Source organism: Panthera tigris, chromosome C2, assembly GCF_018350195.1.
Source record: "Panthera tigris isolate Pti1 chromosome C2, P.tigris_Pti1_mat1.1, whole genome shotgun sequence".
Classification (NCBI taxonomy): Eukaryota; Metazoa; Chordata; class Mammalia; order Carnivora; family Felidae; genus Panthera; species Panthera tigris.
Genome location: NC_056668.1, coordinates 115,157,609 through 115,229,697, shown reverse-complemented (window position 1 = coordinate 115,229,697; position 72,089 = coordinate 115,157,609). Strand labels below are relative to the sequence as shown.

Here is a 72,089-nt window from a genome sequence, read left to right as displayed (position 1 = left end):
CACGGTAGGCATTAAATTATTACTAGGGCCACTTGCATGCAGGTGTCTCCCACATAACCTCCTTGGAGGCAGGGGCCCAGGTTTCTTTTTCTTTTAAAAAAAACTCCTGAGTTACCCGTTTCAGTGTTCAGTAGTCCTAGCTCTTAAACGAGTAGCGAACGAAGGAAAGAATAAAGGGGAGTGGATTGCAATGGTTAGAAGTTTAATCATCTGACGAGAGTTGATTCTGTCTCAGACAGATTTTGCTCTGCTCTCTCATCTTTGCTTCCATTTCCCCACCTTCCATTTGCTTCCGCCTGGAATTCACTCTGACCTGTCTGCAGCCTGAACCCAAAGTCGGAGCACAGCTTTCCAAGCTGATAGGTCCTTCCGGAAAGAGGGGAGGGATGATAAGTGGGAACTCACATCAGGAACATATACATCCCACTATGTTTCTATGTGAATTTCAATATGAAAACCTACAACATTTTCAGGATCTTGAAACCGATTCTCTGTGATGTTTACAGAAGGAAAAAAGAATTTCACTTCCAATACAAACTTTACATTTGGGCACGGAATCACTTCTTATTAACAAGGAGATAAAATTCTGCAGAGAGAGAGAGGGCCAACTGCTTGTCACCTCTAGAGATGATCTCTATTTCAGCCAAGGAGATGATTATATGGATAAGCTTAACTTTGAAAACAGACATAATACCAGGCCCAGATCTTTATGTCGGGGGCTTCTGTTGGCAGTCACTCACATCACCTTGATCAGTGAACCCGATCATATTTGCGTGTTCTAATCACTGCCTTGACAGAACAAGATAAGCACCTGTAGAGATTTTTAAAAGACATTTGCTCCCTTTATCAGCAAACTGTCAGCACCCTTGCTTTAAAGCACGCTTGCCTTTCCCAATATAGATTATTAGTCTGAAGATTTGAATTAGCGGGATGTTAAAAAATGCCAGCAGCTAAAGGAAAGAAATACACCATTTTCACTGCCCGCGCTAGGGCTGGTGCCACTGGCCACAGGAGTTAATAAACAAGTATGTTCCTAGAGATGGTCTTCAATTTTAAAATGCTGGCCCCAGCAAAATTCCTCATTGCATGTATTAATGGCAATTGATGTCAACAATGAAGGAAGGCCATGATAATTATTTGGCCGGCTACCGAGCTTATTTGAGGTGTAAACAAAATACCTTTCATGAACTCCAGATTGACTTTCCACTTTACAAACATTATCCCCTGTTTACTTGCTAGCCTTTATAACTAAACATTGCTGTATCATACTATTAAAAGGAGCTCTCTGCTCAGGAAACTCAAGGTAATATCATCTAGCATTTTGGCATTCTCCCGAAGAATTAGTGCCTAGGGGAGGCAAAACAGAACATTAGTGAGGATTAATAGAATTTTTGAGTGAGCCTTCTTTTTCCCTCCTCTCTCTGTCCCTGCTTTTATGTGTTAACCTTCAAATTATTTTAGCATGTCTTTTGTGTGTGTTGAATTATTTAAAGTGGTGTATTTTTCAGTATCTAGCCAGTAGATTGTTTATGACGGCTTCACATTTTTTTTTTAACAGCTACACTATATTTAAATGTCGATGCTTCAATATTGCTATATTTTAAACTTGGTTTAAAGTCCAAGCAGTTATGAGATGTGTCTTCTTAAAAATGTGTTCTCTCCAGGCACATTGATTTAGTAGTTTTGCTGACTGTCGCACAGGGCACTTAAACCATCCTCAAACATCTCTGGGATTTGATAAGAGATAGATTAAGAAATCCTCACAGGTTCTTGGGTGGCTCAGTCAGTTGTGCGTGGGACTTGATTTTGGCTCAGGTTATGATCTCACAGTTGTGGGATCGAGCCCTGTGTCAGGCTCCTCACTGAGCGTGGAGCCTGCTTGGGATTCTCTCTCTCTCCCTCTGTCTCTGCTCTTCCCTTTCCCCTGACGCTTGCACACTCTCACTCTTTCTTAAAATAAATAAACGAACATTAAAGAAGAAACTCTTATAAAGAAGTTTCCTGCACCTCACAAATGGTGTGATGTTTTGTAAGTAACTTGTCTGTGTCTGCATCTAATAAATAATGGACTGAAGCCAGATGATTCTGTGAGTTGCTTCCACGCTGGAGTGATATTAGACACTGTAGGGGACAGGAAGTCTGAGGCCCTACCTCTTGCGGTTTGAGTGGCTCCATAATTGAAATTGGAGGGAAGAATGGGCTTGAGAGTGAAGCAGTTTATGTAGCATAAAGCTTTCTGCATAAAAAGCATCAGATATAAAATAAAACCTATAAGCCACACCGTTCCGATGAGGTTTCCCTCTTCAACGGTACGGTTATTTTTTAAAGCTCAAACTGTAGACTCAGGCACATTCCAATCCAAGACCTTATGCAAAGTGGCCATAAAATGGATTGAATAAACATGCTTCTGAAGCACTTTTAAGAATCAAGTAAGGTGAAATCCTTGTCATGTTCTCTGTTTTCATTAAAATAAAAGTACTTTGATTTCCTGCTTATTAACATGGTCACATTTTTTTTTTGGTTGTAAATTGCTCAGAAAGCCAGTGATATTCCAAAATATTTTAACAATTCCTGTCTAAATATGTCAACTACAGCCCTTAGTTAACAGTTCTATCAGGCATCTACTCTTTCTCACACTAATAAGACTGGTGGAATTGTTTTCCTAATTTAATTCAACCCCGCCACACCAGTGCAATTGTCTGATTCCCAGATCTTTCAGTTAGCTGCAGAACTGAAGTTCTTGGTTAAGTCGAAACTATTATACACATAAGTTGCCATAAATAATGATTCATTGAGAAGAATGTGGGTCATAAACATAAAGAATATAATATAAAAGACAGTTTCAAACATATGTTGCTTCATTTCTGTTCAAATAGTCTGGATAGCCTGTTAAGATGCTCCAACTTCCTGTAATAGAGAGTGAAATGAACATTTTTCTACAAAATGTGTCCCTCTTGGTTATTTAATGTAGCAGAACAATAGCAAAATAAAATACCAGCAGAATATCTGATAATTTTTTATTGAGGAAACAGGGAAGTTAGGATGAAATGTAGGACTCTTCAAGTTAACAGGAAAATACACTTATAGCTTTCAGGCCCACCTCAAGATCCTCTACCATTTATCAAAAAATCTCTTCAATTTTCAAAGGCCTTCTAAAGACCTCCTGGGACTATAAACAAAGGCTATATTGTATCCTTGGCTGAAGCTTGTTAAGTGGCTCATGAATAATACTAAACGCATCCTCCCCATAAATCTCCTTGATGTAGGACTACTGTTATCCAGCCACAAACTTCACTGGCATTCATCATAAACTTGGAGATGGGAGGTTTGCCATATGCACCCAAAACCACTGCTTCCAATGTCCCATCCATGTGATTCTCTTGAAGTCAGAGAAAGGAGAGATACCGACACTTTTTTTAGTGCAATATGTTGAAAACACTTCTAATAGTCTTGCCCTGCTCTTTCAGACCAATGATTTAAGGTGATGAATTATCGGAACTTACATTTGCAATAGCATCTCATTCAGAGAGACTGGAAAGAGTCGAGCGTTGCGAAGACTGTTTTAGATTCTAGGCATTTATTCTTTAATTTTTTTTTAAAAGAGAAACCCACAAATAATGTCTTTAGATAATCTATGGAAGGTGGCAACAACTTGGAGGTGTTTCTTCTAACGAACAACCAGTTTTTGGCCACCTGTTTGTGACAAACAAAACAAAAGAAGACAAAAGAAGAAAAAGAAGCGAAAACAAAAGAAGAAATGGATGGCAGGTAGAACCTGGTGCATCTTAGTGATGTCCTCTGTAGAGCGGAAGGGGAAGTCTAGGCAGAAATCACCTGTTTTCTTTTTTAATTTTTTTTAACGTTTATTTATTTTTGAGACAGAGAGAGACAGAGCATGAACAGGGGAGGGGCAGAGAGAGAGGGAGACACAGAATCCGAAGCAGGCTCCAGGCTCTGAGCCATCAGCCCAGAGCCTGACGCGGGGCTCGAACTCACGGACCGTGAGATCGTGACCTGAGCCGAGGTAGGACGCTCAACCGACCAAGCCCCCCAGGCGCCCCAGAAATCACCTGTTTAGAGTCCCTCTATGGTGAACAGGATTTGGTGGGAAGTCCAGTGTCACTTGAAGGAGCATTACTCACCTTTTTTCTCAAAAGTATATTTATCATGTAAAACTACATCATTTCAAGAAAGAAAGGATTTATTTAATACCTCACAAGGAACTCTTGACTTTCAGGGTAAGCATAAACAACATTGGACACTTTCAACAGGTCAAAGAAGTGAAAGACCGTGTAAAATGTGTTTCATCCACCGTCCTGCGATTTAGATCTTCTAGGAAAATATTTTAATTCCTACAGTAATAATTTAGTGATGTCATTGTTCTTTTGGGGACAATGGATAAAGTTATACTTGCTCTTCAGTTTGTTAATGCTCACACAGAGAATGGGACTTTCTGAATGCCCTCGTCTCAGTACCTCTTCACAGTGACTATAAAGCAAGTGTCTATTTATTTAGACAGGTGCATATCAGCCTCCAATTTCATATGCATATAAATTGTGTTTAGTTCTTCTAGAAGTCAGACAATGTAGCTTATCTGCTTGTCAATGTACTATAGGCTAACTATATATAACTTTATAATATAACTATGATAGATAAGTCTTCAACATTCAGTAGGCTTTTATTGTAACGACTTAAAATGACAATTAAGATGGGTTTGCTAGTGTTAAAAAAAGAAACAGGTCCAAAATGGAGTCAGCTGTGCTAAATGCTCTCAGCAAACCAAGACTTGGTACCTAACCTAATTGCAGTTTTATTTTTTCCCAGTAATCATATCTTAACCCAGTCAATCCGAAATTTCCTGGTCAGCAATAGTAAGGAAACCTGCCTGACAGATTCCTCCTGTCCCACCCCCCAGAAGATGAGGTAAGCCTCTCTTTCTTTGCCCCTGCCCCCTTCTGCTTATTAAATTCTTCCATTTTGTACAGCTCTTTGGATCTCCTCTCAATTTGCTAGATGGGATGCTCCCCAATTCATGAATTGTTGAAGAAAGCCAATTTGACTTTCAAGTTTACTCAGTTAAATTATGTTTTTTTAATGCTAGTATAGACCAAGAATATTGGATTAACCAACTGAAAGCTATTTTATTATCGGTAAGTGTTTCCAGACCTGGAGTTTGGGAGATTTAGGTGGAACCATTTAAGAACACATTTGAAACATGGAAATATTATTGTTGTTGTTATTGCTGTTCTTGTTTATTGTTCACTAAGAGAATTTATGAATGCTAAAAATCAAAACAGTGTTTATTTGAATAGATGGTTGCTAGAGGAATATTCTGAATTCAATAGCACACAATTCTTAGAAATCTCCCCTGGCATTGACCATGGTCAGTGATTAGTACTTAGTTTAAACTCCAAATCTATAGTGTTAAAAATCTATATTTAGTGTTTAAATATAGCATTTAAAATCTCTACATAAGAAAAATGTTGTAGAAGATTGAATACTTTAATCAAATACTTTATAGAATTGTGAATTAACTAAGGCATATAAATTATAAAATCAAAAAATAAGGACCCAGAATTCTATCCTCCAGCCCCCTTCCTCCAAAAAAAAAATTTAAAAAATTTAAAAAAAAAAATAAAACTCATTCAGGGGAAGTCTTCCAAACTTATGCTCATGGGCATTGAAGGTCATATTTTGCATCATCGGCCAAGTATGTCAAACTTGACATGCAATGTCAGCTGCATTCCAAAAGAAAAGAATATTCTGTTGATACAGCTGTAGCAGGATATGCTTTCTTCCTACAGAAGCAATTGTCTTTTTATTGAAAATAATGGAACTATGGGAGATAATGTCTCCAACAAACTTGAGGCGTATCCAGGGGATATCTAAATATCACAAAATAAAAATGAACTTTTTGCTCACTACATTTGTCTTCTTAATAGTTTGTGTGAATTCATGTAAATGCCTGAGTAGGTTACATCTGCATTGTAACTTTTGGTTTGTTATTTGCCTGAAAGTGGTGAGGATGTTATTAAGACCTCTAAAACTGGACAGTGTTTATTCTCCATTAATAATAGCTAGTACTGACACTTAGAAAGTTTTCATTGTCCGAGAGCAGAATATGGTAATTTTCTTTTCTGCAAAGGTCCAGATAGTAAGTATTATAGGCTCTCAGAGGCATCTAGTCTGTTCGGCAAATATAACTTTGTTGTTGTAGCATAAAGGCAGTCATAGATAATATATATATGAAGGAGTGAGACCCTGCTCCAATAAAACTTTATTTATAGGCACTGAAATTTAAATTTCACATAATTTTCACATGTCACAAAATATTATTCTTTCTTCAATTTCTTTTCCCCAACCAATTTAAATTATGAAAACCAATTACAGCTGGCGAGATGTACAAAAACAAAACCAGGCACTGGGCTGCATTTGGCCAGTGGGTCAGAGTTTGCCAATCTCTGCCCTAGAGGAATGTTTGGACAGACATTCACTCCACAGTTTGACTCATTTTATGTTATTTTTGGTGTAATATTTTGCTTCTCTGGAAGAATCAGCTTTATATATTTCTTCATACTGAATGTCAGAGATTAATAATTTTCTTTGAAGATCAGGAATGCAGAAGAAAAACAGTGAAGAAGAGATGAGAAACTAAGCTAAAAAAAAAAAAACAAGAAGGCAAAGTCACTTGAATTTTGTTTTTCCAAAGGAAAGCTGTTTTTTGATATTTGACAGTCTCTCAATAATGATGTTGCAACCTTGAGACTCTCTGGAGAAATGTGAAAGTGACACCTTCTATAATGTGTTCATTACTGTGTTACATTTGTTAAGAAAATTAACATAATCTGAACAAAATGAAAACTAGCAGTTAGCATATTAGCAAATTTCAGCATATTTCTGAAAGTGTAAAATTGAAGTAAAAGTTTATTTTCTCAAAATACTACTAAAATATGATAAACATGTTGATATGAAAGAGGTTCCTAATTATTATGTACAATTATCATAAGCATTGATATTTATGTTAACTCTAGAAGAAATTTTTAGTTCTATGACCTTAGACAAGTTACTTAACTTCATTAAGCCACAGTTTATTCCTATGGAAAATAGGTATAATTTTACCTACTATATAGGGATTTTTTCAATGTTTAAATAGGTAATACAGTTAAAATGTTTAGTATGGTTGTAACATGGAAAGAATAAATGTTCAATAAGTGTTAGTAATTATTATAAATACAATGATATCACTTTTTCATTTTTTAGCATTGTATTTGAAAATAGTGCATGGGAATAATAAAACTGTTATGTACAGTCTTATAATATTTGCCTGTCCTTCGCACCAAAAGACATAACCTATAGAGGAAACCACTTGTAACAATTGTAACTGTTTTCCAGTGATTAACTTTTTTTCTCCAGGTGATGTGATATTACTATTTATTGATTTATTAATTTTTTACAATATATGTGAACCTCATATTAAAATAGGTAAGAATTGGGGCACCTGGGTGGCTCAGTTGGTTAAACATCTAACTCTTGATTTCGGCTCAGATCATGATCTCACAGTTCATGAGATCCAGCCCCGTGTCAGGCTCTGAACTGACAGTGCTGAGCCTGCTTGAGCCTCTCTTTCTGTCCCTCCCTTGCTTTCTCTCTCTCAAAATAAAAAAAAGTAATAATAATAAATTTAAAATAGGTAAGGATTACCTCATTTAAACCATTCTTACTTACTCTCTCCCTGATTTTAAAACATCAACTATCTTTCTCTTCTTTCTTTCCTTTCTTCTTCCTCCTTTTCCCCTTCTACTTCTTTCAATTTTTTTAAAAAAACTAGATATATACTTACTCTTTTCTATAACAAGTATGTTTAGAAGAATCACTGTGAAACTAAGGATATATATCAGAATCACTTGTGAAGCATTTAAAAAATACAGTTATCAATCAATCAGAATCTTCAGGGATTGAATTTACGCATGTGTACTTTTACAAAAGCATACCTGATTAAATCATTTGTTACAAACTTATTGATCCTTTTTAATCTATAGAATGAAGAATTTCTTTAGCTCAGGAAAGTTTTCTTCTATTATGTCATTCATTATTTTGTCTGTTTCCATTTTTTTTCACTCTGAAATTCCTACAATTTTAAGCTTGGTCTTCCATTCTCTCTCTCCTCCAAATCTATAATCATCTTTCTTAGTGTTCTGATTTATGTACTTTTCTTTCATTTTAACAATGACTGTACACTCAGCTCTGTAGTCTTTTGCTTGAAGATGATGACACTGATAGGATTGTTCTCTTTCCAGTTAAATTATAATTTAAAATATAAAACTAATATTGTTATATTTAAGGTTTGTTTTGTCACTGAAGCTGACATATAATATTCCCATATTTGACGGAGACTCTATCCGTAAAACCTTTAGTACCTGAAACCTTTTTTACATAGTGGAATGGAAGTGGTATGATGGTGTCTTATCTCTCATCATGAGTTAATACATATAGAAGTAACTAGGGAGGCTTGAGGATAAAACGCCAGGGAGTTAAACTTCTCAGGGATTCATAGGGTCCCTTTAGAGCGAATTCATCTTGTGGGAAGACAGAGACCAAGCAAACAATGGATTTGTCATGGAAGGCTGAGAAAAATGGCAAAATTTAGTTTACACTGTTCCTTTACTAGACTACCCCAATTGACTTCCTCATGGATTTCCTTTTTCCCCAACATACACAACATTTGCCACTAAGGCATTTGAGCCAAAACCATAATAAATGGAGGCTGTAAGATTTTTAAAGCACAGAACTCAAAGCATTCAGTGCACTGAAATTTAAATAAGGGAAAGTGGGGCGCCTGGGTGGCTCAGTCGGTTAAGCATCCGACTTCAGCTCAGGTCACGATCTCGCGGTCCGTGAGTTCGAGCCCCGCATCGGGCTCTGGGCTGATGGCTCAGAGCCTGGAGCCTGCTTCTGATTCTGTGTCTCTCTCTCTCTCTGCCCCTCCCCTGTTCATGCTCTGTCTCTCTCTGTCTCAAAAATAAATAAACGTTAAAAAAAATTTTAAATAAGGGAAAGTGATTGATGTCATTTTGATATGAAATACGTCATTATTTTAGAATAAGGTAAGTTACAGAATACATAATGTGGCCTTGGCATCTGAATGGCTTATTAAATTTTCTATGGCCTTGGGACCCGGCATCATGGCCGTTCCAGTGATAAGACTCTGTGCTCAAACCATAGCTATTTTAGCTCTTGTAAAGGCAGTACTCTCAGCAATAAATATTGGCAGCTTTGATGTAGACCTAGGCGAGTATCATCAACTTCCGGAGCAGCATTGTCATCTCATCATCCGTGGCAACAGATAATGAGTCAGTGTTCAAATTTAACTAAGAACAGATCACAATGTCAGCTGAGACAAAGAACTTCATAAGTAAATGAATGAGGATTTGGTATGGAGAGGGACAACTTCCTAAAAAAGAGGTAGGATGCATAGAGCAATGGCATTTATTTTCTCATGAATATGAAATAATAATAGATCGCATTTCTTTGTATTTAAGATTGGTCCGCTTGATGCACGCAGAAGATGTCAGATTTGGAATAAGAGCTTTAAAGACCAAAAAAGTCATAAGCATGTGAAATTCATGAGATTCTCTGTTTAGGAAAACAATCATCAATAATCGATAGGTCAATTTTCCAGATACAAACACTGTGCTTACCGTAGCTTACGAAAACAACTCAAATTTTTCACAGTTCAGACTCAGAGCCTAATTCTGCTTATATCAGAGGCAGACGGGGGAGTCCTGCAGGAATCCTGGGGACTGGTAGTCCATAAAGGTTTGCTGGTTTTGATGAAAATTAGTGTGAGATGATACACAGATGAAAGAGCAAATGGGTTTTCTTTACTTGATGAAAGCAGTGAATTCTGAAATTATGCACAGCAGGTACAGATGGAAAGATATTGCACAAATATCGCACATAGTTTTTATGCTGAAACATTTGTTTTACCCTTTTACCTCCCAGCCTTTTTGTGGGGAGAGGAAGAACAAAAAGTGAGCATATTAATCTAAATAAGTAGACCTTATTTTGTAGGGAAAAATAAATGATAAAAAGACAATGATAAATCATGCTGCTTACTCTTCCTTCATCCATTCATTAAATAAATATTTATTGAGTCCCTACTATGTGCCAGCCATTGTGCCACAGCAGATTTCTAACCTCCCTCCACTGACTAAAATAGAATTGTGTGATTTGGGTAATTTCTAGGCAATATTGCGACGCAAGTGAATTTTTCAGAGACGTTGCTCTTCCCTCTCCTGAGACTCTGCTTCTTGCCTTCCCAGAATGATCACTCTTCAATTCTACCTGCTAGCATTTTTCTCTCTCCTTTCAATTATAATCTCTTCTAAGCATCAGCCTATAAAGGCCTAAGTCTGAAATCCAATGCTAACATAAAGCAATAAGGCAATGTGTGTGTGTGTGTGTGTGTGTGTGTGTAGAAAGATGTTTTGGAGTGAGACTTCTACTTGAAGGCCTACAGATCACATAATGTTGGTACCATTTTCTTCCCCTTCAAAAACCAAATTTGTGTACATCTCTTTGAAATCCTTGGGGATAGAAACCATTTATATTTCTTTGATCTCTCTGTAGTAGATAAAAAAAACTTTTCTAGAATGAGTTAGAAATTTTAGTTTATTCACTAATTCATTCAACATTTGAGTACTTACTCTATGTTGTTCTAGGGGTTTTGGGATATAGAAATGAACAAATTAGACAAAAACAAAAAAAAATCCTTATTCTCATAGAGCTTACATTCTCATGGGGGTAAGATGACAATAGAGTAAACATCATAAATAAGTTAATTATAGAGTTTGTAGTGTATTAATTTTCAAGTGAATAAAGTAGAACAGCAAAAGAAAATTTGGAAATGCTGAGGGTAGTAAAATTGAGATTTTAAGTAGGATGAGGAGTAGACCTTATTGAAAAGGTGACATTTGAACAAATACTTTAAGGAAGTGAGGAAATTAGCCACTTGGATACTTGGGTAAGAGTGTTCTAGATAGAAATAGAGTATGTGCAATGGCCTGAGGTGGAAAGTATTTGGCATACACCAGGAACAACAAAGGGGTCAGTAGATAAGGAACAGAATGAACAAAGGGAAGAGAAGTAGGTGTTGAGCTCAGAGGCACCATAGTGTGTGGGCCTTTCAAGACATTGTACAACTTTAGCTTTTCTTCTGATTAAAATGGAGAGCCATTACAGGGCTTTGAGTGACATAATTTGATTCATCATTTTAAGGGCTCCTTTTGGCTGCCTGGGCAAGAGTGAAGGCAGAGAGACCCATGAGAGGCAAATTTGGTAACTGAAGAGTTAGTTTCATTGTTTCATTTAAGTGGAGAACTATAGGGGTTCCTGGGTGGCTCAGTTGGTGAAGTGTCCTGCTCCGGTTCAGGTCATGATCTCACAGTTCATGGGTTCGAGTCCCATATCAGCTCTGTGCTGACAGCTCAGAGCCTGGACCCTGCTTCAGATTCTGTGTCTCCTTCTCTCTCTGCCCCTCTCCTGCTCACACTCTGTTTCTCTCTGTCTCTCAAAAATGAATAAACATTAAAAAAAACAATTAGATGGAGAACTCTGATTCTCTCCTGTAGAATCTCCCCACTCCAACTAGCCGCTACAGGAAAAAAAATTGTTATTTCTTTGTAAGCATAGATTAGTTGAATCCTGTGCTTAAGGGCATGGAAGGCATCCATCTCAAGGGAAAGGGGGAGCAGGGAAGGGCAAATTAGGGAGTAACCATTTACTGCACTGGGTGACATTTCAGGCTTCTTACTTTAGAAACACCAGGGCATCTGAAACAATAATAGCACAGTAATAATAATAATATTCCTGGGGCCAAAGCCAAAATAATTAAATTGGAATCCTATGTTTGAAGCTTAGCCACTAGTTCATTTTAGAAGTGTCCTATCTGATTCCCATGTGCAGTCAAGACTCCTAGTTACTGGGCTACACATTGGAAACTCTAGAAATCCGTCTTCTACATATGATTTCCAAGGTTATTCTATTCATTTATATTCATTTTCAGCCAAATGGGAAGGAAACAGGAATGGCATGTCCAGGGCTAGTGTCTTTTAAGCAGAAGTTCTGCTTCCTTATTTTTATATTTCATCAATGAAAAATGAATTTTTTATTCATACCTAATCACAGGGGAGACTAGGAAATATAATTGAGTTGGGTATCCAAATGCTGATAATTGTGCATTGTGGAGGGGGCAACTAAACTGTTTGCCATATTATCTTGGTATGACAAGGGGGAAGATAAGTTTGGGGACTACTTGACATTGGCCACTTTTTTATCCAGCCAGTTAGAGACAAAAACCGAAGTCTATGAAAGCTGAGGAACTGAAACACTTGAATTCTAAAAGGTTTTCCTTTCTTGTCTACTCTGCATCAAAGTAATGTGAAGGGCGTGGAGTTGACTATGAACATAAGCATAGCAGCATACGAATTTTCTCTGTGGATTGTTTCCATAGTTTCTATAACTGACACTGACTCAAAAAGCCTGGAGTATGGGAGAGAAAGTGGGGAGGTCACAGGATAGTGTCCCTTTGTGCTGATAACCTAGGCTTGTTAAATATATGACCTATTTAACTTCCCCTCTACTAGAGATCCACCATTGTGAGTTTTCTTAAACGTAGTGGGTTAGAAACAGAGCATCAGGATCTGACCGTGCTGTTTCAAGTGTCTATTACAACCAGTAATTGTTAGGCAAGAAAACTGGAGATGTCATGCACAGTCATTGGGTGTCCTGACAGTGGGTGGTAGGAAGACAATTGGATATTGGCCGAGGGAATGCCTAGCGTACAATAAGCGCAAAGAAGCATTCCGGAAGCAAGTGAAGAAGGAGAGGAAAGGAGAGGAAGAGAAAAATAATTTTCCATTTTGGAATAGCCAACTTGAGGTCCTGGAATCTGAAAAAAGCTTGCTCGTATCAGTTCAGGGTGATTATACAATTAAGAGCAAACAAGTCTCACAATCCAAAACTCACAGCTGCTTCTTTTGAAGCTATGATTGTAACAATTGCTCTCTTAATCAGAGAGATTAATTAACTTTCCCAAGGTCGCATAGATTCATAGCCAAGCCTGGCAACTTCATCAGACTTTGTCTTTTAATCTTGCTTGATTAGTTTTATTTTATTGTCTCACTTTTCCTGATCCTGTAAGTTCCTTTTGCAACTAGACATTAAGTTGCATTGATTGCAAGGACTCAAACATTGCTGCTCACAATTATTTTTATACAATGTACCCAAATATCGTTTTTCTAATAAATGCAAGAAAATGAAATACTATATAAAGAAGTTCCTCTCATCTTCATAGAAACCAGAATATATCCTTTTATAACACTCTATCCTTACAGAATAGCATATCAAATTGTGGGAAATTTAAGAAAATGTTTCCCCCAGGAGTAGTCAGGTTATCTCTTTTGGGTTCATTGTTTCAGCAAATATTTTCCCATTGATTCAGAAGCCTTTAAAAGTAACTTCTCTTATCTTCAGCTGGTGAAGAATGGCTTGATTTGAACTAAATGGGTGCAATTCTCCCTAATGTCACTGGGTATAACATCTGCTGTCATTTATTGTTCTTACTAAATTGTAACAGGTGAGACAGGCTGGAAGCTTAGGGGTAGCATTACTACACAGAGACAGGCCAATTCCCAATCTAATGCCCAACTACATCGGGTGCAGTAAAGCCAAGTTAAGCTTTAGGATCTCAAGTGGATGTTATGGTGGTCTATGACACTGGTCATGTCAAGGAATACTTGACATCACACATAGCTGTGATGTTTTGGAATATTTTCCAGCATTTAAGGTATGGACTTTTATGGGGAACTGTTCTAGTCTCAAATGGATTGGGGTAGGGGTGGGGAAAGGATTTTGTCCCTTGTTTTTTCTTCACTGATATACCCCTAATATGCAGAATAATATCAGGAACATAGTAGGTGCTCAATAAATACCATCTGTTGATTTAACACCCAAATCACATGTGGATTACCTCTACCTCCATGGAGAGGTCATGGAAGATGGAGGTGGAAAGGGGCAGCAAGATTGTTTGCAGTTTAGCCCAGGACCTAAAATTTAAACATGCTCAGGCCATACTCTCTATCTGAAATCAGTGGCCTCCTTTTCACCCCCACCCTTCCCTAACCCATTGTCAAGTGTCCATCCTTCTAGGTCCAGATAAAATCCTACATTTCTACTGATACCATCGCAATTTCTTCATGAGAATGTGTGTGTGTGTGTGTGTGTGTGTGTGTGTGTGTGTGTGTTTCTTTTTCTCTTTGCTGAGTTCATCCGGGAACTCTGTGGAATGTAGCATTTAACACCTTTCATTACTGGCTTATCACCCTAGCTTGACACAGTGCCTAGCCCCAACCCTAACATACCAACATACCAAGTAGGAAATTATTAACACTTTATTGATGATTGATTAGTCCCAACCCTAACATACCAACATACCAAGTAGGAAATTATTAACACTTTATTGATGATTGATCAAACTATATTACTCACTGTGGAAAAGATAATTTTAAAGTTTCTTTCTTCATTTTGGGCCAGAAGAATATATGTAATAGAATAATGGAAATATCAGTGCTCCTAAAACTAAAGACTATTGCTCTAAACAAAAAGGCAGAAATATCTAGCATTTAAAACAAATTTCTCGGGGTGCCTGGGTGGCTCAGTCGGTTGAGCATCCGACTTCAGCTCAGGTCACGATCTCACGGTCCGTGAGTTCGAGCCCCGCGTCGGGCTCTGTGCTGACTGCTCAGAGCCTGGAGCCTGCTTCGGATTCTGTGCCTCCCTGTCTCTCTGACCCTCCCGCGTTCATGCTCTGTCTCTCTCTGTCTCAAAAATAAATAAACGTTAAAAAAAATTAAAAAAATAAAAAGAAATTTCTCAGAGAAAAGAGACCATAGTTTCAACAGGAAAATGTTGGGAAGTAAAAGGTTGTCTTTTTACCTCTATCCTGTGTGGTGATATATATATATATATATATATATATATATATATATATATATAATTTTTAAGTATTAGAATAAAGAGGTTTGTGAATATTATTAAGGTAGTTGACACTTTTTTTTTGAAGGAGAAATAAGCAATCCCATTCTTATGTCAGCAAAGCATTTCAGTAACTGTACCTTCTAGTCTCTTGAAGGTACAAAAAAAAAAAAAAATCCGCTCTTACTCACAAACCTGGCTGGATGGCATGTTAACCTAAAAATATTCCTTAGCATTCTTGGGGTAACTTGCTGGCTCAGTCAGTAGAGCATGACTCTTGACCTCAGGGTCATGAGTTCAAGCTCATGTTGGGTATGGAGATTACTTAAAAATAAAATGTTAAAAAATAATAAAAATAAAATCAAATGATAAAAATGTAAACATTCCTTAGCATTCTATTTCTACTGAAATTAATTTATGAAGTTGGGGTAATGCTATATGAAGATGAAATGTTAAATGGCACATACAGAATCCCAGTGTTTCTGGATTAGGGGAACCCCTTTTCATCGACACAATTAGTCTCTACTCACCATGATGTGAAGATACATACCAGGAGCAGAGTATTCAATCAGAAAATTATTAGTCGTATTTAGAAATATTTGACTTTGAAATGATTAGCCAACAATTTTGTATGTAAAGCTAATTTCCTATATTGAAATTTTTTTAAATTTTTTCCCTATATTTAAATTTTAATCTGATTTCATAGACCAGGCACTTTACATTAGGAAACAAAATACTCTATCAAACACATCTAGGATGCCATGCTGAATCCCTGAGAAAACTACTATCTGGTAACAATAATTTTTCCATTGCCAATCTAAGTACATGCCGTATTAATTTGAAACTAGCCCTAGGCATTTAAAGTATAACAAATATATCTTTAACCTTTGCTGAGTGGTAGGTGGACTAGTGATCTAAAACTTTTTTTATGTGTATATCCTTTTCATTATAAATGTGTAAATGCACATTCCCAACATATCTATGTTTTAACTTGAAACACAAGTATATTTATACTCAATATACCATTTACAAAGCATAAACAAAATTAAAACAATGAAGTAAAACTTCTACTTCAAGGTACTTTTATGTAAAGAATTGACTTGCACACAGGCTGAGTTGCAGGTACCCTACTTTGGAAGTCACTGATCTAAATGTACATAAGGAACAAAGGGTACAGTTCAGGACCTATGGCGAAAGGGATCTTGTAGCAATATGTATGAAGGAAACACTAAATACTGCAGTGAGGAATGGTGACCTGCAGTTCTGGAAAAATAGAGGCATAATAGTGGTATTATCGTTAACAGGAGTTTAGAGGTACTATCAAGATTTCTTTTGGCACCTGGGTGGCTCAGTCAGTTAAGCATCTGACTTTGGCTCAGATCATGATCTCAGGTTCCTGAGTTTGAGCCCTGCGTCTGGCTCTGTGCTGACAGCTCAGAACCTGGAGCCTGCTTTGGATTCTGGGTCTCCCTCTCTCTCTTCACACCCTCCCCCACCCCAGCTCACACTCTGTCTCTCTCTTTCTCTCAAAATAATTAAATAAACATTTAAAACATTTTTAAAAAGATTTCTTATCCTGCTTTTATCAAAATGATCACCTGACTGTATGGGATGTTTTTCATAATTGTAGAATCACAAAAAGGTATTATGTAGTACATCTTTAGAGGTCACCTAATGTAAAAGTTTAGTTTAAAAAGAGCGGCCAAATGTTTTTGGTAAAGACTGCTGGTCTTCTGATGATACCAGGAGAAACACAATGAGTTCCAGCTTCATTTTGCCTTTTGGGTCTCTCTGGTGCTTCATGTGGTATCATAACACCATAATTTAAGTACTGCCTTGGCTTAAATGTTCCTCATTTATTTTTCAAAAGTAATGCTGTAAAAAACACTTCCAGGAACATTATAAATCACATGGTACTATACTGAGATACTTAACTAAATCCAGAGGCATTCCTGTTTTTCAAGTAAATACGAATTCTGTCTTGTTTGAATATGTACCCCAAATTCGTGCTATAAATTATTTTGCCTTTTGTCACCCACATAAGCGCACACACATACACACACATTTCTAGATAAATATTATTTTAGCAATTGACTGTAACTAAATACTTAGGCACTTGAAAAGATTTTTTCTAAACAAATGGATCATATGAATTTCTTTCAAGCCATTAGGTCCACACCATGAATACAGCGCCACGTGGGAAACAGCATTTTGTACACACTTTGCAATGGCAAAATAAATGTGTTTTTAAAAGAAAATTGAATACTTTTCATTTTTGAAGATTAATAACAAGTGAATTCTCCATTACTGACAAATAGCCATACAGATTCCGTTTAGAAATAGAGGCCCGACAGCAGATGTAAGTGACTATTTGGATACCTCACATTTAATTATCTTCAGGGGTAGCGCATTATTACTCCTGAGAAGAGAGTTCTGAAACAGGTCAATCCCCAGCAGGCACCTGGACGTTATGGGGGTACCAGAGTGTCGCTCCATCACTGAAAAATGTCCTAGGAATATCTGAACACCAGGGGAGAGAGATTTTTTTAATGTGACTTTAAAAAAATCATCTTCTTAAGCTTCCTGATCCTCCTATATCATCATCCCAATGACATGACCAGTTGTCATTTTACTTTCTGTCTACGTAACCTCATGCACAGCTAGGAAATAATGATTTAGGACTTGAAATTCAAAACATAATGGTGTTCCTTTTTTTTTTTTTCCATTCCTCATTTTACTCAACACCCCTGCAGAGTTGATGCAAGTACTGAGCTCCCTTTGAAGTCAGCTTGCATCATCTTTGATGGAGTATAAAGCAATAGGAGATACTGACTGTAGTTTTGAGCATCTCAATTCCCATCTCAGATGATGCCGATACATTTGTCATTAAATGCGTGACATGAGTAAATCCTTGGGAGAATTGCCAAGCAGTTAAAATTGGCAGGTATAGACTACATATTTATACTTTTATAAAAGAATAGGAAAGAAAAGTATCAACCTGTGTTTAAAGCATTTTATCTCATATTGCACTTAGGTTGTTCTTACTGTGGGTGATTTTGTAACAAATTCTTGTACTTGGTTCACTCTTTCTAATACTTGGAATACTTTGTGAAAAGTTATGTTAAACGGATATATTTAGATGCCAAAAACACTTGAGGCTTTGAAGGATGATGTTCTTCTTTGTTTAAGTAATGGTAAAATAAACCGGTTCTGTGGATGAATGCTGGTAGTGTTAGCTTTTTAACACAGTTTGCTCTTGGCAATAATTATAAGCCACAGAGTGAAGATGAGAGTAATTTGGAGATAAAAAAGAGCAAGGCATTTGATTGTGAAATTCTGTCCGCCTGTATGGTAGGCACAAGTACAGACCACCCATCTCTGGTTCTTGTCTTCGATAAGGCACAAGGGAAAATTGCACTCCTCTGCCCCTTTAATGGTGGGTGTCAGCCACAGGACATGTTTTGGCCAATGAAATATGAGCAGAGGAGCTGGGTGAAGCATTTGATGACTTGAACTCTCTTCTTGCTCTTTGTCTGCAGAGATGCTCACAGAAGTATGTGTGCTACAGGATCAGAGCATGCCGGAATGCCAAGTAAATACGTGGCATACAGGTGCTGTGGAAAGTGACCAAGGAGAGACCACGGTAGATTTGTCTGCTCAAAACTTTAATTTTGTTGTGTGAAACCATTGGTATTAACGTGCTGCTCGTTAACACAGCACAACCTAGGCTATCCTAACCAATATGTGTATGTGTGTTTGTGTATCTATCTATCTGTCTATCTATGTATCGATCTATAATTAGAAAGAAAGATAATTTTCATAATTACAATAATTCAAAGTGGAAGATACCAAAAATCCATTTGTGAAATATCCTACGTCATTTTTGTGATTCCCACGGGCCTCAGTGCAATATTCTCTGTATAGTTCTGTAGTAAATGTCCGAAAGTCTTCTCTAAACACTCACATTCTACTTTTGTTAGGACAATCACATCAATGCCTATTGCCGTATCCCCTTCCAAAAGTGAAACCTTCGAAATCACCTTATTTTTATAACAATGTAGAATAAATCTTGATTGCTGGTGAAGAATTTCAAAGGAGAAGGACCAGCAGGTAACAACTTTATAAGAGCTTTAGAGAGCATAGTTTATTTGAGAGAATGTCTAGTTGATTTGGGTGGCTAGATCACAGGTTACAAGAAGGCTGGGAGTAGAGAGGAGGATTATGGCAGAAAATATGTGTGGCTAATTCTTTCCTGTGTTGCCTTAAGTCTATATATCACAAGATATTACATTCCATTAAGTTCTACAACATTTCCATTAAAAATACAATCTGAATCCTAAGAGGAAAATAGTGACTACCAGAAACATAAGATTCTCGGAAGGCTCAGCAAACTGTATGCTAAATTGCAGACAGACATGTTAGTTTCCTTTGAATCAGTAATTTAAATCTTTCCCCTTATTTTTCCATCTAATTTTCAGTAGGTCACTCTCAAGTCAAAATTTAATTTTATGTGGTTGAAGTGGTAAAGCCAAAATGAAATTGCATGCTGTAGGGGGAAAACTTTAACCTACTTTTAATAGCCCCTTTGAAAGATACTTTGAAGACATGACTTACTCTCATAGTATGTTGACTATCTGAAGAATGAATTATTATATCCTTGTCAAATTTTAAATAGCATGCTGTTAAAAATATTAGTCACACAGGGGGCTGTTTGACAGTAATGTCACAGAAAAGCTCTGGTCTATACGAACAGGCAGAGTCTGCAACTTAATATCATGGTTCCATGGAGCTCTGTCTTCCACGGGCGGGCATCCATGGAGGGGTGGGGGTGGGAACCCGCTTCAGATTTCCTTGGAACATTGGCAGGATTCTGCCAACTGATGCATTTTGCTTGCTGTTCCAGCCAGCTGAGAGGGCCTGTGTCTTTCTCCCTTCCGTCCATTCCTGGCAGAGCTTAGACGAGAGCCTAAAAGAAATGGAAAAAGCTATCATTTCAAGCGAGGAAGAGTTTTTTTTTTTTTTTTTCTTAATACATCCAAGAAATGTGAGTTGAGATCTAGACTAGGGGTTATAAAGAAAATGATCCAAAGAATTTCTTTTAAAAGATAGGTTTCTTTTTTTTTTTTTTTAAGCCTAAAAAAATAAGATTAGAAACTGGCTTGGATAAGCCCAACTGTGATTAAAAAAATAAATTCTTTATAGTTAAGTCAAGAATTTTTCCCCTTTTTGTTCTTTGACTTTTCCTGCAGGGAAAGGGGCAATCTTTACCTAATCAGAGCAAAGCAAGAATTACTGAGGCAGCGGAAGCATCATGCAGGTGAAGGTCAGGCCAATTTTCCCCAAGTAATGCTGTTTTATCACTCATCGAACAAAGATTGGGGCCTTTCTTGCCTTGATCCTTTGTGCCTTTCCCTATTACTTTAACAGATCTGAACAAACCAGAGGCCCTTCATCCAAAAGTTCCATTTAGCTACATTTATTTCAAAACCTCCAAATTTCACGTTTCAATATTAGAGCAACTTAAGGATGATACAAAATCCACGTGTCAGGCAGGAAGGCAAAGTTACCTAGAAACAGAATTGACACGGGACACGGTGATTGTTTTCATTGGTCCTTTGCCGTTTACTGCTGGCTGCATGTCAGCTCCATTAATTCAGGCACCTTTTGGTTTCAAAGATTTCTGTCTTCTGTGTGTCTACAAGACACGAACGTTGTTGGTGAAACATTGAATTACAAATTGAATGATGTTACTCTTGGCAACCCGGATAGGGGTCAGGCGGAGAAGCCAAGACTATAAAACAAACACTCACCCTAGGGATGTGTGGTGTCCTAAATAAATGTATTCTGCAGTTGCCTCTGAGTAACTGCCACAGAACTGTTAACACTCCTGGTCACATGCTGGTCACGTGCTGGTCACATGCTATGCCCCTTTACCCTCATTAGTAGATGTGGTGTTTTCACAGGGGGCATCAAGATGAGCACATGGGAAGAATGTCATTATGCAAAGACGAAATAGGAATTAGTTTAATGTTTTTTTTTTTTAATCATCTCATTTTAAAAAGATAGCGTTTTGATTTAAACATAGCCCCGTGGCTCTTCTTCTTCATCCTTCGAGCTTTGACTCTGTTTTCCCAAATCTAAGGGATTTTAAGTAATCCTGGCTTGTTTATCCAGTCCTCTCCCTATTTTTCTCCTTTCATTGATCTTTCTTTTTCTCATATCTTTACATGCCAATTACTTCTCCCTCCCTTTTTTTTTTTCTCCCTTCCTTTGCAGGAGCCCAGCTAAGGGGATGGTTGCTTTCAAGTTGAGGGATCCATCTGGATACTTTTCCCCCTCCCAAAGTGGGTTAAAGTACCTTTTTAAAGCTAAAAATGTCACAGCCTCACAGGAATACTGAAAATGTTACTTTGAGGGTACTCCAATGAATCTCTAAATACTAGTGATCTGAATTCTTTACAGATGAACAGACTAGAGACCCTGAGATTAACATTCATATTTAATCTTAAATACTTTTTAGTCATTAGGAAAGATCCAGAATTACTTGGTGGCATTTTACCAGCAAGTTAGTTCCTACTGCTCTCTCTCTCTCTCTCTCTCTCTCGCTCTCGCTCTCTCTCTCTCTCTCTGGAAAGAAAAAAGAATTTAAAAGACCCCCAGTTTTTCTCTGATTTGGGGATATATGCTTTCTACCACCCATTTCAAATCATGAGCTTTCACAATATATTTGCTTCCCATTCTCCAGAGTTTCATTTATCTTCAAACGGAACAATTTCAAACCACAAGTTTTGTGTTTTTTTTCTAATTATCATTAAAAGAATTCAGTGACTTCTATCACAAACATGGCTAAAATAAAAATGCTTACTTGGTAGGTTTTTAGTTGATTCAAGGGGTTTGCAGAAACCAATAATGTATGATTCTCTGGCACAGTGAGCAACATGACTTTTTTTTTTATCCGCTCACCCGATGTTTGTATGCTCAGTTAACCAGCCCTTGCATGCTCTGTCTGTTCTAAGGGTTGTGGAAATTTAAATACAGTAAATGCTCTATGACAGTGCTGATGTCGTGGAGCCAATTCATTTCCTTGAGTACAAGATCAGTTCACAATTACTGCGGGGCAGTCCATACAGGGCCTCTTAGTTGGCCATTAATTAGGCAATAGGACATGACAGGCAGTATATTTCTGGGCCATTAAACATATCTCTTGAGAGATTTTTTAAAGCAGGAGGCTAAAGGTCAAGTGACTTCAACCACTTGAGAAGTTCACTGCCAGGACTTTTTTATGACTACCAGAAAATTTAAATAGGAATTATTGAAACTAAGACAAACATGAGGATTTTTTTAGCGTACACTTAGGAAATGAGGCCAAAACAAAACTTTAAGAAATGAGTTTATACAATGCCGTGTATTGTACTATGGTTTCCCATATATCATGTCATTTAATTTTCCCAATGACCTTGTGATGTGTCCATTATCTCTATTATACTGCTGAGGCATGTGAGGCTCAGAGCAATTTTATGGCTAAAATGCTCTGTGTTATGTTTTGGAATTCTGAAATTAAATATTATTGGATTATAAACTCTTGAATTATCCAGTCTTAAAGCATTGTTCTCCCCAAACCAAACTCCACCTTCTTTTGATGAGAGCAAAGATCTTTTTAGAAAACATGGCTATCCCATGGGCTAGTAGAAAACCACTTCTTTAGACTTCAAGGCTCCTTTTAGTGAGTCTTGCAAAAATTAATAACAGAGTTTATTAAATAACTATTAATCCAATAAGTCAAAGAATAAATATAATGGTAGACATGTTAGGCAAACCATCTGGAAGAAATTTTTGAGCTTCACTGGGCAATATTTGAAATGTGTCTAGAAACTGACCCACCATGCTGAGATTCTTTCTTGATAACATCATCCTATTCAAGTACCTTATTTCATTTCCCCTGGCCCAGACATTTGTCCACATCTGTCTCCTAGGTGTCACTCTCAACTCCACTCTTGCTGTATGTATAGACACATTCTATTGATTTCTTATTGTGAAATGAACGTGGTCAGCTCTCTTTTGGGGTCAATTGTTTAATTTTCCCTAAGTTATTCCTGACCCCTCACTCAGCAGTCGGTATGCCTTGAACTTAGCCACTCAAGTCTAGCAAACTCTCTTGACTTTTTCCTACTCTACTGATTCTCACCTTTACCTGATTGTTGTTTTCAGTAGAGATACCCAGATAAGCAGGTACCTGATTTCATTTTTTATCCCAAGTGCGTATCATGGTATCAGACATAAATGCTCAATAATTGTTTTCTTTGCTAAATTGATGAATGAATTATTTTACAGATTTAAAATTTTCAAACCATAACTAAATATTAATCAGGACAGAATGTTATTTAATATCTGATTTGATTTTTTTTTTATCCAGGATTTTTTTTTATAGCTTCCCAAACTCACTTTCACTTAAAAAACAAACAAAAGAAACAGCTTATTTTATTCAAATTTCCCCAAATGCATACTCAATATATTGTTTCTAAATGTATATCACCCTTTATATAATGGTTTTATTATTTCATCTTTATTTTTATAGTTTTTTCATCTTGTCTTTATATAGTTCTTCAGCAGAAGCCAGAGTCCTATGTTGTGTAGTTAGGAGCCTCTGACCTACTATTCTGATTAAGTTTCTTCTTAATATTTTTGACCAACATCTGCCTTCTAAATGAAAGGCTTTTGGTCATTTCAATCACTCACTGATAGGGTGAGACTACATTGTTACCCATAACCATATGACCTAATTTAGAATCAGTCTCGGCATCCAAACTTGCATTTCTAATCAAATTTACAATCCGCCTTTGAGCTTCTTCTGGAGTCATGGTCAGTTTGCCTGTCAACATGTTAATGCCGATACACACTAGTGGATGTGAAAAAAAGTCTTAAATACGAAGAGATGAGCATTTTCAATGAAATCCTCAAGACAAGCCACCAAGAAGTCATTCACAAGTACTGAATCACATTCCCTCAGCTTTTTCTGAGCCCCATCAAAGTGGTAGTTAACATACAAGCATTCAACAAATTCTGTAATTGGGTCTGTGTCTGTATATGTGTAAGACTCCTGCTGAATGACTTTAATCAGATCTTTTAGCACCTGCTGGCATTTTTGAACATTCTTGTTTGTTATGACAACTGTAGTCAAATATGTGGACAAATGGTCTGAATTGCATTAAGATAGTGTGACTGGTAAAGGAAGCGATCGATCATGTTATCACACCTTTTGGGGTGGTCGAAGGCAACAAATAAAGACCAGTGGATGAGCCATGTTCATTACTGAGGAGACCAAAATTAAGATCTCACAAAATTATCAATGATCTCTTTTAAGCATGTAAGACCTTCCATAGCTGCATCCCAATTCTGCATTAAGATTGCAGAGGCCAGTTTTCTGCCATAATGAACTCAAAGCATTTCTGTGTTTGCTGGAACCAATACTCTAAAGAAGTAAAGATGTTCTGCTGCTCCAGAGTAATTCCCACATGCATTTGGAATTCTGCATATTTAGAATGTATCTAAATATTCTTGCCATGCTTGTCCATCAGTTGGTCAAGCAGCATTTGACCATCTCTGGTTGATGGAATTTGCCTTGTAGTTTCTGGATCTTCCAACATCTTCAAAATCGGTTTAGTTTCTCCCTGAAGCTGTTTCAGCTGTGCAACAACTGTGGTCCTTTTTTTCTGTCAAAGCATGTGGAATATCATCAGAAGAAAGATTTTTGTGTACATCCATAGCAAAGTCTGTCATGTTGGTAACATTAAGAAGATCCTATTTCCTTTGTAATAATTCTTTTTCATTATTTATCTCTCCCATGGACAGAAACTTGAGCAACAGAAAGACTAGATGTGGATCCAAAAAGTGTGCAATGCAAGTAGTCAAGTTGTACTCTGCCCTCTTGCCAAGGAAAAAGCCACTTTCACTTTTAATACACCCAGAGCATTAAATATATTTTCTTTGCCTTCATGAGACGTTTCTTCTGTCAGCTTCCATGACGCACCACTCACCTCATTTTTCTTCTGTCGAATGACTTCATTCATTCATTTATTCATGTTTATTGGGGATCGGCTATGCGTCTTCTACTTTTTATGTTATCAAGATTCTACTTTTATCAGGATTCAGTAGCTTTATGCTTGGTTAAAATTGTTTCCAGATTCTGACCCTACATTATTGCTCAGTCTGTTTTCAAAATTGTACGATTTTGTTGTGTGTATGTGTGAGTGTGTGTGTGTGTGTGTGTGTGTGTGTATGTGTACCTCTGGATATACTCCAGGTCAGAATTTAGTGAGTCAAAAGTTGTTATGCGAAAGACATTTCAAACCAAAAGAATGTCCTTTGGTCACCCTCTTGGTCAAACTCGTAAGAAATCCACATGGTTTTCTTTTGTCTCCACTGGCTAAAATCAGAGGAAATCCCTGTACATTTTTTTTTTCATTTAAATCTAGGCCAGTTCGATTAAACAACAAACAAGGCTTTCTTGAGTTTTCAAGAGGGGGTTGCAACATTGAAGGGAAGGGAATAGCTATTGCCATAGGATATGAGCTTGTGAAGATGTGTGCAACCTTGCAGGTGCTGACAGCCTTCCTGTGGAACCGAGAGGGGTGCTTGCCTGAGAGAGGAGCCAGCCTAAAGAGAAGACCCCATGAGAGGTAGGGAAAAGCAGGCTGACTTCTGATGTCATCCTTCAAACTTCTGGATCCAGTAATAAAACTCATGAAAACCAACAACCATTCTTTCTACATCTTTTCTTTAAATCAGTTGGGCTTTTAAATTTTGTTTCATTTTTTTTTTTTTGTCATTTGAAGCCAGTATAATAAAGATAAGATTCATAAAATTCTGGGTGTAGGGGCTCCTGGGTGGCTCAGTCAGTTAAGCGTATGACTTCAGCCCAGGTCATGATCTCACAGTTTGTGAGTTCAAGCCCCATGTCAGGCTCTGTGCTGACAGCTCAGAGCCAAGAGCCTGTTTCAGATTCTGTGTCTCCCTCTCTCTCTGCCCCTTCCACGCTCACACTTTGTCTATCTCTCTCTCTCAAAAATAAACATTGAAAAATTTAAAAAAAATAAATTACTTTTCCAAAGTCTATTACTTGAAATATTGACCCAGTGGTCAGGTTTATTCTGTAAGAAAGAAATCCTGTTTTTGCAAGGACTGTTCATATGTTGGGTCACTCATATTTTAGACTCTCTGCCCAAATTTGCAATTATTTCCATTCCAGTAGGTCCCAGAGAAGTACAAATAACGAAACTGGTGAGGAAGGAAGTATTTTCAAAATTCAGTATTATTCTGAATAATGATGTTGTCAGGAGAGTGATATAAATGATCACAAATATGCGGAACCAAATAAGGCTAGCTCTCCATATATAAATTTATGGTAGAAGCAGATTTCTAACCATTTCCTCAGAGTTCTTTCATAAGGTGGATTAGATAGAATGTTTACCACATGACTTTTTCATGGTTTCACTGGTAAGGAAGATTTTCAGCCGTCAAGTTATGGTGTCATGTAAAAAATTTACTCAACGAAGTCTTCTTGTGGAAATCTCAAGCAAAATAGTCTTTACTGAGGAACTGTTTGAGTGCTACTTCCTGTTGAAATGGAGTTCCGTGGAAAGCATGCATTTTGAGGTCCACCATTGAGGCCAAACTTCAAGGTGTATTTTGTTCATCTTTTCTAGGCATCTGACGTCTGCACAAATATTAAGCTTTTATCCTTAGAATGCTTTTTCAGGTCATTTCCAGGAAGACCTGATCTGCTATATTACTGCAGATGGCTGTCTCTAATACACCAATAGTTATTAAAGGCTCAAATCACGGGTTCTTAGATTTCCTCCACATTTTTTCCTTTTTTTATTTGTAAGAGGCTTCTATAGGAATTACTGTACATGCACAAAAAGGCCCCATTTAGAAAATAGTTTGTGAATCCCCATTCTGTACAGTAATGGTCCATATAACTGTATTAAGTCAGCACCTTTAATAGGCAGAGTGCCTTTTTAGTTTGTGAGAAATCTGCCCCTGCTGAGATTTGAACCAGGTACCCTTGGATCTAAAAGCATGTGCTTTACTCTTTAGATAAAGTGAAATCTTCTTAAAAGTGGGGGGAGGGGGAGGGGGAGAGAGATGGGAGTTCTCTTTGACTTTGGAGCCATTTCTTTGACAATTTTATTTTTCTTTCTGAGTTACTTTCTCAGTCTCTTCCCTCCATCCTTTGTTTTATCTGTTCTGGGGTCTTTTTTTTATTTGATCATTTGGCTGGTGTTGACCTTTAAAAATATGAATATGACCCTCTGAATCTAAGACCCACATTTAATACCTAATGAAAGCAATGTTGTTAAACCAAATAATCTTATACATGCCGGGTCCTAGACTTGGGCTACAGAATCTCTAATATTCTCCCACCTCTAAGAATTCGTGAGTGTAAGTTATTTGTGTCAAGTTAAAAATGGAAACTTTTTTTTCCCCTGTGGAAGAAAAATGATCATGTGGTCCTTTGAATTTGCTACTTTCTGTGTATTGCCTGATGGTGGTCATTTTACCAACAAGGCTTCTGGAATCCTCTTCTTACAAATATATTTTAGTAATAAAAGAAAAGTTTGATTTTCTATATTTCCTAAGTTTCATTATATATGCAACTAGCCAAAGTCTAGTGTCATGTAACATTCCTTCATCCCTTGCAAACCTCATCATATTCAATAAGGTTTCATGAGAGCATTATAGATACTTGTGAGCTCTGAGAAGATGAGCTTGTTTTATTCTCAAAACAAAATTGTGTTCCAAGTGCTTTTTAAAGTAAAATAGAGTGCGGGGATTTCTAATAAAGAGATCAGATGGGATAATAGGCTGTAATAAAGTAACCGAAGTGATGTTTCCTCTTCCTTTGTCATAGCAGAGTTCCACTTAGATTACCATAGCCACAGGAAACCAAGGTTTAGATTCTTAGTTGCCATTGTTGCATCATTAAACACTTCTTAAATGCTCACAAAATGCCAGGTGCTTTATGGAACATATAAAGACTAGGTCTTGCATAGTTTATTCAAGGATGACATTGGACACATTGTAATTACTCCCACTGGAGCCATATGTATAACAAAAAAGGATTTGGGTACAAGAAGGAAAATTTAGCAAGGCATATTTTCTTTTTGTTGCCATGCCAGCCCTAACCGCTCACTCATAACTCTCTGAGGTCAAACTGGCAACAATCCAGATCTGGATTTGGTAATTTATTCAAGGTCAGAATATGGTAAAATTTGTTATTTAATAGGATCTTGGGAAAAAAAACAGTGAAACTTGCGTGGATTCTTTCTTGGATAGTCATCTGCAGTCCAGCCCTAAATTCTTGGAGTCACCTTGTATTTGTCCTAGAATAAAGTCCCAAGCAATAGCTAGGACCTTGATGTTCAAAGTTGACCCAAAATCAGGCTGAGCCCATTGGAAAGTTTTGTATTAGAGATTAGTACCAGTTCTAGTACACTAGATTGGGAGACAAAATATAAAAAGAAATGTTGTTTAATTACCCAGAGTCTCTTTAGTGTCAGACCTAGTTGACTACACAACACATATAAGAATGACAAATGGTCAGAGAAGTGCTTGCAATATAAAAATCACTCAATGAATATTTGTGAAAGAAAGGAATTTCTAAGAATTGTGGTAAGAAAATATCAGTCATGATCCCTTGCCACAAGAAAATGAAATTAAAGTTTGTAAACCAATTAGATTGGTAATTGTGAGGTGTGGGATCTGAATTTCTGAATTTCTAGTTTTCCGACCTCACCTTTTACATGCTATTAAATGTCAAAAATAATTTTTCTTTCAGGGTCAACGTGGACATCATTAAGTTTTAGGGGCAATAAGAAGGTTCCACTTAACACCACCCCCCGCCCCCCACCACCAAGTGATTTCTTCCCTCTCAACTGTTTTCTAAAAGCAAAAAAAAAAAAAAAAGGAGCGAGTTCACAATTTCAGTAATAAAAGGTTTCAATGCTTTATTTCACTAATTGGAAAAGTTAAGATGAAAAGGTTTGCCAGAAAGTTTTCTTTCTTGTTTCTCTGGGACCTGGATATTAGAAAGTAGGAGGGCACTGGATACCTAAAGGAAATAAAATAAATATCATGGAAATGTTTTAAGACTATAGAAAGGAAACATTAAATTTTATACTTCTTGCTTCTGCTTGAAAAAGAAGATGTAAAAGTTGTGTATGGCTATTTCAAACAATCATGAGCACTCCAGTTAAGAATTCTGTCATTTTTTATATGAGTGCATTTGCCTCTTTTGTAGCATATCAAGGAGCACAATTTTCTCCAGGCAGTGGTTACTATTTCCCCAAATATGACTAATGTGATCAATACCTTTTTTCCCCCACCTTAAATTCTTTATTAAGGAAGCATCATTATCAGTAAACGTGGTCTATGGAAAGATACAGAGATGTGAAATTGCACTTAAAGGTGTATGAATGATTGCCTTCCACTGTATATTCCTTTGATTAATCGGCCTGTCATCACCTGCAGTGTAACTAGCACCTTGAAAGAGGGAGAATCCACAGGGTGCAGCCAGAATTCAACTCTGCCTTCCTTCTCCCTACTCCTTCCACTCCCTGCCATCTTCACCTTAATCTTTCAAACCTCTTCTCCAGCCTTGTTCTTCTCTGCTCCATGGATGAAATTTCAAGCAGGTAACATTACTTTCCCTGGACGTCCTTAGGTAGTAAGTCCTATAGTCAGTTTGGGTAAAATCAAGGACTCACAGGTATTATGAAAAGGTCCCATTCATGGTAACATTAAATATGACATGAATTTCACATAAAATCAAAGTTCTTTCTCCTTTCCAGCTTGGTATTGCTTTAGGCATAGGGCAAGAAGAGGAAGAACATGGCCGGCTCCATCTTTGTTACTTATCCCTAACACCTCCCTCCTGTATCTGCTCCCCTTGCTAGCTGAGGTTTCTAACCCTTCTTACAGATGGAGTGAGGAAAAGGAGAAGCTAGACATAGTAAAGATCTTATTTGACAATATTAACTTAATCCAATGATGTTGTTCTTAGGAAGGACACCCTAGATTCCTAATTCTGATTCTCCCAGAGCGTAATTTTATGGATTATTTCGAGAATACCTTGTTGAGATGCTCTGGTTGCAATGATCTCATATGATGAGGTTTCCATTTGGCTAGCTGCTAACAACTGCCATCCTCAGAGCGTGGGCGGTCCATGGCACACAGGCTCTCACCGAAGAGGCTCTGCTGTCATGCCAGGCATCTCACTTGGGAAAGTCCTTTTCAGGCTGGCTTGAGTCTGACTCCCTTTCACATGGTCCACATTTGGCCCATGGGAAACTTGTGCCTTCGTTTCTGCCAAATGAAGACGGAAATTGCCATTTCTCTCAATGTCATCATTTGTCTTTGCTCACCAGCTGCACAGATATTTCCAGTCATAGGCTTTAGCTTTTTACTTTCCCATGTGCAGGTCAAATGCCATCTGATACAAGAAGACACATTGTTAGCTCTATGAAAGTGGTCCCTTCTATCCCGATCCCTTCTTTATGGGCAAGGGAAAATTCAATAATTTTCCCCAGAGAAATTCTTTCTCCAGATACAGTCATTTTTCTTGGCCTCTCCAACCTGTAAATATCCTCAAGGACAGTGTTAAATTCAGAGTTAGAAGATGGGTTCTTCATCACCTTCTTTTGTAGGTCTTGCGTGGCCTAGTCCCCCATTCTGGAGTTCTCAGCACACATAATGTTTATTCTCTACGTCTGGGGTCTCAGCTAGAGCTAAGAAAGAAAGATTTTTACTTTAACATCCTTTTCTGATGGTTGGTAATTAACTTGCCCTTCTTTTCTTACTGGAGACATCCATCTACTACAAAACTGTAGTTCCTGCCTCTTTGAGCTTAGAAACATCTAGGGGAAAGGACGAGGCCAATTAGGTGAGGAAATGTTACCAAATATACTCCACCTCCATTTATTCATATTTATAGATGAAGACTCTCCTCCATTGAGATGATATTAAGCCACATTATTTGTTCTTCATCCAATTTCACATAAATTCATAGACAAAGACCATGCCCATCTCCAGCCCTGGGTTTCTGTGTCTGATCTTTGCCCAGGCAGAGGTCATGCCTTGTGTCTGGCCTAAGTGTGAGTACAAAATACACAACAGTATATTGCCATATATTCTTAATCTCTAACTAAACCATATACTGTGGGACAGTAGTGGTGCCTCACTTCTCCTTTTGGTTAATTTAACCCAATTGGAACTTTGTTTGTTATCTCTTCTGCTTCCACCAGGGAACATTAGTTGTACAATAATTAATTGCTACAAATTCATACCTTAATCCATTCAACAATCCTTTAATTTCATTTCTGAGGAATGTTAGTGACTCATAGATAAATAAAAAGAAATAACACAACTACAAAAATTTAATGTAGTATATAACCTATAGAGTGTTTTTAATATATTCAAGGGAAAATGCTGTGAATATTAAAAGGAAAGAGATTCACCTTAGTTGAGAGTGGTGAGACCCTAGGGAGGACTTCTGAGAAGGAATTTTATTTCATTGGGGCCTTGAAAACAAAGCAGCAGATTGCAATGGATGTGTTATGCAGGATTGAGAAAACAGCATGGATACAGTTAAAATATTGGGGCCTGTTTTCAGTAAAATCTTCTCATTGTATGTCATATACAAAGGGAAAAATCTAAAAAGGAAGACTTCTGCCAGACTTGGGAGAACCATAAATGTCAACATCAGAGAGACTGGACTTTATGCAATCAGGAGAGTGTATGAAGGATGGTGTTGAAATTTCTGAGGAAGAGAATTAATTGGGGCAGCCATTTAAAAAGGTTAAATTGGTAGCAGAAAAAAACCTAATAAGCAGAATGCCTGGAAATGGAAAACAGAAAGTGAACATGAATTTATGACAAGGATCTAATCAAGAAGCAATGGATTCATGAATGAGGGAGTATGGTGGGAAGGAACGAGGGAATATGGGAGCTCTGTCCGTGGTAGAATGAACAAGACCTGACTACTGACTGGATGTGAGATTAGAAAAGAAGAGTAGTCAGTATGACTTCAGGGTTTATAGTATGACCTATAGTAATCAGTATGACTTCAGGGCTTAATTTCCAGAGGTGCAATTAAGCAAAATTCAGGAGAAAACCTTCCAGTACAAGAAACAATTGATAACAGGGCACCTGGCTGGCTCATTCAGAAGAAGAGAATGCGACTCTTGATCTCGGGGTTGTGGGTTTGAGCCCCATGTTTTGTTTTGTTTTGTTTTTTAATTTTAGTTGGTAGCGTACAGTGCAATATAGGTTTCAGGAGTAGAATTCTGTGATTCATCCCTTTACATACAACACTCAGTGCTTATCACAACAAGTGCCCTCTTTAATGCCAATCACCCATTTAGCCCATCCCTTGCCCACCTCTCTCCATCAATGCTCAGTTTGTTCTCTATCAAGAATCTTTTGTGGTTTGGGGAGCCTGGGTGGCTCAGTCGGTTGGGCGTCCGACTTCGGCTCAAGTCATGATCTCACGGTCCGTGAGTTTGAGCCCCGCGTCGGGCTCTGTGCTGACCACTCAAAGCCTAGAGCCTGTTTCAGATTCTGTGTCTCCCTCTCTCTCTGACCCTCTCCCATTCATGCTCTGTCTCTCTCTGTCTCAAAAATAAATAAACATTAAAAAAATTTTTTAAAAAAAATAATCTTTTGTGGTTTGTTTCCCTCTCTTTTCTTTCCCCCCTCCTTCCCATATGTTCCTCTGTTTTGTTTCATAGGTTCCACATATGAGTGAAATCATATGGCGTCTTTCTCTGACTGACTTATTTCACTTAGCATACTATCTTCTAGCTCCATCCACATTGTTGCAAATAGCAAGATTTCATTCTTTTTGATGGCTGAATAAAACTCCATCTTTTTTTATCCATTCATTAGTTGATGGCTATTTGTTGAGCCCCATGTTGGGTGTAGAGGTTACTTAAAAAAAGAACTGATGACATAAAGTCAAGTGTTATATGACTTTCAGAGAGGAGAGCAATCAGATGTTGGAATAGTTGAAGAAAGACTTCATTGGAAGCTTTGAAAATTGAACAAGAATTCCTAGTGAAAATGTGAGATAAAATGAAGAAGTGCATGAAGGACTCTGGCTCCTTCCAATTTGTCATTAGGTTTTCTAATAAAAATGTGTTATAACAGATTATTCTGTCCTTTAGATAGTACCCAAGTTGATCAAGGATAGAAATAATAGATTTAGATTCACTTAAGATGATATTTAAGGTAGCTCAGTCTTGGAAGGAACAGACTCTTTTAATCTCATTTTTTTCTTCTTCAATTTATTTTTTAAGTTAACAAACAGTAAGTTTCACTATTTTTGGTGAACAGTTCTAAGAGAATTGAAAAATTCAGAAAGTCAGGTAGCCACCACTAAAATCAATATATGGAACGTTTTCATTTATTCCAAAATATGTTCTCTTGCTGTCCCTTTGTAGCCAGCCCCTTCCCCTACATTTAACCCTTTTGCCACCACAGATCTGTTCTCTTTCCCTACAGTTTTTCCTTTTCCAGAAAGTTGTTGTAGGGAACACAATTTTAAGACGGCATTTAACCCTGACCATAACAACTCCCATAATTATGCTACATGATATGGGTGGGTCTAACATAATCACATAGGTTCTTTAAAAGCAGAGAATTTTTGCCAGCTGATAACAGAAAAGGAATCAGAGATTTGAAGCAGAGATTTGAAGCCTCCTCTGATAAAGATGGCCATATGGACAGAACCTGAACATGGCCCCTAGAAGTTGAAAACAATCCCTGACGGACAGGCAGCAGGGAAATAAGCACCCGAGTACTACAATCATTAGGACTTGAATTCTGCCAACAATTTGAATGAGCTTGGAAGTTGCTTCTTCCCTTGAACCTCTAGGTAAGAGCCCAGCCCAACTGATACCTTGAGTATCAGCCTGATCTGACTGCTGATATACAGAAGTGTGACCTAATAAAGGGAGGCTGTTTTAAGCTGCTGAGTTTGTGGTAATTTGTTATGCAGAGATAGAAACTTAATTGTCATGTAAATGAAATAATAGAAGGTGTAGCCTTTTACAACTGGCTTCTTTCATTCAACATGTTGCATTTGAGACTCATTCATTTTGTTATAGGGATCACTGAGTTCCACTGAATGGATTATCTCAATTTGTTTATCCATTTGCAACCTGGAGGACATTCGGGTTGCTTCTAGTTTTTGAGGATCTGAGAAAGTTTGCTCCAATCATTAACACACAGGTTTTGTGTGAAAATACGTTTTCGTTTCTCTTGTGTAGCTATCTACGAATGGGATCTCTGCATTGCATCAGAAATATATGTTAAAATTTTTAGCAACAAACTTTTCTGAAATGGTTGTTCCATTTGCCTTTCAACCAGCAATATGTAGGAGTCCCAGTAGGTATTGAGGTATTTAGCCATGCTAATAGGTGTATAGGAATATATCATTTTGAATGTGATTTTAAATACTTTTACCACAAACGTTAGAGGTTCTGCACAAATTATCATTTTAATAAAATTGTGATGCAAATATAATAAGGTCTTAGCATCTTCAGTGCTAAGTCGCATTCTGAAAATATGTCATCGGTAAAGACCAAAGTTTTTCAGAGAGTAGTTTTCCACTAAGAGACAAGGGAAGTGACTTGACCTGAGATTATCAACATTTAGCGATATCAGCTACTGACTATGTTCCAGGCATGATGCTAGCTGCTAGAGATAAAAGATGAGTAATACATGCCCCGCCCTCAAGAAGCCCATGCTATCTGAGGAAACAGACACATAATGTGTAATTATAATATAGTCTAGTAGTTGTCATGATTCATGTATTATTAGGTCAGTCCTACTAGGTCACAGGTGAGGGAGCAGTGAATTTCGCTTGAGGGAGCAGGCTAGTGAGGTGATAAATTTGGACTGTAGGTGTACAATGCCCGAGACTGAAGACTTATTAGCAGTCAATATTAGCAGTGAAGATTTACATGATTTACATGAAGATTTACAGTTGTGTGCAATTGGAGTCATTTTGAACAAAGTTTAAGAATTGAGAGATGTTTTCTCTCAAATTCTTTCAGATTTTTGGAATCTTCCCAAGTAACTGTGTTGGATGTATAACTAAGAATACTATATAACATGATTTTGTGGATTCCCACAGGAGAGATTCTCATTCTCACAGATGCATGTTCATCTGGGCAAGTATGAAAAAATTCGGTGCTTTGGATTTTTGTTTGAGGGTCACCAGTAAACATATTAAACAGGATTTCTTGGCGGAATCTTTCTCACTTGGACGTTGTCTTTGTTTTGAAGTTAGTCAATCATTTATGCAGTGTGTGTGTGTGTGTGTGTGTGTGTGTATCAGTAAAACAGTTAGATGGGCATCATTAGACATAAGGCTTCACAAAGGCCAACCAGGCCAACCATGTGCTTCTAAGTGGCTACCTCTGCTAGTGATACGATCTTTGAATTTCATATTCAAGATTAATTTATCTAGCGGTGCTTGGGTGACTCAGTCGGTTGAGCGACTGACTCTTGATTTCAGCTCAGGTCATGATCCCAGGGTCATGAGATTGAGCTCCGCATCTGCTAGGCGTGGAGCTTGCTTAAGATTTCCTCTCTCTCTCTCTCTTTCTCTGTCTCTCTCTGCTCTTCTCCCCACTTGCACGTATGCTCTCTCTCTAAAATAAAAACTAAAAAAGAATTAAAAAAGAATAATTTACCTGTATTCTAACACGGATAGTACAGTGTATGTTAAAGGCAATAAAAGGGGCATTTGTAGTTCTGTTTTTTCTAGTACAGCCAGTATCTCCCATATCCACGGCCGAAGCCCATGTGGCAGGACTATACGTGTGAAGATAAACTGAGAGGAAACAAACTGGTGTCAAACAAATTAGGGATTGCACATAATTGAGTAAATGTAGGGTTAATGATCCAATCATCGTAAAATTGTTGTAAAAAACATTTCTCACACACGACGCCTGAGTTCTAAGGAAACCATTTGGACACTGTGAGTTTTATTTGATTTTACATTTCAGAAGAGTTTTCACTGAGGCAACATTTACTTTTGAGGTATGTAATCTAGGCTCAGCAGGTTGTAATGCTAGAGCCTTTGATGTTCGCCAAGTTTGTTTATGAAGTGTGTCAGAGAAGGCAATCCAATATCTTCCACAAAAATTCGGAAACAAACACAGGACCTGTTTTTCTATTCTATTCATAATAGTGTCCTTACTGCCTGAATGGGACCACAGATCTGTTAGAAATGGAAACAAGATTGTCTCTGTGCGCCAGAGAGAATGTGATTGGTGATATCAAAAGCCGGTGCATTTTAGATGATTGTAAAATGTGCTGTTACAGGTGCCATAGCCTCAAGCATCGCTAAAGCTGCCCGAAGCAACACATAGACACTGAGTCTACAGAATATGAGTGATTTGTGCGCATCGTCATATTTTGAAAACATTAAATATGTTTTCCTTTGTTTGTGTTTGACTTTTTGCAACCTGTCAGCTTGAGCTAGGGTTTGTGAGGGCTACTGAGACACCATATTGCAGATTTTGAGAGCTCTGCCTTTGATGGCTTGTAATAAACCACATAGGATATTCCCATTGGGGGGAAAGAAGTTGTAAACTGTCAGGGATATTACAATTCACATGATTTGGAGCTTGGGGATCTCTTGTTTAGATTTTTAACTCCAGCTAATCACAGATTTTTCTGTTTTGAAAACAGCGATTTGAATGTAAACCAACTCAAAAAGGCACAATAAGGCAATTTCAACAAGCTAATTAATTTCCTTAAAAAAGAAAGAAATTTCACATGTTCTGAATTTTTTTTTTTTTTGGAGGATGGCTCCAGAACATAAACTTCATTTACGGAATCATTCAACACCAGTTCTACTGGTAAACAAACATAAGGTAGAACTCAAGTGCCTGTGTCTAAGGATAACATCTAACCAGGTAGCACTGTGAAAATATATTAACACTCATTCAGAAGAAGCAATTAGGAAGTGTCAGATAAAAACGCTAAAAATAAAAATAAATTAAAAGAAACACCTTTACTACAGACGGGAAAAGGATTTTCATTTTCATAAAACTATTAATTTAGAATTTTAAATGAAATATTTATCATCTCTCTTATGTTCAAAGCAGACAGAATAATAGCAGATCTCAAGCTTTGTTTAATTTGTTTTTCCTTCCAAACAAAAATATTCTTCTTGACTTTTCTACAAATGCCACCATCTTGTCGGAATTACTTTCAAAGGGAGACGTATGGTGAATAAACCAGATGCATAATCCCTTTGGTATCTTGTAAAAGTAAATGCTACCTGTCTATAAATAAATACTCCTTGAATTTATATTAACAGAAGTAGAAATGTTTACTTGTGGACATTTAAAAAGAATATCTATTGATCTAATTTCAAAAAATCTTTGGGGGCACTTAGGTGGCTCAGTAGGTGAAGCGTCCAACTTCGGCTCGGGTCGCAATCTCAGGGCTCCTGAGTTCAAGCCCTGCATTGGGTTCCATGATGACGATGCGGAGCCTGCTTGGGATTTGTTCTCTTTCCCTCTCTCTCTCTGCCACATCCCCGAGTGCACTAGTGCATGCATTCTCTCTCTCAAAATAAATAAATAAACTTAAAAAAATGCCGATAAAAAAATCTTTGTACATGTCTTTTGTTCAATTTATGAACAGGCTATATTGTGTTTAAACGAAGTGTTAGCCATCACTGTTGAGATAGGAAATCTTTTACTACTCATTAGTTTAACAAGTATTTTCAAGGACCAGAGTCAACCATTTTCCCCATCCCACTGTTACTCTTCCATTGAGCGCCGCCATCATTTCTCACCTGAGACATTACAGTAGGCTCTCAGTAGATCTCCCTGATTCTGCCCTTGTATTAGTGATCTCATGGCTCTTTTCTGTGTCAAATCTCCCGGTCATTTCCCATTGCACTAAGAGTAAAAGCCAAAGCCCTTGATTGGCCTCCAAGACTCTAAATTATCTGTTCCCATCTTCTACCCCCACTTTTCCTCTCTGATTGCTTCTCCCACCTCTTTCCCCCCTGGCTCATGCTGTTTCAGATGCTTAACAAATTAAACCATTCCCAGAGAACTCCAGGTGAACTTCTGCCTCAGGATATTTGCCATTGCTGTTTCCTCTGCTTAGAAAGCTCTTCCCAGCTATCTACAAGACTCACTCTTGCTTCCTTCATGTTTTGACTCAAATGTCACTTTCTCAGTGAGGACTTCCTTGCCCATCCTGATAGTGGCACCTTCGCACTCCCCACAAATGTACACATCCTATCTGTCTTGCTCTGCTTGATTATTTATCTTCTTTAACGCTTAACCACTATCTAATAGACTATCTATTTTACTTATTAATCTTATGTATTGTGGGTGTCTCTCACTAGAATATAAAATTCATGAATATAAAATTCATTCATTGTTTTATTTATTTATTTATTTATTTATTTATTTATTTATCCCTAGCATCTGGAACAGTTCCTGACACAAAATATGATACTCTGGGCAGGACGTATTGCAAGTGTTAGGGTCCAAGACGTGATAAGTTCCGCTCTCATGACAAGAACTTTCTAATAAGAAAAACAGATAATAAACAGGTAAATTAGATAGCATCAGATTAGGTATAGGTGCTACAAAGAATAAATATTGCCATTAAACAGCAAGGCTTTATTTCTCAACTGTGGTTAGTCGGCGTGTGGCTTTCAAAGAACATAAGATAGTTACTTACTATATACCTGGGGACACAACACTCACTAATATGAAGCAACACATAATAAAAGATGGCACTTCAGTAAGGAGATACAAACTACAATGTGAATCATAATAATCAGCACTGGTGAACGTGGAGGAGTGATGACTGGAAACCGTCTGGGCAAAGTGAGAATGAGCACTGTATGCAAAAAGAATAAGGAAGATTGATGACTGGGGTTTTGTAGTATGGAGAGGGGAGCTCGGGATGTAGAATGCTTGCTTTGAAGGCTGGACAAATGAGGTTAGGACCCATCTGCTGGAAACCACGGGAGCCATGCTTGATTCTTCCATTTTCTTTCATTTTTCTTTCATTACCTTCAGTTTATCAACAAGGCATGTGAACTCTGCCTCCAAAAAATATCCTGAAGCATCCACCATTCCAGCTACTACCTTACCCTGTTCACACTCCTTTCTTGCCTGGACTATGAGAATTCAAACCATTCTCTCTGTTTCCACTCTTTGACCCCCTGCATTCCATTTTCCATGCAAGGTGTGTTCAAAACATTTCAGTAACTTCATTTTGAACTTAGAATGAAATTCAAACTCCTTACCGTGTTCTAGAAGACCTGTGTAATCTAACATGACCACCTATCTTGTGTAAGAACTCCTCAGTCTCTCCATGCTTCAGTCATGTCTTCTTTATGTTCCTCATTTTCTAGATAGTATGTGGGGTTGATAGGCTTTAGGACCTTAGCTTTTGATATGCTTAAATATTTTTCGCTATCTTCACATAGCTTTCTCCTTCTCATTATGTGAGATTTACCTTAAATATCAAGTCCACATGGAAGAACTCCCTGACCATCTTATCTAAGGGGTGCCTGTGCGGCTAGGTCAGTTGAGCGTCCGACTTGGACTCAAGTCATGATCTCACAGGTCATGGGTTCAGGCCTGTGTCGGGCTCTGTGCTGACAGCTCGAGCCTGGAGCCCGCTTCAGATTCTGTGTTTCCCCCTCTCTCTCTCTCTCTCTGTCCTTTCCCTGCTCGAGCTCTCTCTCTCTCTCAAAAATAAATAAAAAAATTTTTTAAAAATTTTTTTTAACGTTTATTTATTTTTGAGACAGAGAGAGACAGAGCCTGAATGGGGGAGGGGCAGAGAGAGAGGGAGACACAGAATCGGAAGCAGGCTCCAGGCTCCGAGCCATCAGCCCAGAGCCCGACGCGGGGCTCGAACTCACGGACCGCGAGATCGTGACCTGGCTGAAGTCGGACGCTTAACCGACTGCGCCACCCAGGCGCCCCAAAATAAATAAAAATTTTAAAAAATTAAAAAAATATATCACCCCTTGGGTGTCAGGGGGGGCTCAGTTGGTTAACTGACTGACTTGGCTCAGGTCATAATCTCACAATTCACGAGTTCAAGCCCACATCTGACTTGCTGTCAGTGCAGAGCCTGCTTCAGATCCTCTTTCTCCCTCTGTCTCTGCTCCTCCCCCACTTGCACTCACTCTCTTGCTCTCTCAAAATAAATAAACATTTAAAAAATAAAATAAAAAATATCACCCCTATCATTCTCTATAACATTACTCATTTGCATTTTCTCCTTCCTTTTTAATCATTATGTGAAATACTTTATGTATTTGTTTACCTATTTATTATTTGTCTACCTCTACCACGATGTAAGCTCTGTGAGAACACAGATTCTGTTTGTCTTGTTCCTCGCCGTGTTTCTCGAGCCTAAAAACCATTTTTCTAGGCATTCCTGAGATGTAGAAGCTAGAAAATAAGTTCAAATGAATGAATGAAAATAATTAACCATTGAAACCTTTTAATCTATTTATATGAAATGGAAAAAAAGTGTATCAGAGTAGCCTAGCAGGAAGATCCTGAGTATCAGGACTGAAAATAAAGAGGGATTGACAGCTATGAGCTATTTCATAAAAGAAATCAATGGGGGCCCCTCACTGACAGCAGTCAGAGAATTGCAGTGAAATCAAAGGAGGATATATCAAAGATGATTCGTTCTGTAATCATCAGCAAATGAGTCAAAAATAATTTTTAGAAAGAGTCCAATGGCTAGATTATATAGTTAACACAGGATATTAATAATTAGCAAAGGGTGCTCTATGGTTGGGGAGAATTCTGTGTACAAATTTGTTCTTTTGTCGTTATCCTGGCATAGTTTTGCAATATCATTGTAGCTCTCATTATTGTGCATTTATTTGCAATTGTGGGCCCATAATGAGGTGTGAACTACTCCCCTGGAGTAAATTAGGCACTTTTGGAAAGTTCGCATCACATCTTTGAAGCCATCAGGGTGCTATTGGGTAAGCTGCTACACCCCCTGGCCCCACCCCGTTTCCCCACACATGCTTTTCTCAGGATACTCTAGCCTCAAGGAAAACTCTTAATGAGGCTTGCCACTGTATTTCCCTTTCTTAGCTCCTTTGTATGAGAATACATTTTAGCTATAACATTTCCCTACCTCTGTTTTATCTGGACTAGTTTGGAGAATTGACTGATCAATATACCTCACAACAACGTTTCATTCTTAAAAATTGCTAAGACCCCCAGAGAACTTTTGTTTATATAGGTTTTATCTATCACTACTCACCAGATTAGAAATGGGAACTGTATGCCTGCAAGAAAATGAGGATGGAAAATTAAATAATATTGCCATTAAAACAGTATTTCTCAAAAATAGTTTTGACCTCTTAGGCTCCTTGAAGGGAGGTTGAAACCCTGAGGTCCCCAGACTGCACTGGAGAGCAACTAGTATATAATAAGTAGCCTTTATATAGATCTACCTGACCTGTCATCTTTCTTACATGACATAAAATCTTATGCTCACAAAAGGACAGATTTTAGAGCTATTATTAATAACTCTCAATAAAAACTTTTTAGGTTTTGAAAAAAACTGACGTCTTTCATTGACTTCTGAAGTTTTCCACAATTCTAGGTTTGTGATCCATGGATGACAGTTTTATTTTTAAGAATCACATCTAAGGCCCATTTTGTTTAGTTCAAAACATGAAATAATTTGGCATATTTACCAGCAAAATTTATATATATATATATATATATATATATTTTTTTTTTTTTTTTTTTTTTTTTTTGCTGAGACCACCATACTTTATGCTCTATTTTCAGAATCAAGTTGTACAAGTTGTATATTATGGTATACCAAAAATGCCAACTTACGACTTCTTCATAAATACAAAATAGCATTGTTAACGTCAAATGCAAAATTGGGAATTCAGGGGCTCCTTGGTGGCGCATTCATTTGAGCATTTGACTTCAGCTCAGGACATGATCTCACGGTTCCTGGATTTGAGCCCGAGTCGGGTCTGTACTGACAGATCAGACCCTGGAGCCTGCTTGGGATTTTGTGTCTCCCACTCACTCTCCCCCTCCCCGTTTGCACTTTGTCTCTGTCTCTGTTTCTCTCTCTCTCTCTCAAAAATAAGTAAACATAACTTTTTTTTAAATTGAGAATTCAATCAATTCAATTGAATATTCTTTAGAGAAAGTTTGAGGGCAAGAAGGACTAATTCTTTTAAGTTATCTAAAAATTTTGTGGTGTTTTTTAGTTTACAATGCTCTCTTCACAATCATCATGTCTTTTAGTGTCTGCAACAATTCTGTGAGACTATGCGTTATTTTCTGTATCTTTGTTTTGCACAAGATAAAAAAAGAAAAAGGTTTTGGGAGTGATGAATTTTCTATGGCTGCTGTAAGAAAATACCACAGACGTAGCCACTTAAAACAACACAGATGTATTATTTTACAGTTCTGCATTTTAGAAATCTATTGTCATTGGATTAAAATCAAGGTATCAGCACGTCTGCATTCTTTCCTGGAGGCTCTAGAAGAGAATCCATTTTCTTGCTTTGTCCAGCTTCTTGAGATTTTACACATTTTTTAATTTCATGGCTTCTTTCCTCCATCTTTAAAACCAGCAACATGGGGCCAGTCCTTCACATACCGCCATCTCTCTCGGTTTGTCTTCTGATTCCCTTTTCAACTTTTAAAGACCCTTATGATGACACTGCACCCATCTGAATAATCCAGGATAGTCTTCCCACTTTAAGGTCATTTGATTAGCAAACTTAATTCCACTTAGTTCTCCTTTGCCATGTGTCCTCATATTTTCATAAATTCCAAGGGTTAGGACATAGACATCTTTGGGGTAAGGGATCTTGTTCTGCCTATCACTTGGCCATTTACCAAGCTCACCAAGCTAGGAAGGGTGAGATTTGGACTCATATCTGGCCCGCTGACTTTATTGTTCTTACGAAGCAAACTGTTTTTGCTCTTGAAAGTCTTACCATGAAGGACAGCAGAACTGCAGAAGAAGGATTGATGGTAGAGAGAATTGGAGTATGAAATCTGAAGCCATCGTGAGGAATTTGGGGCCTTTAAGAAGAGTTGTATGTTGAAGGAAGAGTTGTTTTCTGAAGGAGACAAGAAATTAAACTTTTCTCATTTTTTCTCTATGCTTAAGAGTTTTGTCTTTACTGGTCTATACTCTTCATCTTCCTTTTATTTCCTTCAGTCATCATTACACGGAGATGACATATAACCACAATGTTGTCATGGTTTTATTTTTGAAAATATTTTTATATTCTTATTTTTAAATACATTGTTATAATACCTCTTGTTAACTTATATTTTCTTATTTTTTAAATTAAAAAAAAGTCTAAAACCAATTCTGCTCTAATTCTGTAACCCAATGTCTGCATTAGATGAGTAAACTTCTGTTTTTGGGTGTGAAAATGATTTTTATTTCTGTGAGTTGGCGAATTTTGATAGTAAAAAGGACCCAGCTATTACCTCCTTCTTTTATTTGATACAAATATATTACCTTGGAAATAAGGCACATTAAGCTAAATGATTAGGTCTGAATCTACTTCATCAATGAGTTATATGAGACACAGGGCAAATACATTTTGATAAAGGCAAGAAGACAAATGAAAAGACACAGGCCCTCAGACCATGAAAATAGTGAGGATCCTGGGAGACAACATAAGTACTTTGACAGTGGACAATTTCAGAAAATTACATAATCTTTCTGTGGCATGGTTTCCTCATCCATAAAACTGGGATTATGATACTGTCCTATTTTAAATGTTGTGAAAATTAAATGAGTTAATTTAGATAAAGTGCTCAGAACCTTACTTAGAGTTTTACATATATTAAATTTTCTTTTTCTTTTTCTTTTTTTTTTTTCTTTTTTTTTTTTTAGGGAGAGAGCAAGAGAGCAGGGGAGAGGGGCAGATGGAAAGAGGGAGAGAATCTCAAGACGCCCAGTGCTCAACACATAGCCTGAGACAGGGCTTGATCCCACGACCCTGGGACTATGACCTGAGCCAAAATGAAGAGTTGGAGGCTCTAGCAACTGAGTGAGTCAATTTACTTAAATTTGCCCTTAAACTTACTTATTTTAACGTGTGCAACTATTATCATTGTTTTTGCTATTTTTATTAGAGATACAGCCCTAGAAGAGAGTAAAAGGGTGAAAAGTAAAATGTTAAAAGAAAAACCACTCTTTGCCTAATTCACAATTTTCTCTATCATTGAGCCGGTTCAGACATTGAGACTCAAGATTTCTGTACTTTGTTAACATGAGACAAACCCCTTCTAAATTGTTTCTACTTTCTGTAGAGAAACATGCCTATAAATATATAGATCTCTAACCTAAATTTAAAAAGCTTTCTTTGGAACCTTGGGCCTCCTATAATCACTGTTTTCCTCCTTCTAACTTTTGATGCCAAAAAGCTCCATCCAGGGGATGGCTCTTACTTGCTTTGTGTCCTTGCCATGTATTCTCCTCCCAGTCTCCTAAAATCTAGCTTTGAAGGCCACCACATCAATATCAGTTATTTCATCACCATCAAACCCTTCTCGAAACGGTGCTGCATTCAGAAATATTGGCAGAATAAAAGCAATCCACAAAGAGGTAGGTTAGACCCTCTCAAGTTACTCAACCCAACTGGATCCTCAATATCCTTTTCTCTAAAATGGAAATAATCAAAAATAAACATCACTCACTTTAGTACCTATCACATAGTCTCTGTCAGTGAGTGGCTTTTATTGTATAGGTCACTTTATTGAAATAAGGGAATTGCAAAAGGCATGAAAATTAGTACGCTCATTTTGTACACCAGATTTGGAAAATGGTCAAGAATTGTGTAGTTTGATTTTTTTAAATGTTTATTTATTTATTTTTGAGGGTGGGGAGGGGCAGAGAGAGAAAGAGAGAGAATCCCAAGCAGGCTCCTCATGGTCAGCAAAAAGCCCGATGTGGGGCTCGAACTCACACACTGTGAAATCATGACCTGAGATGAAATCAGGAGTCAGAAGCTTAACCAACTGAGCCACCAGGGTGCCCCAAGAATTTTGTGGGTTTAAAGGGGCAGGTGGAGTTAAATGGAAATTGTATCTGCTATTGTACCTTGCTGACAGACAGAAATACAAAATAAACGACTTCATTGATCACGACGTACATGTCGCAGAAATTTTGTGAGTAATTTTGGTAATGATTATAGTATTAATTTTTGAAGTATCAATACTAAAACTGAAGTCCTACCTCTAATAATGTCGCTCGAGTTCTCCTTAAGTTGCTGTGTTAACACTTGCTGAAAAGATGAAAAACTTTGGAAAGCTGTTTAGCTGTAATAAAAAATACACTTTGAAAAGGATCTAGAATTCCCATAATTCTCTGTGCTCTTAATTTAAGAGAGGGTACTTGGGGTAGTTTTACAGAAAGTGTCAAGAAAAAGAAGGCACTTTTTGATTCGTATACGTCCTATAACTGGGAAAAAAATAATCTTTAAAAACAGGAGGGAAAAGAATATGTGACATGACATGGCTGCAAGATTTTACAAAAAGCCAGGTCAGGTGTCTCTAAGCCCCATTGGCTAGAAATTTATGCAAATCAAAAGCACAACCTTTATGTTTATTCCCATGGGAAAGTCCATCTTAAATCATGTGTACATTGAATGACGTGAGGTCTTCGGAAACACATCCCTTTCACAATATTAGACCACCCTGCATCTTTAAGTTCAAGTCTGGATTCAGTCCACTGCGCTGGTGGAGTGTTTAAACAATTTGTTTAAATAAATACTCCTTGTAAAGCTTGCATTTGTAAACGGACGACTTATTTTTAAAACTACCTCTGATACGTCTTTCTAAATGAACAGAGAAATGTATCCTGCAGTGAAGAATCACATGTCCCCCTCTGCGAGCTCAGGGATGGTCTTCGGCTCTGTTCTCCTTGTCGAGCTGCAGGAAATTCCCTTACCTGTCGTTCACACGTCTGGCCTGTGTTAGAGAAGCGGTTTTGGCAGAATCCAACGGCTTGTCTGATACTTCTCAGGTATATATACGTGACAGGTCAGGGCCTTGATGTCCAGCTCAGCTGTGACACTTGTGAGACCAGGGACACTTCTTGTTTTCTAATAGAGCCTGCTAAGGGACTCCTCCTGCCCCCATCAATTCTCATGCTCTTGACCCCTAGAGACCTCCACCGGAGGTAGCAAACTGTATTTAGTGCTTCCTAGAGACACTGGGGATTTGAAAACATGCCCATGACACTACTGTCCACTTGTCTGTGGTCCTTAGCATTGTGTGGCTGCTCTGGGAATCCTCTGTTCATGGTGCCCAGAGTTAGCAGGGGTGGGGGCTCTGGGGACAGCCGAATAGGCATCCTCTGAAGTCACAGAGCCCATCAGAACCTGTACACGGCTAATTCACTCTGTCAGTGTACTTACTGATGAGGTCACTGCTCTGCCTAACATACATCTCGTCACTACGTTTGCAACAGTGACACAAAAACAACAAACAAAATAAAACAAGAAAAACCCGCCTGGACCATAATCTGCTCCTACTTTAAAAAAGAGCTACTACAATTCTTGAAAATTTGAAATGATGACTATTCCAAATGGAAGATACTTCTGCCAAATGCTACAGATAGAGTGGGTGAGAGAAAGGTTTTCTCAAATTGCACAGTCTGTATGCACAGTCTATATGTCCTTTTCTCAAGGCTGCCTATCTAACTGTTTAAATAAATGCTGGCTGGAGAGCTTATATGAATAAGAGCTTTATTATCTAAGCTGCTTATTTTACAAAGTCCATCTCTTCCATCAATCATATACCTTCTCCCCTGTTCTCCAACTCCTGCCACCAGGATTGTGAATCACATTTACAGACAGAAAACTGTAACAGTTGTGGTATGCTTATTTCTACATTTCGGTTTATCAGATTCATTTGAATCTACAAGTGAATGAAAACTATAGAAATGTGAAAAAACTTTTCTCTATATGCATTTATACACACTCTTAGAATTATACGTGTCTTCCTTATAACAACAAAGAAGCTATTTTCCCCCATATAATGCACAGAATATTTTAAGTTTACCGATTTATCTATTTTGAGAAAGAGAGACTGCCTGCACGAGTCAGCGTGAGGTGGGGTACGGCAGAGAGAGAGAGGGAGAGAGAATTCCAAGCAGGCCCTGTTTAACCGATTGAGCCACACAGGCGGCCCCACAGAATAGTTTTTAAAACTGAAAGATTGGGGCGCCTGGGTGGCTCAGTTGGTTGAGCCTCTGACTTCGGCTCAGGTCATGATCTCACAGTCCGTGAGTTTGAGCCCCGCATTGGGCTCTGTGCTGACAGCGTGGAGCCTGGAGCCAGCTTCGGATTCTGTGTCTTCCTCTCTCTCTGACCCTCTCCCGTTCATGCTCTGTCTCTCTCTGTCTCAAAAATAAACATTACAAAAATAAAAATAAAAAAAATAAAAAAAAACTGAAAGAGAACTTACTTTGTCCTACGAAACTTCTAAATAAGAACTGATTTATGACAACAACAGCTTAATGTCATTCATATTATGAGTGATATTTAAATATGTAATAAACCTTAAGGGCATGGGTGTCAGTTGAACAGAGGGGGTAGTGACCAGTTGGAATTGTCCCTTATAAATAACTGTGATACCAGCTCTGATACAGGATGCTGGCTGCTCCTTATTGTGATTTACATGGCTTCTCTTTTCCTAGATGACAAACACAGAAAAGAAAGAGAATGACAGATAGTTTTTGCTTTCCCATCTACTCCCTGTTGGACAAAATGGGTTAGCTGTAAATTGGGACCTGCAATGCAACTGGAAAGATTCTTAAAGAATATCAATTTTAAATTAAATCAGCCGAGAAATGTTTCTTCAACTTCTTCCAGTGTATGAGACATCATTTATAAGTTATTGTGCTGATGAGAACACAGTGACATACAAGACCAAGCTTGAAAAGTGCCAAATTGCACCAAGGAAATACTTTGTCCATAGAAATTCAGATTGTGACAGCCAGATATACTGGCTCAGTGTCCACCACCTGGATGAGTACCCCATTTTTTTCCCCTGAAGGAGCAAATAACCATGTTGATCATCTACAGTCTGTCCGGCACTGGCCAGGGGCATTTGACATACCTCACATTAACACTGCATCTTCTGTGAGTTTAGTTTCTAGCGTCACCTTGTAGAGCCAAATATCAAAATTATGCCTGGAAATCTCTTACAATAACATCACCATGGAGATGGAAACTCCATCTCTTAATAAATCCAGAACGAACGCTCTTTTTTTTTTTCCCATCAGCTTTGGGACAGGATGTTCTTTCTTGCTTTAATTCATAGATTGAATAGTTAGCTTGCACCGAAACAGAAATGCTTATCTTAAAGCACTATAAAAATAACTCAAGATGGTAAGATGCTTACACCACAAGAGATGGATAGGACTTGAGACCAACTGAAGGAAGTGTGGATTCACACCTCTCAGCTAACGCTCACTCACACTGTCACATGAGTTCTTTGAATACATAAGTAGTTGGAATCTCCTACATTTTTTTGCAAGTGCCTTTTCTCTTTCTTTTCCGTCCCACTTTTGAGACCCAAGAGTGCAAATTTGAATTTGTATTACCGCTAAGTGAATGTGTATATCCTGTTACTCTACCGTATCCATAAGATGTGCAACAATCCTGCAAGGTGGGGTAATTATTCTCATTTAAAAGATAAAACATTGAGGGGAGCCGAGGTGGTTCAGTCAGTTAAGCATGTTGATTTTGACTCAGGTCATGATCTCACGGTTCCTATGGTCAAGTCCCATGTTGGGCTCTTGGGAGGGGAGGCTGCTTGGGATTCTCTCTCTCCCTGTCTCTCTGCCCCTCCTTACCTGCTCATACAAGCACATGCACTCTCTCTCTCTCTCTCTCTCTGTCTCTCTCTCTCAAACTTTATAAAAAAAAAGATAAAACACTGAGGCTAGGAGAGGTTAAATGACACACTGCGGATCTTGCAGCTAGAAGAGCTGAGTTTGAAGGAACATTGCTCCGAAGGCACTACGTTCTCACCAATGCGGTGCGCAGAAACTTTGGAGCTAGTGCTGTGCTACTGTGTTATTTACAGAAGCTCCAACAGGCCCCTTCTTTTTCAGACATCCTGACATCCTGTCCTTAAAGTCTATTTATGGACTAGACATACTGCTCAGGAATCTATCTGACCTATGGAGTGATAAATTTTTCAACTAGATGCAGGGTCTTAAAAAAAAAGAATGAAAAGTTGAATCTCAGATAATTCAGGCCCATAATAATTATGAATTTGAAATAAAGCATTAATGTAAAAACCATAGGTCTAAAGATTCTGTCTGCTATTGGTTCTCAGGGTTATCAGCTATTATGTTGAATCAAATGATATGCCATTTTTGCCATTTTTATGAATGAAAGTGTTGATTAGAAGCAATTTCATGTGGTTCAGTGTAAATTTATCAGCATGACTTTCATAGCAGAAAAAGGCCTTGAAATGACGTAAAGTATTTTCTGGTCACCTGAGGAAACACAGTCTTCTGGTGACTATTCTATCAACCTGACTTGCTTGTGTTTTGTGTTGTTTTGTTTTGTTTTGTTTTTGTTTTGTTTTCTCTCTCTCTTCAAAGCAATGATCAGAATCTGGACTTGTTTTGTCTTTTTGTTTTTTCTTCTTTATTTGCATATCCTCTGTTTCCTTTTCCACAGTAGAGTTTACTCTCATCACCTAGAAAAGTGCCTGGAACACAGGAAGCACTCAATAAACATTTGTTGAATGAAATAAACTTGATGGGTTGAAACATATGCCTAAAATGTTGAATTATTAGGTATATTTTCTATTTGGAGTGTTGCTATAAAACATACATTTCCAATTCCCCAATGTGCCTTTGAAAAAGATAAATTAATTCATTTTGTTAGTGATATTGCATTGCCTGTGGCCTGACTTCTCAGTGTGGCTACAATAGACTAATGATTGGGTAACAAGAGTTTATTTATCATAGAACCAATTTTTGCTACTGAACTGAAGTATAAATAATGGTATATCAGGATTTACATTATAAATACTGTTCTAGGGTTTGTTAGTTGGTCATAAAAATTCTCCCTAGGCTGAAACAGCTAGTGCATATACCACATATAATATATCAAAATAAGAGTGAAATGCTCCCTTTGTTAGGCAAAGAACAAACATTGCATACAAATTATTTTGGTACAGGGAGAGTGAAGCTATTGAAGAACCCCAGTTTCTTGATGACACGCACGATCTTGGAAAAATGATTAAAATAGGAGGAGATGAAGTGTATACCACACAGAAGAAATGGAGTGCTACTAGAATGTTCATTCAGAAGAGAAAATTAGATTTTTTTTGATAACATCAAGAGGCAAGAAGGTTTCATAATGGTGGCCAAAAACTGGGGGTACCAAAAAGAGTTGCCAAGAACTACACGTCAGGCTGCTGGTGGTAGTCCATAGTGCCAGCACTCTTGACGTTGAAGTGCAATCTGATCTCCTACAAGCATAAGAGATTGAGTTTTACAAACCTCCTGTATAAGTCATTACTTTTGGGGAAAATACAATTTGGCTACAAAATTCTCTCTCACGTCCAAAAAACTTACTCTGTAAAGCATAGTATTTTCGTCAATTGAGAATATTCAAAAATCCTTCCTCTCCTACATCCTCAGACCATGGAGGTGCCAAAATCAAGTGACTTCTCCAATGGGACTTCCCTGGCTAAATATGTCACCACTATAGGGCGCCTGGGGGGCTCAGTTGGCTAGGCATCCAACTTCGGCTCAGGTCATGATCTCGTGGTTCACAAGCTGGAGACCTGCCTCCAGCTCTGTGCTGACAGCTCAAAGTCTGGAGCCTGCTTCAGATTCTATGTGTCCCTCTCTCTCTCTGCCCCTTCTCTGCTCACACTCGTTCTCTCTCTCTCTCTCTTTCTCAAAAATAAATAAACATAAAAAAAGAAAGTTGTCACCATTACAGAACAACTTAGGGAGCAGCCTAAGGATGGAAGTCTACCCCGCAGCTTCTGGTTTTCTGGTAGCTAGGATAGGCAGATTTTGCAACAGCCAGCCACAGGAAATAATGGTGACTGCCTTGGAACCAATAAGCATTAAAAATCATTGTTCTGATGACTTACCTAAAATTCTTTAAACATTAAGAATTGTTGTTCTGGGGCGCCTGGGTGGCTCAGTCAGTTAAGCGGCCGACTTCGGCTCAGGTCATGATCTCGCGGTCCGTGAGTTCAAGCCCCGCGTCGGGCTCTGTGCTGACGGCTCAGAGCCTGGAGCCTGTTTCGGATTCTGTGTCTCCCTCTCTCTGACCCTCCCCAGTTCATGCTCTGTCTCTCTCTGTCTCAAAAATAAATAAACGTTAAAAAAAATTAAAAAAAAAAAAGAATTATTGTTCTAATGACTTACCTAAAATATTTAAAATTTCCTCTGATGAGAGAAGCTCTTCAGAGATGTTATACATATAATTTTATCTGCCTAGATTGTTTGTCTCTCGATAACGGCCTACCTATCCTTTCGGAGTTCTGGTTGTATCTTATTTTCTCAGACAAATCTTCCCCACCAGCCCCTCAGCCCTTATCTTAACAGCCATAGCTATACACAGAAGCACACACACTCGGGCCTTCCTAGTACACATCCTCATAGCCCCTTCTACATTTCCCCCATAGCACCTTGATATGTGTGTGACCATTAGCTCTGTAAGGGCAGGCACATCTTTTCTGCTTTCTGCTGCATCCCCAGAATCTGGCAGACTACCTGGCACATAGTGGTTACTTAATAAATATTGCCGAATGCTTGACGCTTTGAAGTTGTTTTTCTTCGGTTCCTCTGTGTTTTCCTTTGAACTAGAGTTTATAATAGATACAGACGGTGCATTCCTTTGTGGGACTGCCCTGTTTTGTTTCCAGCCTCAATTGCACACTCCTGCCAAACCAACCATTTGTCATGTCTCGTCGATCGCTCCACAGCTGCCAACTGCAGCGGCTTCTCTGGGGTTGGCTCTCCGCTAACGTTCACGGCTGAGGCAAGTTTCTTTGGCGCCCAAGTTTTAGTTCTAGTCAATGAACGTTTATTGAGCATCTGAAATTTGCCAGACACTGTATGAGGACCTTAGATTTAAAAATGAAGAAGATCGTGGGGCGCCCGGGTGGCTCCGTCGGTTAAGTGGGGGACTCTTGATCTCGGTTGGGGTCATGATCTCGAAGTTTCTGAGTTTGAACCCCGCGTGGGGCTCGGCACTGATGGTGCGGAGCCTGTATGGGATTCTCTCTTTTTCTCTGACCCTCCCCTGCTTGTGCTCGTCTCTCTCAAAATAAATAAAATTTAAAAAAATTGTAGAAAATCATTTTTACCTTTGAGGATCTTTGAGTCAAGGGTGAGGAGAGAAACACATTGATAGATCAATGCAGTGAAAGGTGCTAAATGTCACAGTTGGGGTCCTATAGGATTTAGCCTAAACGGAGGGAAAGGAGGTTTCCTCATTGCTGGGACTTGCTAACACTTATGGGTCCCTGGTATGTGTATATTCAGCGACTCTCTCACGAGAAGCAAGTGGTCTGTAGGTTGAATCATGAGAATATCAGATGCTGATAAAAATCCTTTTTTTTTAATTAAAAAAATTTTTAAATTTATTTTCAGAGAGTCAGAGACAACATGAGTGAGGGAGGGGCAGAGAGAGAGAGAGAGAGAGAGAAAGAGAGAGGGAGGGTTCCTGGGACAGGAACTTCATACATCTCACTCTTGGTGTGGGTTTCTTTTTAAATGCAGAGTTCCAAGCTCTAAACTCTAATCAGAGTTATTGCTTCAGGAGGTTTGTGTCTAAAAAAAATGTTTTTAATGTTTACTTATTTTGGGGAGGGAGAGAGAGAGAGAGAGAGAGAGAGCGAGCTGACAGCAGAGAGCCTGATGTAGGGCTCGAACTCACAAACTGAGAGATCATGACCTGAGCCGAAACCAAGAGTCAGACGCTTAACCAACTGAACCATCTTCTCCCACCACCCCTCCCACACCCCCAGGAAATTTGTTTCTAATGAGTATTCAAGATATTTCTGATGCTGCAGGGCTACAGACCTAGCCCTTCCTTCACAAACGTCAACATCAGCCTTCTGGGTTGTAACAACTGCGTTTCACCTGGCAACCGTCTTCTCTTTTACCCTTTCCTCACTACCTTACAGAAAACTTATTTTCCCAGAAATCGTTCTCATTTTGAAGATATTCTCCCTTTAAACAACGGGAAGACATCATTATGTTTGGTGGGGAGGACAGCCTCCAAGCACAGATGTCCTTCCTCTATTGTTCCGGATAAAAGATGGAACTGCAAAGCCAACTCTAGGTGCCAGTGCATTGCATCCTGCTTCCTCACTTGTTAATGACCAATCTCTCTGAAACGCTCACACACAGTAGATTGGAGTTGTGAATGGCAATCCTAGGAAACAGTGATCACTGGTTTGGGGGCATTTATACCAGCATAAAGCAGCCCATTGTGGGAATCTGCCATTTCCATCAGGTTATGTGTTAGCTCTAATTGAGAAGCCTTCTGCTATTACCCCAGTTGGATATGGTCCTTTATTCCTCAGGGCTTTATTTATTTATTTTTGGCACTTCCTCTTATCTATTATACTTAATTCTTTCTTGAAATATATTCTGCTGGAAGATAGAATCTGAGCTCTGAAAGGGACCTTACCTTGTCTCTGAAAATACAGAGCAAGATCAAGTCAGGAATGTGAGCTAGAAACCACGGGTCCTGCCTGCCTGCCTCCGGCCAAATTATAACTAACTTTTTGTAGAGCACTTCATGCATTCAAAATGCACTTTTTTTTTACATATTATATTATTTAATTCTCATACTTCTCCTGTGAGTTAGTTATTCATAAATATTTCACAGGTAGAAAAATAGGGCGCAGAAGTCAAATGACTGGCCAAAGATCACAGAGCAAGCACAGGGGAAATAAAAAAAAATCAAAAGCAGGCCTTCAACCGTTAAATTCTGTGATGTTCCTGTATCTTGTAAATGTACAGTGTCACCCCCTACAGCCTGTGTCAGTCCCCTGGAAACCAAAGGTTTTCTTCATCTTTACACCCGCACCCCCAATGACTCTTTCATCTGGCATAAGGGGAGTTTAATGTGTTTATTATTCGGTTGAACAGAATTTGTTTTTTGGGTAAGTGTCTGTTGAGTATTCATTTGTTTTCCTTAACAAAACATGTGTATTTTACTTTCCAAGCTGGCCTTCAAAGTTCAGAAGTAAGCAAATAACAGAAAAGCAAAGCAAACAAAACAACAAAAACGAACCAGCATTTCCTCCAAAAAAGAACGCAACGCCATTTAAGCTTCAGTTACACTTCTCGCTGCCCTGGGAGCAGCCACGCCAGGGCCCGAGACCTCTGGCTGATCCAGGGCCCATTTTGAGTTCCCCCCATTGTTCCTGGCACCACGGCTCCTGTGTAGCAAGCAGGATATTCGACTTGACAAGGCTCTTTCTTTCTGGATCAGGGAGGGAGCAAGGTTCTTGTCAGTTTGAATCACGAGTCCACACTTGGCGGAGCCGACTGGACAGGCCCAGTGGGGGAAGGGGCCATGTGCGCGCCATCCGTGCGCGCGTCACGTGGGCCTGTCTCCCCATCTCGCAAATAACTCCACTGGCTTCAAGCTACCCTGCTCCGAGAGGGCCTGTTTACCATTTGGCCAGCTGATCCGCTTCTGAAGCTGAATCTCCTCGTTATCCAGCAGCTAAAATTGTACTTTCAGGCTTCATCCCTCTACCGCGATTTTTCTCACAGCGGCAGCTGAGAATATCCAGTTCTGCAATTCTCAGGGTTTTACTGTTTTAAAACGCATTTCTAAGGATATATATATATATATATATATGCCTTTTTTGGAGTCCACGTCAAAAGGCTTTCAGAAGTCATCAAAAAAAAAAAAAAAAATCCCCCAACTGAAAACTTAGTATATGTTGTTCTAAAAAATGTTTTGTCTTTATTATTATTTTTTGAAAAAACTGAGCTTTAGAAGAATAACATAGAATTAATGAAAGGTACAGTCTGGGAATTTTGATTGGGTAACGAAGAAAACAAAAGTGTTCACGTTACTTTATCTCTTTATCCCTAAAAGTTCGCACTTCAGTTGTGTTTGTTGGAAGAGGAAAGAAGAAAGTTTGATTGGTTGCGAATTCTCACACGTGTCTGAAAAATAAGTAATCTGGTTCCATGTTTCTTTACATGGACCTTGAGAACACTATTTTTGATTATCATATGAATGTGAAATTCTTTCCTTTGCCGTTTTTTTGTTCCCTACTAGCGAATGGCAAGAAAGCCTTTTTTCTGAGCCCATGCAAACCACTCTTTACAATGTTTTTATGGCAACAGAACCGGTCACTAGCTATTTGTGATTTAATTACAGAATTTTGTGATGCTGATTATCCACCCAACTTGCTAAATATGTCAACAAACCAGGTAATTAAGGGAAGGAAAAAGGAAAATGGCTGATAATGTTAAATTCAGTCAAAACAATTGTTCTGTGCTTTTTTGCATCCTTTTCAATAATGTTTTCTGCTGAAACTAAAACTCAAATAATAAAATCACACTTTGCGTAACAAACATGATTTTTTTTTGTCTAGTTTCCTGATCCTCAACGAAAATTTACCACACTTTTGCAGGCATATCTGAAGCTGAACTTGCAGTCAATTTTTTTCAACAGGTGATAATTATAAAAACATTGCTCTTTGGGACTTTTGGCCATGCTCTTTTTCACTTTTTCATTCCCTTGTTTTAGTTACGTTCAGCTTGTCCCCTTTGCCAGAAACTTATAGGGGCAATATACTATTATTATTCTATTACCAACTTAGCTACACTTTGGGTGTAGCTTTTTCTCATTGGGGTACCTTATGGGATTTCTCTGATGCACTAAATCATTACTGCCATAATTCACTGGTAATTAGTTTTTGAGTATTTACTAACCTGGATGGTACCCAACAGGGCGCTGTGATACTGCTTCATTGTTTAGTTATCATTATAGTTCCAGCCCTAAAAGATTTTGTAGTCTAAAACCACTAATAGAACAGTCTAAACCCGTTAATATAGAGGTTAGTGATTGCTCATAAAATTGAGAAAAGAACTAAACACATACGAATATGTAACTCATCACATAAATTTGGAGCTACATAGTATTTAGGATCAAGGTCAGTTGAGAGCTGAGCCAACAGATAAAATCCAGACCAGTCAAGCAGAGATTAAAGTGCAAAGCAAAACAATGTAGAGAGCAGAATTTTTCCCCCATGGGGGTCTTCAGGATAGTGAGAATGTCTCCTGTTGTAAACAGATGTTCAGAGAAGTTGTTATGAAATTATTCAGAGTTGAGAAAGTGTCTGTGCCCAGTAGATGGAGGAGGCTTTCATATTAATCCTGAAAAACAAGCATTGCTTAAAACCTGTGTTGCTCACTAACCTTGGAGTATGTAACTTGAGGATTAGAGTCTCACTCTCTCAGTTTTTGAGAGGAGATCGAGAAAGGGTACTTACTTTGCTACCGCTTGATACTACTGGAAATACGTTGGGTGACAGGAACCACCAACTTCCTAGGATGTTAGAGAAGCCCCTGAATGAGAGCAGTAGAGCCCAGCATTGGGTAGGGGAGTCAGTGATAGAGGAATGAGAGGAAGTCACAATTAGGAAAATCTCATTCTCCGATCCAGTTCATAGATTTCCCAAGTGCAAGTTGATGCAACACAAAAGTGAACGAAAATTTGTTTTGACTTGTCGTTTTGCTGTGTTTGTTTAGTTATGATATATAGCTGTATATTCCATTAAAAATGTAAAAACAAATGTTGAAATAGTTCAGAGATGATCAGATGAACTATCTGCAGGAGAGACAATAAAGAGCATTCTAAAATGGAATATAAAATCATCTGTAAGAAGCTAGACTTTGAAACAACTGAGTACACTCACATGTGTTACGAGTTAGTGGTCTTGTGATTTTCAAATTATGCCACTGTACATAATAGAGCGTTGTTTGATAGACCTCACTAAGTGGCCTGGCACTAAACCAGATCTGTCATCTACAGGAGAAGAAGGCAATTCCAATTTCATCTAAATAAGCTCATATTAAAATAAGGAAAAACAAATGTGACACAGCTGCAGTAGTTTGGCCAAGTCAAAAATGCTTACAAATATTTTATGTCTGTAATATAAGACTGCTTACTAATGGGAGGATCTTATGTGTAAAGAGTGCCAGATTGCCTCTGATATAAGTTGGTAATAAAAACGCTATAGGGTTAGTATTTATGATCCTTGTAGGTTATAATAACATGCTTCCTGTGTTATTGCTTTAACAGACACTAAGAAAAAAAATCTATACAGTGTGGTCACTTTCCTTAAATAGCATGTATGACATGTGCACAATCAGCTAGGACATTGAATCAACATTTTATCAGAACTTGTTACACATCTTGTAAGCCACAGTTCATATAAACATGTGCCTTTTCTTTCCTGAAGAGAACGTCATGCGTGCTCTGGATCATGCTATGTTCCACTGACATACAAACAGGGAAGCATGCAAAATGAATAAATGTCATGTTTTAGTCAATACCTACAGTGTTCTTTAGTAGAAGGGGAAAAAGAATGTAGCTAAGTTAAAGCAATATAATAAATGATGAAGTTCTGAGGTTTGTTAATAAAGACACCTTATTTATTATGCAAAGTCAAGGAATTTCCCCTGGGGAAAAGAAAATGTAACATAACTCTACTGATGTATTTGAAACAACAAAAAAAAATAGTCTCCTAAAGGGAATGGTGCAATTCCTATCACTTCAATCTGCTTGGCAACTACGAAATATGGGAATAACCTCAAGGAAAATAACCCAACCGTTCTGTAGATCATTAAGCAAAGGGGGGATTGTTGTGACATTTTGGTTTTGAAGTCAACAAAGGATTTAAGTGTGATTATTTAATGGATATTATGTTAGGAGACACATATATGGATGCTTGTAATGTCAATCCTGAAGTATGGAGATTACTCCTATCTCAGTTGAACACTGAGGTGTTCCTATAAGAGTGTCATCAACATTAAATTTGAATCCCCCCACCCTCAGACCAATCCCCGCCAACTCATTTACCTCTTGACTTTTAACTGGGGATATTTCTGGAGGATGAATCCCACAGAGTGGCTCTACTGAAGGTGATGTCAGGTTTTATTGCAAGCCTGGAAAGACACTTTTAGGCAGGCACGGACATATGGCACCCCTTCAACCACATATAGGCTGACTATTCTACCTCTATGCTGGGCTGGCCCATCCACAAGTTTTCCTCTTGGGAAAATGTTCTGCAAGCATTTTTGATAGGAACAAATGGGACTTCTATCTACTCCATAGTTAGGGTGAGATTCAGCAATTAAATAGAAAGTGATATAGTTTGGAGTCAGATATGCAAAAATTGAGATTGTGTGGTAGGCAGGATTCCAAGATGGCCTCAAAGAGTCCTGGCCTTTCACATGCATAATATAGTCCTTTCCCTATTAGTGTGGGTGGGACTTGCGAATATCATGGGGTATTAATCCCATGATTCTATTATATTAAATGACAAAAGTGAAGTAATTTTACAGATGTGATTAGTTCTTAATTAGTTGATTTTGAATTAATCAAAAAAGGAATTATCCTGTGTGGGCTGAATTAATCAGGTGAGCCATTTCAAAAAAAAGTCTAAAGGCAAGACACAAGGAGCAGCAACAGACTCTCTCCTGTTTGCCTTGAAGAAGCAAGTGCCAATGGTGTGGAAAGGGCCATGTGCCAGAGAAGGGAGCTTCAGTCCACACAGCTGCAAGAAACTGAATTCTTTTGTTTTTTAATTGTTTTGTTTTACATTTATTTATTTTTGAGAGACAGAGACAGAACGTGAGTAAGGGAGAGGCAGAGACAGAGAGAGACAGGATCCCAAGCAGGCTCCAGGCTCTGAGCTGTCAGCACAGAGCCCGACGTGGGGCTTGAACCCACGAGCTGTGAGATCATGACCTGAGCCGAAGTCGGACGCTTAACTGACTGAGCCACCCAGGGGCCCCAAGAAACTGAATTCTGCCTACAACCAGTGAGCTTGGAAGAGGACTCTGGGATAACACGAGATTATACCTCCCGTCAATACTCTGATGTAAATTTTGTGAGACCCTGAGCAAATTACCCAGCTAAACCGTGCTCAGACCCACAGAAATGGTAAAATAATGAATAGTGGGTGTGTGTTGTTTTAAGCGCCTAAGTTCGGGTACAGACTTCTTTGTTACACGGCCAATACCGATAGCCTACCATTCTCTTTGTCAGTGTTTAGCTGGTCTTGCTCCCAGGAAAATTTTTACTGAACTGATGTCCATATCCTTCAGTTCAGTGTGCTAAGGAGACAGAACTGTTGGAAAACCTCCTCCTTATAATAATAACTTAGTAACTTTTTTCTTCCACTCTAGTTTATACAGCAAGAAATCTGGATTCCCTTAACTTTTATATGTAAAACACCTAACCTCCACATTCAAATAACATTCCTATAATACATATTTTCAGTTCTTAAGATGTTCCTTTCTGAATAGCTTCAGTTTTCCCACATATCCTGTGTTGACTTAAATGGATTTAAGATCCCATAAGGAACTTGCCACCGAGAGTGGAATAGAGGCGTGTGTCCTTGCCCTTGTACCTCATGCATCCTTGCATGCTATATATAGGAAAATATCTCATTTGTTTGGCCTTTTGTCTACTTGTTGATTTGTTACAATTTGTAATGCCAGCTGGAAATTGTTGATTCAATTTCAGTTTGGGTGTGCATTCCAACTCATGTGTCTTCTCTTTGTCATTGAAACCATTGCAGATGTTTCCCAATTTTAACTCTGTAGTTTATTTCAGATCCAGTAGAACCAGGCAGGTATTGATAGCTTGTCATTGTTTTCTGTTTTGCTTCATTTTGGTTTAATTGTGGTAAAAAACAAAACAAAACAAAACAAAACAAAACAATCTTAACCCTTCTAAGAGTACAGTTCACTGGTGCCACGTGTATTCACATTGTTGTGCAACCAATCTCTGGAACTTTGTCATTTTGCATAAATGAAATGCTACACCCATTAGACAACTGCCCATTTCCCAGTCCTCCCAGGCCCTAGCAACCACCACTCATTTTTATGTTTATATGAATTTGAATATTCTGAATACTTCATATAAATGGAGTCATATGGTATTTATCTTTGTCTTTTTGTGACTAGCTTATTTTGCTTAGCATAATGTCCTCAAATTTTATCCATTTATTGCTCAGAGTTCTATATTAGAGTTCTCCAGAGAAACAGAATCAATAGGAGATTATACATATATATGTGTATATACATATGTATATATACACATACACACACACATAGAGAGAGAGAGATAGAGAGAGAGATAGAGAGAGAGAGATGATATAGAGATAGAGATAGAGATAGAGATAGAGATAGAGATAGAGATGAGATAGTGATAGAGATAGAGATTTTAAGGGATTATCTCATACAGTTATAGAGTCTGGAAGTCCAAAATCCACAGGAATGGCAAGCTAAAAGCCCCAGGGAAAAGTCAATGCTGTGGTTTACATCCATAGGTTGTCAGGCTAAAGACCCTTCAAAAGAGCTGTTGTTGTAGTTCATGTCCAAATGTCCTCTGCTAGTATTATTTTCTTTTTTAAAGCTGAATAACACTTCATTTTGTGCATATAACACATTTTGTTTATGCACTCATCTGTGGATGGATACTTGGAGTGTTTTCATCTCTTGGCTATTGTAAATAGTGCTGCTAGGAACCTAGGTGTGCAAATATCTCTTCAAGATTCTGCTCTCAATTCTTATGGGTATATGCACATAAGTGGAAGTGTTAAATCATACAATAGTTCTAATTTTAACTTTTTGAGGGACCATCATACTGTTTTTTATAGTGACTACACCATTTTCCATTCCCACCAACAGTGTGCCAAGATTTCCGATTTCTCCCCATCCTCATCAACACTTGTTATTCATTTGTTATTTTGTTTTGTTTTTGTTTTACCAGTAGCCATTCTCACAGGTGTGAGGTAATATTTTGTTCTAGCTCTGATTTGCATTTTTCTAATGATCAGTGATGTTGTGTATCTTTTCCTTTGCTTGTTGGCCACTTGTGTCACCTCTTTGAGAAACGTCTATTCAAGTTCTTTGTACATTTTCTCATTGGGTTATTTGTTGCTGTTGTTGAGTTTTCGAAGTTCTTTGTATGGTATGGATATTGGCCCTTAGTAGATACATGACTTGCAAACATTTTGTCCTATTATGTAGGTTGCCTTTACACTGATTGGGTTCTTTTATATGCAGAAGTTTTTATGTTTGATGTGGTTCCATTAGTCTATTTTTTTTGTTGTTGTTCTTGCCTGTGCTTTGATGTCATATTAAAAAAAAAATACTTGCCAATCCAATGTAATGAAGGCTTTTTTCTGTGTTATTCTAGGAGTTTTATAGTTTTAGGTCTTCCATTTAAGTCTTTGATCTGGTTTGAGCTAATTTTTGTATATGATGTGAGCTCACAATCTGGCTTCATTCTTTTGCATGAGGATATCCAGTCTTCCTGATGCCATTTGTTGAAGAGACTGTTCTTTCTCTCAGTGGCACCCTTGTGGAAAATCATTTAACCATAAACGTGAGGGTTTATTTTTGGGATCTCTGTTCTATTTTATTGGCCTTTACGTCTGTCATTATGCCAGTATCATACTGTTTTGATTATTGTAGCTTTGTAATAAGTCTTGAAATCAGGAAGTATAAGATCTATAACTTTGTACCTCTTTTTCAAGATTTTCTTGGCTATTCGGTGTCTCTTGAGAATCCACATGAATTTTAAGATGGATTTTTCTGTTTCTTCAAAAATGTTATTGAGATTTTGATAGGGATTGCATTAAAACCGTAGATCACTTTGAGTGGTATTGACATCATAACATTACTAAATCTTTCAGTCCATAAACAGGGGCTGTCTTTCCATTTCATTGTTTTCTGTAATTTCCTTAAGCAGCATTTCTTAATTTCCTTCAGTCTTCAGTGTACAAGTCTCTTACCTCCATGATTAAGTTTTTTCCTAAATATTTCTTCTTTCTTACGCTATTGTAAGTAAACTTGTTTTTTAAATTTCCTCTTTGAATCATTCATTGTTAACATATAGAAACACAACTGAATATTGTGTATTGATTTTGTATCCTGCAACTTTGCCAAATTCATTTATTATTAGTTCTAATGTGTATTTCTGTGGGATCTTTATAGGGTTTTCTACCCATGACATCATTTTGTCTTGAATAGAGATATTATTTTCTTTTTTTGATTTGGATGCTTTTTTTTTCTTGCCTAATTGCTCTAGATAGGACTTCCAGCATTATGTTGAATAGAAGTGACAAAAGCATACACCTTCCTCTTATTCCTGATCTTTTTTTGGGTTTAGTTCTTTTTTTTCTAGTTCTTTAAGTTATAAAATTAGGCTCTTGATTTGAAATCTTTCTTTTTTATTGTAAGCAATAACAACTATATATTGCTATTTTAGCACTGTTTTCACTGCATCCCATAGTTTGGAATGTCATATTTTTATTTTCATTTGTGTCAAAATATTTTCTAAGTTCTCTTGTGATTTCTTTTTTGACTCATTGGTTGTTTCAAAATGTCTTATTTCATTTCCACATATTTGTAGATTTTCCAGTTTTCCTTCTATTGATTTTTAGTCGTGTTCCATTTTGATCAGAAAAGATGCGTAGTGTGATTTCAATTTTATTAAATTTACTAAGACTTGTTTTGTAGCATAAAATGCACTCTGCCCTGGAGAATGTCCCCTGTATACTTGAGAAGAGTGTATATTTTGCTGTTGGTGGGTAGAGTTTTCTCTCTATGTCTGTTAGATCCAATTGGTGTAAGATGTTGCTCACGAGTTGATTTTCTCTCTGGTTATTTTGCTGTTGTTTTTTAATTGTGAAGTTTACTTCTGCACAATTTGTTTGATTACTTCTACTGTACAGTTTGTTTGATCTTTCTCTAATTCCCTAATTTGTTTCTAAGTAAGTTTTTTTTCTTTTATTTTTGGTGTTTGTGGGAGTGGATATGGGGGAAGGTATGGAGAGAGAAGAATAGCGTCACATAGACTGTTATAGAAACAAGAAAATGATTGGGCTATAGAATGGCAAACTCAGCAACTTCCTCCAGAGCTTTCTGAGTGGTTGACTCAAACATTCATCATCTGCCTAAAGCTATACATATTACTGTCTAAAGTAGGAGGGCAGATACCTGAGATTCCCAAGAGTCCTGGGGCCAGAGAAATGGGGCAAGGATTCCATACAGCTTAAACCTTCTGTGAGGGATAAGTACTTTAGCACTTGCTGGACAATCTGCATACCTTAAAGCAGACCCTGCTCTGCTGCAGGTGCTCATTTCTCCCTCTGTGGACCCTCAATTTCTGCAATCATCGTTCCTTCATCAGACATTGTATTTATTGCCGTTGCGTAGATACCCTCATTTGGGTTAATGAAATGTAAAGAAGAAAGAAGAAGAAGAAGAAGAAGAAGCATCAAGATATAAAAAGGGAAAACTAATTCAAGTGGAAGAGAATTAATATAAGAAAAAGAAAATATTAAAATAGTTATAATGGAGATTTTATTTATTTATTTTTAGGTACTCTGTATACCCTACCTGGGGCTGGAACTCACCACCCCAAGATGAAGCATCACATGCTCTTCCTCCTGAGCCAGTCAGGTGGTCCTTCTCATGGAAATTTTAAATAATAGAATTCAAAAATCAGTAAAATAGGCAGCACTGGAGAAATTCCTGGAAGTTAGACTTAATTTTCCATGTGTCACTTTCCATCTTTCATTTATTAAGTTGATTTTCTTTTTTTTTTTTAATGTTTATTTATTTTTGAGAGAGAGAGAGGGACAAAGTGTGAGCAGGGGAGAGGCCGAGAGGGAGGGAGACACAGAATCTGAAGCAGGCTCCAGGTGCTGAACTGATAGCACAGAGCCCCACATGGGGCTCGAACTCACATTGGTAAGATCATGACCTGAGCCGAGGTCGGACGCTTAACCAACTGAGCCACCCAGGGGCCCGTATTAACCTGATTTTCCAAGCCAGTGATTTAGATTTCAAAGTGTGGTCCCTGGACCAGCAACAATAGTAGCAACTGAGAACTTGCTAGAAATGCAAAGTCTTGAGCCTCAATGTAGACCTACTGAATTAGAAGGTTTGGGTATGGAACCCAGAAATCTGTTTTACTGAACCCTGCAGGTGATTCTGAGGCATGCTAGAGTCTGAGACCCATGGCTTGACTACTTATTGGAATCATCTAAGGAATGTTAAGAGCTGCTGGTGACTGGCCGCTCCCCCAGGCAATTCTGACTTAATAGACTTGGGGTGCAGTTTGGGTTTCAGGAGTTTTAAAAGCTCCCCAGGTGATTCTCAGCTACAGAGGAGAACCAATGATCTATATCTACTGGGCTCAAACAATTAGATCCCTTTCCAGATCTGGTTAAAGCAGTGGTTTCCAAATACATCTGCTCGCTGGGCTCACTTGGTAAACTTCACCAATAACTGATGCACTGAAGCACCCCCAGAGACTGAGAATTAATTGGGATGTGGCCTGAGCCTGAAAAATACAAAAATCAGCTGATTCTGATGTGCAGACAAGTTTGGGAAAGAGTGGGTTAAAGACTCAATTCCCAGTTCTAAAAACTAAATTCCTAGCTTTAAAGTAGACACTAAATTTATGACCTTTATAAAAACTAATGATATATAATTATATATATGTATAACTGAAGTAAGAGTTAACTGCCTCTCAATATCCCTAAACAAAATGGAGATTAAAAAGAAAAAAAAAGGGTGATTCGTAGCCCAAGGTAAGGTAAAGGGAGCAGTGCTTCTCAACCTTGGCAACACATTAAAATCTCATGGGAACTTTTAAAACTTCCAATACCTAGGCCTCACCTCACGCCAATTAAATCCAATTAAATCAAACCTCTGGGTGTAACTGGGATATCAGTATTGTTTAAATTAAATCAGAACGTTGCGGAGTAATCAAAGTTTCACTATTCCCTAAATCTCCTCCAAAAGGGGAACCCTGTTAGGGCACCTGGGTGGCTCAGTGGGTTAAGCGTCAGACATCGGCTCAGGTCATAATTTCAGTTTGAGCTCAAACCTTGCATCAGACTTGCTGCTGTCAGTGCAAAGCCTTCTTCGGATCCTCTGTTCCCCTCTCTCTGCTCTTCCCCTACTCTCTCAAAAAAACTAAAAACAAATACTAAACAAACAAACAATACGGGAATGCTTGAGGACTGTTGGTGGGAATGCAAACTGGTGCAGCCACTCTGAAAAACAGTATGGAGTTTCCTCAAAAAAGTTAAAAATAGAAATATCCCGTGACCCAGCAATTGCACTACCAGGCATTTACCCAAAGGATGAAAAATACTGATTTGAAAGGATACATGCATCCCAATGTTATAGCAATATTATCAACAATAGCCAAACTATGGAAAGAGGCAAAATATCCATCAACCGATGAATGGATGAAGAAGCGATACACACACACACACACACACACACACACGCATGCACACAATGGAATATTACTCATCCATCAAAAAGAATAAAATCTTGCCATTTTCTATGACATTAATGGAACTAGAGTGTTTTATGCTAAGTGAAATAAGTCAGAGAAAGGTGAATATCATATGATATCACTTACATATGGAATTTAAGAAGCAAAAAGGAGGAACATAGGGATGGCGAAAAAAAGAGAAGGAAGCAAACCATAGGAGACTCCTAACTATAGACAACAAACTGAGGGTTGCTGGAGGGGAGGTGGATGGGAAATGGGCTAAAGGCGTGATGGGCATTAAGGAGGGCACTTGTGTTGAGCACTGGGTGTTATATGTAAGTGATGAATCACTAAATTCCACTCCTGAAACCAATATTACACTACATGGTAGCTAACTAGAATTTAAATAAAAATTTTAAAAAAATTGAAAAATGAAAAATAAATCTCAGAAGTTTCCACAGGGCACCTGAAGTTGAGAACCATGGGTTAGAGTGTAGCATCACTTCAGGAAAGAAGATTTAGTCATTCCAGTTTTCTTACAGGTCACAGATGAGCTGGACCTGCCTTGTGTGCTCAGGGAAGGAATGACAATGTCACTAGCAGGGGTTATGATGCTGGCACCAGCATAGGACTTTTCCTAATATATGTCTGTCCAGTATACTTTTGGCTTTTATTGTGAGTGATTTGGCATTTGGTGGCTGAATACTACCTACATAAGTCACCTAAAAATCTTTCAATGTTATATTACTACTAAAAGTCAAACATTTGAGCCCCATTCAGCTTATGTTAGTGCTTATGTTAGTGCAGTGGTTTTCAACCAGTGGTGATTTGTCCCCCAAAGAATGTATTACAATATCTAGAGATATTTTGATTGTCACAACTGTTGGAAGGGTGGGAATCTTCCATGAACACCTCATAAGTAAAGGCCAGGGAAGCTTCTAAACATCCTATAATGTACAGGACAGCTCCAGACCAACGAAGAATTATCTAGTCTAAAATGTCAGTAGTGCTGAGTCTGGAAAACCCTGCTTTTGTGGTAAGCCTATAGGCTTCATCTACTTCAGGAGAAAATGTAGATCAAAGGTAGAAAGTACATTAAAAAGAAGAATTTGCCTGGGGAAGAGTCCAGAAAAGTCTCTAGAACTTCTTGATAGAAGCAAATACTGTGAATTCAATACCTTGTTCCTAAGGAAAAATAAATTCATCCACAGAGTGGTTTTGAATCGACAAAGAATTATTATCACAATATCTATTTGAAGTTTGCTCCTATGTTTCTCAAAGTGAATTCAAACTTACAATATCAAATATATATTTAATGATAGAATCCCACATCTGTGGAAATATATTTAGACCAACCAACAAATCCCCTAGAGTATGTCTTCCATCCATGCTTTTGTTCCCAGGACCCTGAGTGTCCTTTGCTATCTTCTATCCAGCCTAGTCCAAGTACCTTTTTGAAGTCACAGTTAAGGGGTCAAATCCTCCTTTGGCCTAGGACCCTCATGCTAAAAGAGGTATTTCTTCTTCGTGTTCTCAGAATTCCCTGTGCACATTTGCATTATAGTATTCATATAAACATTTTAAAATATGCATCTGTCTCCTCAAATAAATAGTTTCTTGAAGGTAGAATATTTGTTCTGTAGTTCCAGGATCTAGCAAAACACCTGGCACATTATATCTACTCAAATTTTTGTTAAATAAACAAATAAAAGATGATACATTTACATCCTTAGTTGTTCCTTATGCAATACTAGGAAAACAACTATTTTGGATGAACTCTTACGTAGGTAAGAGATCTATCATATCAAAAACAGTTTTGAAGTTCACTCAGACACAAAAGTCCACATTTATATTTAGACTCAATTATGGGTTTTGCTTCCTGCCTCTCCTAGTCACTTTCAACCCTCATTTTTAGAGTTCAAGGTCACTGAGCACAAATAATAAGTTATTTCTTTTCCCCATACAAAATGCTGTAAAAACCTAACCTAAATGGATTAGCAAAAAAGCCTTGGAGTTTAATGTGTTTTTTCTAGGCTCATTATTAAAACGATCTTCATATGAATACATTTTGATTGTCTAAAAATATTTGTATATATAAAAAAGAAAAGCTTGAAACTTTGACACTCTGAGAATATATTTTCCAGCTCTTTCTAGCTGTATCCTCCCAAGTCCTACTTCTAGGTACTCATAAGGTATTTTTAATCATTTCTGTCTTAATCATTTTTAATCATTCCTTAATCATTTTGATTAAAGGAATTGGGTTGGGGGAGGGGTGAAGAAAGTAAGTTTGCCCTTCCAGAAAGGGCTACAGAAAGTATGTCATTAACATTTTTCTACTGCCAAATTTAGTCATCAGCTTAATTGCTGGGATTTAATTGTTCTCATGAGGTTTTAACAGTGACTGCTTCATTGACCATCTTGTTCTACAAAGACAATATATGTACAGACTCTGAGATTCTATATTGTTTCTGGTAAAAGATCAGCATTTAGCTGATAGAGAAAGCAAATATACCTAGTTCAAAATATGTGTTTGTGAGAATTGTGGAGAATAGTCACTGCAAATCTAAGAATACTTCCTTTTCCATCTGTACCTGACAGCTAAAAGTCTCAATGCACCATGTACGGCATAGCAAAGTGAGCAGCTAGTCAACAAACCTCTAATAAGACTCTTTCCCTTCACGTACATTTAACAAAAATAGAAAGACCATTGAAATGCAGACTAAAGAAGAAAACAAGACTGTAAACTTTACATCTGACTCACTAAGGACTTTTTATGTCTTCCTTGCTGCTGAATTTCGATTGTTTATGTACTTTTTGCTGCATTTCTGTGAGTTTTCTTCCTGTTCTCCCAAGATAATTTTGTATCGAGGAGGAGGCGGGAATCGAGGCTTTTGTTCTGGAGGTAAGAGACCAGATTCCTATATATGTACTTTAACATTGCTATTCATACAATGAACATCTGCATAGCATTCTAGTCTTTGTATTTCCCATAAATCATCACCGGATACAGGTTAATTCTAAGTAAAAGACCCTTAAGTCTTATTTCATGCCATTCCACCCACCACAATTATATTTGTATATGTGTATAAATATACAGATTTATGTGTATTGTTCCAGAAGCAAAGTTTAATGGCTCTAGAAACCACTAATTGTGTATTGTGATGTCATAGAAAGAAAAATATAAGACGCATTTCCCAAAGTTATATATACACACATACACATACACATGTGGGGGTGTGCTACTGGATATAGAAAAGTGGGAAGCATGAAGGCTTACTTGAGAGTGGCATTTGCCCACATGTTTTGGATGAGTGGCAAAGACACATACGCATGAGGAAATGCATAAATATATTTTTTAAGCCCCTCCTCCACAACGTAGGTGAATCAATTGCCTATCAATTAAGTTGTTGAACTAGATCACGTAGGTTTCGTATTTCTATAAATTTTAGGATTCTATAAATGAGATTTTTTTTTTAACGTTTATTTATTTTTGAGACAGGGAGAGACAGAGCATGAACAGGGAGGGTCAGAGAGAGGGAGACACAGAATCTGAAGCAGGCTCCAGGCTCTGAGCTGTCAGCACAGAGCCCGACGCGGGGCTAGAACTCACGGACCGCAAGATCATGACCTGAGCCGAAGTCGGCTGCCTAACCGACTGAGCCACCCAGGCGCCCCATGAGATTTTTTTTTAAGCAATGCATACGCCCACCAAATTTTTCATCTGATGGTGAAAGCTGGAATCTCTATCTTTGTGGTCCTCCCAAGTGTGTTCAGATTTTTCTAAACAGAAATTGGTACCCAGTCCATCTTTTTCATTTTCCTCATCACTCGATGGTTAGCTCTTTCTTCGAGTTCTCTATGAATCATTTTTTGAACATTAGAAGTGTTTAGAGATTCAGTAAGGGAAGAAAATTACAGGGAATGTTTCACAAAGTAAGAATATGAAAATCTAGGTGATAACTGGCCTCTTTCAAGGGACATTACTAACATTTTCTTCCAATTTTCTAATTTGCAACAAAGTAGCTTACTTTAAAACATTTCATTATTTAAAATTATTTCAGAGCTGCATAGGCTGCATGGGGAGAGTGACTAGTCCAATTATCTTAGCAGTTATTTCTAACATGTAATGCTGTTCTGGAGGCCCAGTAGCAATCAGACAGTATTGTTTGTCCCTGGAGAAAAGTTACTTCACGAAAGGAGGAGTCTCCAATATTTTTTTTTTCCTGGAAAATGAAATGGTAGGTCCTAATAATGTACTATTTTATTATTTTAATGTTTACTTATTTACTTTGAAAGAGAGAGCATGAGTGGAGAGGAACAGAGAGAGAGAGAGGGGGAAAGAGAGAGAATCCTAAGCAGACTCCACACTGTCGGCACAGAGCCCCAGTGTGGAGCTCAATCTCACAAACTGTGAGATCATGACCTGAGCAGAAATCAAGAGTTGGACGCTTAACTGACTGAACCACCCAGGAGTCCCTAGAGGTATTATTTTAAATTGTAATTCTCTATTCTAACATATACACTTGGTTGCAGATAATAGAATCTATTCTAGTTATTTTAAGTTGTAGAGGATTATTAAGAAATATTAGAAATATAACAGAACTTTTGGAAGCACTGAGGGAATAGATTCTAGGTTCAGCTAACAGTAATTATTCCAATCATCACACTGTAGAACTGACCTTGCCCACATCAGAACCACAGTACTTTTGCTGAAGTCAGCCATTTCCATTGCCAAGCCCAGAACCATGCTTGGTTCCATGACAAGAAAACTGCCAAGGCCACTGGAAATCTCAGATATCTCCATCTCTGCCACTCCACACCTGATGCCCTCTCCTCACATCTGTTCCAAATTAAACCTCATACAAGTGCATCTGATTAGTAGAAAATGCACTTAGCACAGAGGAGGAAAATGTAGATTTAAAAAATTCTATTTTGGAAAAGTTTCCCATGTAGGGGACTACCAAATGTGAGAATGAGATTCAGAAACTTGGAGATAACAACAGGTGACAGTTACCTACTCTACGAACTCTTTAGTAAGCACAACCTCTCAATATTGTGGTGTTACCTTTATAATGGTTTACCATTTTTTGAGGTTCCAGTTTGGGATCTAAAAGTCAGGGTAAGAAAAACCAGCAAGGTAACTGGCTGGCCAACCTTGAAATATACAGAAAACAACAACAACAACAACAAAACAAGTCAGGACTTGGCCACCCTGTGCTTGATGATCTAACTTAGCAGATATTTAGGCTTCCCTGATACAACATTGAATCCCATTTCAATATGGAAAACTTGAGTTATCAGGTCAGGACCATTTTAACAAAACTTATTTCTGTAGTTGCTAATGAGGTCCAGATCAAGCCAATAGAAATTCAAAGGTTTCAGCTCCCCTGGCTTTTGGACTGTGGAAATTTCCAATTCACTTTTAAACAGTTCTCTACAGAGAGCACATGTTGGCATGATTAAATCATAATAACCTCCCCATAAACACAGTCTTAACTTTCTCTAGGTAATGGTTAGGTGGATATTCTCTCCAACTTCTTCTATATGAATGTGGAAGAATATGGAGTAAGATGAATATAAGAAAGATATAAATAAAATATATAAAAATATATAATGTACATAATATCTAAACAAGTAAACAAATGTAAATAATATAAAAATACACACTACAGTATTGAGTTTAAAGTAAAATTTATTTTTACACTTCACAAATAAAAAATACCATCTACATTTGTGCTTTCCAGAGAATGAAAGCATTATAATGGAATATTTGAGGACTTAACTCAATTTTACCAGCTTTCTTTCCTTTGGACCATGTATGTGTGGTAAACATTTCATATAAATAACAGCATGTGCTCAAAGTTCAGGCAAGCACATAATTGCTTAATGAAAACAATTAGTAGCATTAGAAAACACTTATCTCAATGTTTTCTTTTTCCATGCCCATGAATGGATCTATGTGAGGAGCATTCACATGCATTTACAGTTTTCTAATATTCCTTTCATAATTTATGTCTCTTGAAGTATTTTCTAGGGCTTATGCCATCTTTATCCCAAGCAAAATCTTCTCTATACTGAATCTGTTTCCCCTACTTTCGTGCCAATCTCTCCCCTTTTCATGTTCCCTGGGGCTATAACCACTTCTTATGTTTTGTTCTTTGTTGTTGCTTCTGCCCAATCTCTCCCTGTGTTGCTCTCTCTTTCTTGGTTTTGCTCTATGTATTTATAAGTTTTATAAGGGTTTTCATGTACATATCAGCTCTCCCATATAAACACAATGGACTGTCACCCAGTGGGCTAACAGTAAGGCCAGTCCGTTAAGTGGCAGTGATGGTACAAAGGATAGTATCCAGGAAGTGCTGGGATGATGGTCCCTATGTGCTAAAAGGAG

General features: G+C 37.9%; 1 pseudogene; it reads right to left on the bottom strand.

Annotated features, from left to right (window-relative positions):
- Positions 1 to 23,636: 23,636 nt before the first annotated feature.
- On the bottom strand, positions 23,637 to 70,502 carry LOC102969275 (annotated as a pseudogene).
- Positions 70,503 to 72,089: the final 1,587 nt, after the last annotated feature.